At 51.7% G+C, this 61822-nt stretch overlaps 1 protein-coding gene across 2 annotated transcripts; it reads left to right on the forward strand.

Moving 5' to 3' along the window:
* The first annotated feature begins 19524 nt into the window (after positions 1-19524).
* On the forward strand, positions 19525-60731 carry KRAS (KRAS proto-oncogene, GTPase). 2 transcript variants are annotated; one of them, XM_029054637.2, is made up of 6 exons: positions 19525-19566; positions 24916-25037; positions 37999-38177; positions 41727-41886; positions 50042-50165; positions 57469-57556. In XM_029054637.2, the coding sequence occupies exons 2-5, from the start codon at positions 24927-24929 to the stop codon at positions 50159-50161; spliced, it is 570 nt and encodes a 189-aa protein (XP_028910470.1). In that variant the 5' UTR covers positions 19525-19566; positions 24916-24926; the 3' UTR covers positions 50162-50165; positions 57469-57556. The 2 variants fall into 2 exon arrangements, with proteins under 2 accessions (XP_028910470.1, XP_028910473.1); XM_029054640.2 differs by lacking the exon at positions 50042-50165 and having other exon boundaries at positions 19536-19566; positions 57469-60731.
* The last annotated feature ends 1091 nt before the right edge of the window (positions 60732-61822 follow it).

A 61822-nucleotide genomic window follows, 5' to 3' on the forward strand; every position in this document is an offset into this window, starting at 1 on the left:
GGGGCTCACAGTCTTCATCCCCAATTTACAGACGAGGGAACTGAGGCACAGAGCAGTTAAGTGACTTGCCCAAAGTCACACGGTTGATAAGTGGCAGAGCTGGGATTAGAACTCACGACCTCCGACTCCCAAGCCCGGGCTCTTTCCACTAAGTCACTCTGCTTCTCTGCAATACTTACGGTATTTGTGAAGTGCTTGCTAGGTGCCAGGCACTGTACTAAACTCCGGGGTGGATACAAGCAAATCGGGTTGGACATGCTTACTCTGCGCTAGACACTGTACTGAGCGCTGGGCAACCAGGTAGGACACAGTCCATATCACCCATGAGGCTCACAGTCTAAGCAGGAGGGAACAGGATTCAGTCATCGTTTTACAGATGAGCTAACCGAGGCTCGGAGAGGTGAAGTGACTTGTCCCAGGTCACACAGCAGATAGGTGGTGGGGCAGGATTAGAACCCAGATCCTTTGGACTCCCAGGCCTGGGCTCCACCCGCTGGGCCCCGCGGCTGCTCTAGGAGCTTCGGAATTCAGAGAGTTTTGTGTAAAGGCCATTTCTGCCCTCATTCCCGCCCCTGCCACAAACGACTTTCTAATCTCTCCTCAGTGTCTGTAGTTCTGTTGTTTTCAAATGCTAAAACCCAAACAATCAACCCATTCTCTTCCCTTTAAGTGAAAATCGAGGACCATAACCTCCCTGAGCACAGGGAAGGCCTCGACGGACTCTATCCTCTTTGGCTTTCCCAACTGCTTATTCGTTCATTCAATAGTATTTATTGAGCGCTTACTATGTGCAGAGCACTGTACTAAGCGCTTGGAATGAACAAGTCGGCAACAGATAGCGACGGTCCCTGCCGTTTGACGGGCTTACGGTCTAATCGGGGGAGACGGACAGACGAGAACAATGGCAATAAATAGAGTCGAGGGGAAGAACAATGGCAACTAAATAGAATCAAGGCGATGTATATTTCATTAGCAAAATAAATAGGGTAATGAAAATGTACAGGACTCTGCCCACCGTAAGCGCTCAATAAATATTCAGAAGAACCGTGGCATTTTTGTTAAGGCTTACTGTGTGCCAAGCACTGTTTTAAGCTCTAGAGTAAAAATAAATAAACGGTGGTATGTGTTAAGCGCTTACTATGTGCAAAGCACTGTTCTAAGCGCTGGGGGATACAAGGTGATCAGGTAGTCCCACGTGGGGTTCACACTTTTCATCCTCATTTTCCAGATGAGGTAACTGAGGCACAGAGAAGTGAAGTGACTTGCCCAAAGTCATCCGGCTGACAAGCGGCAGAGCCGGGATTAGAACCCACGACCTCTGACTCCCAACCCGGGCTCTTTCCACTGAGCAACACTGCTTCTCTAAGATACAAGATGATCAGGTTGGACACTTTCCCTGTCCCCGCGGGGCTGACAGTGTCAATCCCCATTTTCCAGATAAGGCAACTGAGGCCCAGAGAAGTGAAACGACTCGTCCAAGGTCACACGGCAGACAAGTGGCGGAGGTGAAATTAGAACCCGTGACTTTCTGACTCCCAGACCCGGGCTCTAGCCAACAGGCCACACTGTACAAAGCAGAGGACGGGCTTTGGAGTCAGAGGTCATGGGTTTGAATCCCGGCTCTGCCCCTTGTCAGCTGTGTGACTGTGGGCAAGTCACTTAACTTCTCTGGGCCTCAGTTTCCTCATCTGTAAAATGGGGATTAAGACTGTGAGCCCCACGTGGGACAACCTGATTCCCCTGTGTCTACCCCAGCGCTTAGAACAGTGCTCTGCACATAGTAAGCGCTTAACAAATACCAACATTATTATCATTATTATTCCTAAGCACTACAATGGAGACTATACAGTGTTGGTAGACACGCTACTGATGCTATTGATGCCCGGCCACTTGTTTTGTTTTATTTTCTGTCTCCCCCTTTCTAATAATAATAATGTTGGTATTTGTTAAGCGTTTACTATGTGGGGAGCACCGTTCTAAGCGCTGGGGGAGATACAGAGTAATCAGGTTGTCCCACCTGAGGCTCACAGTCTTCATCCCCATTTTCCAGATGAGGAAACTGAGGCACAGAGAAGTGAAATGACTTGCCCACAGTCACACAGCTGACAAGTGGCAGAGCCGGGATAGACCGTGAGCCCGTTGTTGGGCAGTGATTGTCTCTATCCATTGCCCAGTTGGACTTTCCAAGCACTTAGTACAGTGCTCTGCACACAGTAAGCGCTCAATAAATACGACTGAATGAACAAATGAATATGATTCCTGCCCTCGAGTTTATCATTTAATGAGCGCGCCAGAATGGGAGAGCCATCTCATGTAGACGAAAATTATCTACACTATTAAGAGGAGGACGAAGGATGCAACGGGAAGTTGAACAGATGCGTCAGGATGAATTAGCTGGTAAAAGAAGGAGTGTTTCTTTAGCCATTTAATTATTCACTCCTTCATTCGATCGTATTTATTGAGCCCTTACTGTGTGCCGAGCGCTCTACTAAGCGCTCGGGAGAGTATAAGCTTGGAGAAGCAGCGTAGCGTAGTGGCCAGAGCCCGGGCCTGGGAGTCAGAAGGCCGTGGGTTCTAATCCCTGCTCCACCACTTGTCTGTTGAGTGACCTTGGGAAAGTCAGTGTGGCTCAGTGGAAAGAGCCCGGGCTCCTAAGAGTTAGAGGTCATGGGTTCGAATCCTAGCTCTGCCACTCGTCAGCTGTGTGACCGTGGGCAAGTCACTTAACTTCTCTGTGCCTCAGTTACCTCATCTGTAAAATGGGGACTAAGACCGTGAGCCCCACGTGGGACAACCTGATTATCCTGCATCTACCCCAGCGCTTAGAACAGTGCTCTGCACATAGTAAGCGCTTAACATATACCAAAAAAAAAAGTCGCTCAGCTTCTCTGTGCTTCAGTTATCTCGTCTGTAAAATGGGGATTGAGACCGTGAGCCCCACATGGGACAAGGGATTGTGTCTAACCTGATTTGCTTATATCGACACCCAGCGCTTAGTACAGTGTGCGGCACATCGTAAGCGCTCAACAAATGCCACTATTATTATTACAATGCAACAATCAGCAGGCGCGTACCCTGCCCACAGTGAGCTTGCAGTCTAGAGGGGAGGCAGACATGAATAGAAATAATTAAATTTCAGAGAGGGACAAAAGTGGTGTGGGGCTGGGAGGGGGGATGAATGAAGGGAGCAAGTCGGGGCGCCGCAGAAGGGAGCGGGAGAAGAGGAAAGGAGGGTGCAGTCAGGGAAGGCCTCCTGGAGGAGATGGGCCTTTAATTAGGAAGGAGGGGAGAGGAACTGTGTGTGGGATTTGAGGAGGGAGGGCCTTCCAGGCCAGAGCCAGGACTTGGGTGAGGGGTCGGCAGAGAGACAGATGAGCCTGAGGTACAGTGAGAAGATGAAGAGCTATTAAGCGTGGCTCAGTGGAAAGAGCCCAGGCTTTGGAGTCAGAGGGCATGGGTTCGAATCCCGGCTCTGCCACTTGTCAGCTGTGTGACTGTGGGCAAGTCACTTAACTTCTCTGGGCCTCGGTTACCTCATCTGTAAAATGGGGACTAAGACCGTGAGCCCCACGTGGGACAACCTGATTCCCCTGTGTCTACCCCAGCGCTTAGAACAGTGCTGTGCACATAGTAAGCGCTTAACAAATACCAAATTATCATTATTAAGCCACCACTTCCTGTAAAAACCTCCTTTACTAACAGGGCTCGTTGTCAGCATTTCAAAAAGCGAGTTAAAGCAATGAACCTAAACAATGCAGCTGCAGTTTAAAAAATAATATTTCATCCTCTGCACCCAATACTGTAAGTCAATCCAATTTATTGAGCACTTACTGTGTGCAGAGCACCGTCCTAAGCACTCGGGAGAGGACAATAGAACAACAGAACAGACACATTCCCTGCCCACCAGGAGCTTACAGTCTAGTGGAAATATATCTTCATTACCCTATTTATTTTGTTAATGAGATGTACATCACCTTGATTCTATTATTTGCTATTGTTTTAATGAGTTGTTCTTCCCCTTGATTCTATTTATTGCTATTGTTCTTGTCTGTCCGTCTCCTCCGATTAGACTGTAAGCCCGTCTAAGGGCAGGGACTGTCTCTGTCTGTTGCCGATTTGTCCATTCCAAGTGCTCAGTACAGTGCTCTGCACATAATAAGCGCTCAATAAATACTATTGAATGAATGAATGGAAATGTACGAGAAGCAGTGTGGCTCGGTGGAAAGAGCACGGGCTTGGGAGTCAGAGGTCATGGGTTCTAATCCCTGCTCAGCTGTGTGCCCTTTGGCAAGTCACTTCACTTCTCTGTGCCTCAGTTACCTCATCTGTAAAATAGGGATGGAGACCGTGAGCCCTCTGAGGGACAACCTGTTGACCGTGTATCTACCCCAACACTTCTGCGTTTCTGCAGAAAGATCATCCAGGCAGCGGAATGAAGAATAGACTGGAAGCAGGGAGAGGCAGGAGGCGGGATTGTAATAATAATAATGTTGGTATTTGTTAGGCACTTACTATGTGCAGAGCACTGTTCTAAGCGCTAGGGTAGATTGTACTAACATGTAGCGGTTTGGATGGAGAGGAATTATTATTATTATTATTATTATTACTGTAATTACTAAATCTAGGACTTCTGAACAAAGTCAGGGAGAAGCAGCATGGCTCAGTGGAAAGAGCCTGGGCTTCGGAGTCAGAGGTCATGGGTTCGACTTCCGGCTCTGCCACTTGTCAGCCGTGTGACTGTGGGCAAGTCACTTCACTTCTCTGTGCCTCAGTTACCTCATCTGTAAAATGGGGATTAACTGTGAGCCTCATGTGGGACAACCTGATGACCCTGTATCTACCCCAGAGCTTAGATCAGTGCTCTGCACATAGCAAGCGCTTAACAAATACTAACATCATTATTATTATTATTATGTTCCCTACCTCTACTGTACCAAATTCTATTATACTCTCCCAAGCATTCATTCGTTCATTTCATTGTATTTATGGGAGCGCTTATTGTGTTCAGGGCACTGTACTAAGTGCTTGGGACTATACAATATAACCGTAAACAGACACATTCCCTGCCCACAGCAAATTTACAATTTCTGTACAGTGTTCTGACACAGCACTCAGGAACTACAACTGATCTCCCAGACTGAGCACCCCCATTTCCTCTGCTCCTCCTCCCCTCCCCATTGCCCCGTCTCCCTCCCTCTGCTCTACTCCGCCTCCCTGCCCCACAGCACTTGTGTATATTTGTATATGTTTACCATTCTATTTACTTTATTAATGATATGTATATATCTATAATTCTATTTACTTAAATAGTTGCTATTGATGCCTTTCTCCTTGTTTTGTTTTGTTATCTGTCTCCCCTCTTCTAGACTGTGAGCCCGTTGTTGGGTAGGGACTGCGAGCCCGTTTCTCTCTGTTGCCAAATTGTATATTCCAAGCGCTTAGCACAGTGCTCTGCACATAGTAAGCGCTCAGTAAATACTATTGAATGAATGAATGAATGAATGAATTGTCTCTATCTGTTGCCGAATTGTACTTTCCAAGCGCTTAGTACAGTGCTCTGCACATAGTAGGCGCTCAATAAATACTATTGAATGAATGAACGAACTGATTGTTGAATTGACTAAAATTTGTCCTGCTAGAGTTCATTCCTTCATTCATTCATTCGATCCTATTTATTGAGCGCTTACTGTGTGCAAAGCACTGTACTAAGGGCTTGGGAGAGACCACAGTACAACGACAGTAGAACAATAGAACAACTCTAGAACACATTCCTGCCCAAAATGAGCTCACAGTCTAGAGGGGGAGAGAGACATTAGTAGAAATAAATAGAACAACCTAGAAATCCCTCACCCAGACCAGACCATCTTCAATGGCTGACTAAAAAGCTCACCTCCTTCAGGAAACCTTCCCTGACTGATTCACAACACCTCAGTTCATTCATTCATTCATTCATTCATTCATTCATTCATTCATTCATTCGTATTTATTGAGCGCTTACTATTCATTCATTCAATAATATTTATTGAGCGCTTACTATGTGCAGAGCACTGCACTAAGCGCTTGGAATGTACAATTCGGCCACAGATAGAGACAATCCCTACCCAGTGACATGCTGCTTTAACCCAACACCCCCCTCAGACCTGCTTTGTTCCTTCTCTCAGCGCTCATATCCCTGGGTATATCGATCTGGCCCTTGGCTCGTTGGTTCAACTGCTTTGCCTGCTTTCTGCTTCCTCCTTGTTCTTCCATCCCTTTCACCCCCTGAAAGTAATTCTTGTCACCTCCTCCATTATTGTGTGAGCTCTTTTCAGGGAGAGAATGCATGTCTTGCCTCTGTTTCAATCGTCCAAGCACGATTGCAGTCGTGTCTGGCGCTTAGTAAGAGATTGACTTAGAAAGAACAAAATGTAAACTCACTGAGGACGAGCTTGAGATGCCATGGCAACTCTGTGCCACCTGCTACTCTTACTCTAGTACAACTCAGCCCGCACACTTTGTTCCTCTAGTGCCAACCTTCTCACTGTACCTCTATCTCTCTATCCCGCCGCCGACCCCTCGCCCACATCCTGCCTCTGGCCTCTTTGTATCCGACAGAGAATTCCTCTCCCCGCCTCAAAGTCTTACTGAAGGCCTATCTCCTCCAGGAGGCCCTCCCTCCTTAAGCCCTCTTCTCCTTCCACTCCCTTCTGTGTCGCCCTGACTTGCTCCCTTTATTGATTAATTGATTCATTCGATCGTATTTACTGAGCGCTTACTGTGTGCAGAGCCCTGTAGTAAGCGCATGGAAAGTACAATTAGGCAACAAATAGGGACAATCCCTGCCCACCAACGGGCTCACAGTCTAGAAAGGGGAGACAGACAACAACAAGTAGAGAGGCAACAATATCATCAATTTAATCATAGATGTATACAAACATATACACACGCATATAGACTGTGAGTTCATCCTTGAGCAGGGATTGTCTCTATCTGTTGCAGAATTGTACATTCCAAGTGCTTAGTACAGTGCTCTGCACATAGTAAGCGCTCAATAAATACTACTGAATGAATGAACATATAGATACACGTATTATATTGTCTGGCAGATATGAAAAGGGAGGGCATTCCAGGCCAGAAGCAGGACGTGGGCAAGAAGTCAGCGGCGAGACCTTCATCCAGCCCCATACCCCTTAGGCCCGTAGCTTTTGTTTATTTACTTATATTGATGTCTGCCTCCCCCTTTAGACTGTAAGCTTGTTGTGGGCAGGGAATGTGTCTGTTCTATTGTTCTATTTTACTCTCTCAAGCGCTTAGTACAGTGTTCTGCGCATAAGAAGCTCTCAGTGAATAGGATTGACTACTGAATGAAGGACCTCGATTAGTTTCTGAATAGTGATTAGTGATTTTAGATCGTGAAACCTCCCACCCTCTGCCCCCAACAAAGAGACAGGGACCATAAGCTCATTGTGGGCGGAGAACGTGTCTGCTAATGCTGTTGTATTGTCCTCTCCCAAGAGCAGAGTGCAGTTCTCTGCACATAGTCAGCACTCAATAAATAAGTAAACACTTAATAAACAATTAATTGTCTAATTTCCACCTGTGTATTCTTTCCCCAGCACTTTCTGCTATGCTATATTAAACAGCATGAGAAACAGTGTGGCTCAGTGGAAAGAACACGGGCTTGGGAGTCAGAGGTCGTGGGGATCTAATCCCGGCTCCGCCACTTGTCAGCTGTGTGACTTTAGGCAAGTCTCTTCACTTCTCTGGGCCTCAGTGACCTCATCTGGAAAATGGGGATTAAGACTGAGAGGCCCACATTAGACTGTAAGCCCGTCAAAGGGCAGGGACTGTCTCTATCTGTTGCCGACTTGTTCATTCCAAGCGCTTAGTACAGTGCTCTGCACATAGTAAGCACTCAATAAATACTATTGAATGAATGAACCTGACTACTTATCTACCCCAGTGCTTAGAATAGGGCTTGGCACATAGTAAATGCTTAACAAATAGCATCATTGTTACTATTATTACAGTAAGTGTTTAATAAGTATTCTTAGTACCTCTATTACTATTAATATTCACAGTTAATGTAAAATGAATGGTATTAAGAATAGGTTTTATCACATTCATTTAATCATATTTATTGCACGCTTACTGTGTGCAGAGCACTGTACTAAGTGCTTGGGAGAGTACAATATAACAATGAACGGACACAATCCCTGCCCATAAGGAGTTCACAGTCTAGAAGAGGAGACAGACATTAATATAAATGAATAAATTACAGATCTGGACATAAATGCTGTAGGGCCGAGAGGCAGGTTGAATAAAGGCAGCGAGTCAGGGTGATGTAGAAGGGAGTGGGAGAAGAGGAAAGGGGAGAGGAATTGTCTGGCGGATATGAAGAGGGAGGGTGTTAACAGGCCAGAAGCAGGACGTGGGTGAGGGGTCAGCGGCGAGATCGACGAGATCTAGGTAAGGTGAGAAGGTTGGCATTGCAGGAGCGAAGTGTGCGGGCTGGGTTGGAGCAGGAGGGTAGTGCGGGGAAAGGTGAGGGATTGCTTTGAAGCCAAAGGTGAGCAGTTTTTGTTTGATGTGGTGGTGGACGGGCAACCACTGGAACCTCTTGAATGTTTTTGTAGAAAAATGATTCGGGCAGCAGAGCGTAGTATGGATTGGAGCGGGGAGAGGCCTGAGAGGTCAGCCAGGAGGTCGATACAGTCATCCAGGTGGGATGGGTTAAACGATTGTATTAACGTGGTTGCAGTTTGGATGGAGAAGAAAGGGAGGATTTTAGCGATGTTGTGAAGGTGGGACCGGTAGGATTTAGTGATGGATTGAATATGTGGGTTGAATGAACGAGAGGAGTCAAAGATAATGGCAAGCTTTCGGGCTCGTGAGATGGGAAGGATGGTGGTGCCGACTCCAGTGATGGGGAAAGTCAGAGGGGGGACAGGGTTTGGGTGGAAAAATAAGGAGCTCTGTTTCGGACATGTTAAGCTTGAGGGGACGGAACGACAATCGAGTCGAGATGTCTTGAAGGCAGGAGGAAATGCGAGACGGTGGAGAGGGAGAGATCAGGGCTGGAGATGGAGATTTGGGGATCATCCGCATTGAGGGGGTAGCTGAAGCCGGGGGAGCAAAAGAGTGCCCCAAGGGAGTGGGTGTAGATGGAGACTAGAAGGGGACCCAGAATCAAACCATGAGGGACACCCAACAGTTAGGGAGTCGGAGGCAGAGGGGGAGCCCAGAAAGAGATTGAGAGTGAGCAGCCAGAGAGAGAGGAGGAGAACCAGGAGAGGACAGTGTCAGTGAAGCTGAGGTTAGATAACGTTTCCGGGAGAAGGGGGTGGTCCACAGTGTCGAAGACAGCTGAGAAGTCAAGGAGGATTAGCATGGAGTAGAGGCCATTGGATTTAGCAAGAAGGAGGTCAGCGGTGACCTTCGAGAGGGCGATTTCTGTGGAGTGAAATGGTCGGAAGCCAGGTGGGAGGGGGTCCAGGAGAAAACTAGAGGAGAGGAATTTGAGACAGCAGTTGTAGAAAACTCGCTCGAGGGTTTTGGAGAAGAATGGAAGGAGGGAGATGGGGCGAGAGTTGGAGGGAGCTGTGGGGGTCAAGGGAGGGTTTCTTTTTTTTTAGAGAGGGGAGAGATGGGCTTCTTTGAAAGCAATGGGGAAGAAGCCATTGGAGAGCCAATGGTTGAAGATGGCAGTTAGGAAGGGAAGAAGGAAGGGGACACGTGTTTTGATAAGGTGAGAAGGAATTGGATCGGATGCGCAGGTGGAGGACGTGGATTTTGAGAGAAGGCAGAAGATCTCCTCTAGAGACAGTGCTGGGAAAGATGGGAGACTTGAAGAAGGGGCAGGAGTTGGGAGGGGCTGGAGAGGAGCAGGGGAGATTTTTATGGAGATCATGCCGGATAGTGTCAATTTTTTAAAGAAAGTAGGTGGCCAGGTGACTGGGGGCAAGGGATGGGGGAGGCGGGGGGACGGGGGTTTGAGGAGGGAGTTAAATGTTTGGAACAACAGGAGAGGGAGTTGGGCATGGCAGTCAATAAGTGTGGAGCAATGATTTTGCCGGGCAGAGGAGAGGACGGAGTTAAAGCATCCAAGGATCAGATCGAAGTGGTTGAAATCGGCCCGCTATCTAGATTTCCGCCAGCAGCGCTCCGCAGCTCGTGCGTGAGCAGGAGGGAAGGAGGCGATCAGTGCAGGTGATCCAGGGCTGTGGGTTAGTGGTGTGAGAGTGACGAAGGGACAGGGGAGCGAGTTGAGTTCAGTAGAGAGGGTGGTGTTGAGAGGGTCAATTTGGTCATCAAGGGAAGGTAGTTGCGGTGTGGAGGTTAAGTGGGTCTTGGTGAGTTGAGAAAGTTGAATGGGGTCCAAAAAATCGGAGGTTTCTGTGGGGGAAGAGTACAGACTTACAGGGAGCCGTTGAGTGTGAGAAAGGAAGAAAGTGAGGAGGTTGGGGTCAGATAGAGGGATATCATTCATTCATTCATTCAGTGGTATTTATTGAGCACTTACTATGTGCAGAGCATGTACTGAGCGCTTGGAATGTATAATTCGGCAACAGATAATCTCAGAGTTGGTGAGAGTAGAGATCGCGCAGTGGCCAGAGACGATGACATTGAGTGTGGGCCCACGTTAATGAGTGGGTGACGCGGGGTGTCGCAGGAGGTCGGCGGAGTTGAGGAGTGATAGAAGGCGGGCGGCGGAGGGGTCACCGGGAACATCCGTGTGGGTATCCAAGTGCCCTAGGATCAATGTAGGCATGGAGAAAGAGAGAAGGAAGGTGAGAAAGGGATCAGAATCGTGAAAGAATTCGGAGGTGGGACCTGGGAGGTGGCAGATGACCATTACTAGATTCTGGAATGGGTGGTAGAGGTTGATGATAAGGGCTTCAAAGGAAGGGAAAGAAAGGGATGGGGGAATTGGAATGGCGCAAAAGTGGCACTGGGGCACGAGAGGGAACCCGACACCTCCTCCTTCCCCAGTGAGTCGGGGGCAGCGGGAGAAGACGAGGTCCCCTCTGGAGAGAGCAGCAGGGGAGACCGTGTCGTCTAGGGTGTGGGGAGAGCCAGATTTCAGCGAGGGCGAGGTGGAGGAGGGTCAGGAACAGGTCAAGGACGAAGGGAAGCTGTTGCACGTTGGAACGGGGGTTCCACGGCCGCCCTGGTGGTAACTGTTGCCGGGGAAGAGGAAGGGGTGTTTCTGGGGAAGGGGACGGTGCGGGGGTAGGGTGGGATTGGAAGGGAGTGAGTTGAGGAAGGGCCAGCACAGGGGGAAGGGGATGAAGGGTGACCCTGGGACAGGATTACAGGGATGCGGCGGATGGCGCAAGGGGTGGGGAGGGGTTGGGTGGGAGGGGAGGACTGGGATGGGCTGACTGGATGGGGAGCGGGGATTGTAGGGTCATGTTGGGGTCGGTGAAGTTGAAGCTTTGTGGTTGAGGTAAAAGAACAAAAACCACTTTCTCCGGTGTTACCCTGAGGAGAGGGTTGCATTGTCCTTGGGTCCTGGAGCCTTCTCTCCTTCTCCAGCCCGGCGGACACACTCCGCTCCTCTGGCGCCGCGCATCTCCTCACTGGGCCTCGTTCTCGCCCGTCCCGCCGTCGACCCCGGGCCCACGTCCTCCCGCCGTCCTGGAATGCCCTCCCTCCTCCCAGCCGCCAAACTAGCTCTCTTCCCCTCTTCAAAGCCCTACCGAGAGCTCACCTCCCCCAAGAGGCCTTCCCAGACTGAGCTCCCCTTCTCCTCTGCTCCTCCTCCCTTCCCCATCGCCCCGACTCCCTCCCTCAGCTCTACCCCCCTCCCCGCCCCACAGCACTTGGGTATATATGTACCTATTTATTATTCTATTTCTTTTATTAATGAGGTGTATATATCTATAATCTTATTTATTTTGATGCTGTTGATATCTGTCTACTTGTTTGGTTTTCTGTCTCCCCCCCCTTCTAGACTGTGAACCCTTTGTTGGGTAGGGATCGTCTCTGTCGCCTTAGTGTACTCGCCAAGCGCTTAGTACAGTGCTCTGCACGCAGTAAGCGCTCAATAAATACGATTGAATGAATGAATGAATGAAGAGGCCAGTGTTTAGGAGAACCCTGAGGTGGTTGAATGGTCCTTGGGTCCTGGAGGGTGAAGAGGCCAGTGTTTAGGAGAAAGTGGGGGCTGAGAGGGTGTGAAGGCAGGTAGCGGTTGATATGTGAAGATGTATAAATCTGGTCGCTTGTCCCCTGGGGGTGAGGCAGCTGCATCCTGATCTGTGTTTTGCCCCGAGGGAACAGGTCTGACGGTAGGCAAAGTGAAGTGTGGCTCAGTGGAAAGAGCCTGGGCTTGGGAGTCAGAGGTCATGGGTTCGAATCCCTGTCTGCCACTCGTCAGCTGTGTGACCGTGGGCAAGTCACTTCACTTCTCTGGGCCTCAGTTCCCTCATCTGTAAAAATGGGGATGAAGACTGTGAGCCTCCCGTGGGACAATCTGATGACTCTGTATCTCCCCCAGCGCTTAGAACAGTGCTCGGCACATAGTAAGCACTTAACAAATACCGACATTATTATTAAGATGAAGAAGATGGCTCCTTCTTGGCTGCAGCCGATTAGGAATGAATCTAGAGAAGCAGAGTGACTCATGGCAAGAGCTACAGGCTCGGAAGTCAGAGGACATGGGTTCTAAATCCCTCTCCGTCTCTTGTCGACTGTGTGATCTTGGGCAAGCCACTTTACTTCTCTGTGCCTCAGTTACCTCATCCGCAAAATGGGGATTGAGACTGTGAGACCCACGTGGCACAACCTGATAACCTTGGATCTACTCCAGTGCTTAGAATAGTGCTTGGCACATAGTAAGAGCTTAACAAATACAACAATAATAATAATTAAATGTCCTATAATTCTGGTGGGGGAAGTGGAAAAGGTGGGCAGATGGTAGGCGGTGATTCCGATGGCCAGGACACGGTCCAGTTGTGGTTGCTCCACAGAGAGATCTCGGTGTCCCCAGGCAGGTCTCTGTCTCCGGCGATGGTTTAGATGACCCTCTCCTTCAGATCATCTAAGAAATGAATTCCTTCCTTCATTCAATCATATTTATTGAGCGCTTAATCAACAGTCTTGATTTAATAATAATAATGTTGGTATTTGTTAAGCGCTTACTAGGTGGAGAGCACTGTTCTAAGCGCTGGGGGAGATCCAGGGTCATCAGGTTGTCCCATGTGAAGCTCACAGTCTTCAGCCCCATTTTCCAGATGAGGGAACTGAGGCACAGAGAAGTGAAGCGACCTGCCCACAGCCACAGAGCTGACAAGCGGCAGAGCGGGGATTCGAACCCATGACCTCTGACTCCCAAGCCCGGGGTCTTTCCACTGAGCCATGCTGCTTAGAGCTTCCTGTGTGTTTTAGTAAAGGACACGGGAAATACGATACAACAGAGTTGGGGGTAGGCATGATCCCTCCCCAAAAGGAGCTTACATGCTAGAGTGGGAATAGGGTGATTAAAAAGGAATAGGGAGAGAGGAAATAGGAGAGTTTCTGAATATTTACAAGAGTACTGGGAGGCTGGATGGGCATCGGAGTGCCTAAGGGGTGAGGTTTATGAGATCCGATGAGATTTTATTTTCTGGGTCTTGTTTCAGGTTAGATTTTAGTTGGAGGAACAGGTGAGGCAATTTTTTAAATGTTACCATCACCATCCATGAACCCTCTCTAGCACCAATCAGTTGATTTCTTGAGCGCTGACTGTGTGCACGGTGTCTGGGGACATACGCAGCGTGTCCTAGTGCATGGAGCACAGCTTGGGAATCAGAAGGTCATGGGTTCTAATCCCGCCTCTGCTCCTTGTCTGCTGTGTAACCCTGGGCAAGTCACGTCATTCATTCATTCAATAGTATTTATTGAGCGCTTACTATGTGCAGAGCACTGTACTAAGCGTTTGGAATGTACACTTCTCTGACTCTCAGTTCCCTCATCTGGAAAATGGGGATCGAGACCTGGAGCCCCTTTGAGACTGGGATCCCCTTTGAGACAGGGACTGTGTCCAACCCGATTTGTTGGCGTTCACCCCAGCGCTTGTAGTGCTTGGCACATAGTAAGCGCTTAACAATACCACAATTTATAATAAGTATGATAGAGGGGATAAACCCATTTCCTATCCATAAAGAGAGGACAGTCTAGAGACGAGTCTACAGTCTAGAGGCGGTTTAAAGGTTTAAAGCCCACAGTCGCCTTCCTCCCTTCTCCTTCACCTGGCTACTCTTCTACTCCAACCCAACCTGCACACTTTGCTCTCTAATGCCAACCTCCTCCTGTACCTCCATCTCGTCTATCTCACCGCCGACCCCTCAACCACGTCCTGCCTCTGGCCTGCAAGGCCTTCCCCCTTCAGGTCGGACAGGCGGTCACTCGCCCCACCTTCATAGCCTTATTGAAGACACGTCTCCTCTAAGAGGCCTTTTCCCTGACTAAGCCCTCATGTCCTCTTACTTGGTGTTTGTTAATAATAATAATAATAATGTTGGCATTTGGTAAGCGCTTACTATGTGCAGAGCACTGTTCTAAGCGGTGGGGGAGATACAGGGGAATCAGGTTGTCCCATGTGAGGCTCACAGTCTTCAGCCCCATTTTCCAGATGAGGGAACTGAGGCACAGAGAAGTGAAGTGACTTGCCCACAGTCACACAGCTGACAAGTGCCCTTGACTCTACTTATCGCCATGGTTCTTGTCTGTCCGTCTCCCCCGATTAGACCGTAAGCCCGTCAAACGGCAGGGACTGTCTCTATCTGTTGCCGACTTGTTCATCCCAAGCGCTTAGTACAGTGCTCTGCACATAGTAAGCGCTCAATAAATACTATTGTTTTATTGTTTTGTTTTAAGTGGCAGAGCAGTGATTCGAACCCACAACCTCAGACTCCCAAGCCCGCGTTTTTTCCACTGAGCCACGCTGCTAAGCGCTTACTATGTGCCAGGCACTATTTTTAGAGCTGGGAAGGATGGGTTCATTCATTCACTCAATGGTATTTATTAAGCACTTACTGTGTGCAGAGCATCGTACTAAGCGCTTGGTAACCAGGTTGGACGCGGTCCCTGTCCCAGATGGGGCTCGCAGTCTTTGTCCCCATTGTCCAGATGAGGTAGCTGGGACCCAGAGAAGTGAAGTGACTTGCCCAAGGTCACCCGGCAGACAAGTGGCAGAGCCAGGATTAGAATCCAGGTCCTTCTGATTCCCAGGAGCCTTGGGCTTGCTAGGCTAGGCTGCCTTATTTCTATTAATGTCTGTCTATTGATGCCTGTCTACTTGTTCTGTTGTCTGTCTCCCCCCTTCTAGACTGTGAGCCCGTTGTTGGGCAGGGATGGTCTCTATCTGTTGCCCAATTGGCCCTTCCAAGCGCTTAGTAGAGTGCTCTGCACACAGTAAGCGCTCAATAAGTATGATTGATTGAATGAATGAATGAATATTGTTATATTATTCATTCATTCAGGAGGTTAACAATAATATTTATATCGTTGGTATTTGTTAAGCGCTTACTATGTGCAGAGCAGTAAAATAAATAAATTGTGGTATTTGTTAAGCGCTTACTATGTGCAAAGCACTGTTCTGAGCGCTGGGGGATGCAAGGTGAACAGGTTGTCCCACTTGGGGCTCACAGTTTTAATCCCCATTTGACAGATGAAGTAACTGAGGCACAGAGAAGTGAAGTGACTTTCCCAAGGTCACATAGCTGACTAGCGGCAGAGCCGGGATTAGAACCCGTGACCTCTGACTCCCAAGCCCGCGCTCTTTCCACTGAGCCACTCAGAGCACTGTTCTAAGTGCTGGGGTAGATACTAAGCCCTCATGTCCTCTTACTTGGTGTTTGTTAATAATGATAATGTTGGTATTTGTTAAGCGCTTACTATGTGCAGAGCACTGTTGTAAGCGCTGGGGTAGACACAGGGGAATCAGGTTGTCCCATGTGGGGCTCACCGTCTTCATCCCCATTTTACAGATGAGAGAACTGAGGCACAGAGAAGTGAAGTGACTTGCCCACAGTCACACAGCTGACGAGTGGCAGAACCGGGAGCGGAGGGTGCGGGCTGGACCGTAGGAGGAGAGAAGGGAGGTGAGGTAGGAGGGGGCAAGGGGATGCACAGCTTTGAAGCCAAGAGTGAGGAGTTTTTGTTAATTAGAGAAAGAACGTGACTCAGAAGAGCAGCCGCGTGGCCTAGTGAATAAATAGAGCACAGGCCTGGAAGTCCAACAGGGGCTGGATCCTTAATCCCAGCTCCGCCACATCTCCGCTCTGTGACCTGGGGCCAGCCACTTCCCTTCTCTGGGCCTCAGTTTCCTCATCCGTAAAATGCGGATGAGGACACTGAGCCCCATGGGGGATGGGGCGTGGGTCCCACCTGATGCTCTCGTATCTATTCATTCATTCAGTAGTATTTATTGAACGCTAACTATGTGCAGAGCACTGTACTAAGCGCTTGGAATGGACAATTCGCCCACTGAGCCGTTGTTGGGTAGGGATTGTCTCTGTTGCCGAATTGTACTTTCCAAGCGCTTAGTACAATGCTCTGCACCCAGTAAGCGCTCAATAAATACGATTGAATGAATGAATGAAATGCTTAGCACCTAATAAGAGAAGCAGCGTGGTTCAAGAGAAGCAGCGTGGCTCAGTGGAAAGAGCCCGGACTTGGGAGTCAGAGGTCATGGGTTCGAATTCCGGCTCTGCCGCTCGTCAGCTGTGTGACTGTGGGCAAGTCACTTCACTTCTCTGGGCCTCAGTTCCCTCATCTGTAAATGGGGATGAAGAATGTGAGCGTCATGTGGGACGACCTGATTACCCTGTCTCTCCCCCAGCGCTTAGAACAGTGCTCTGCACATAGTAAGCGCTTAACAAATACCAACATTATTATTATTATAAGTTGCTCAACAAGTCCCATCAGAATAATGATCATGATTATTGTACTGTGTTCTCCCAAGTGCTGAATACGGTGCTCAGCACCTCAGTGACCTCATCTGTCAAATGGGGATTTTGAGGGTCAGCCCCACATGGGAGGGGGCCTGCATCCAAACTGCCAATCTTGCATCTACCCTCGTGCTCAGAACGGGGCTGGGCACATAGTAAGTGGTTAAGAAGTAGCATCATCATCGCTATTATTAGTAAGCGCTCACTAAGTAGCAGGGAGGAAGCGACCGGGGGCAACGGCACTACCATCCTTCCCGTCTCACAACCCGCAACCTCGGTGTCATCCTTGACTGGGCTCTCTCATTCGCCCCACACATCCAATCCGTCGCCGACACCTGACGGCCTACCCTTCACAACTTTGCCAAGATCCACCCTTTCCTCTCCATCCACACTGCTACCCTGCTGGTGCAAGCTCTCATAATATCCCGGCTGGATTACTGGATTACCGGCCTCCTCTCTGACCTCCCTTCCTCCTCTCTCTCCCCGCTCCAGTCTATCCTTCACTCCGCTGCCCGGCTCATCTTCCTGCAGAAACGCTCTGGGCCTGTCACTCCCCTTCTTAAACACCTCCAGTGGTTGCCCATCGACCTCCGCACGAAACGAAAACTTCTCACTCTGGGCTTCGAGGCTGTCCATCCCCTCGCCCCCTCCTACCTCTCCTCCCTTCTCTCTTTCCACCGCCCACCCCGCACGCTCCGCTCCTCCGCCGCTCACCTCCTCGCCGTCCCCCGGTCTCGCCCGTCCCGCCGTCGACCCCCGGGCCACGTCCTCCCGCTGTCCTGGAACGCCCTCCCTCCTCACCTCCACCAAACTCACTCTCTTCCCCTCTTCAAAGCCCTACTGAGAGCTCACCTCCTCTGGGAGGCCTTCCCAGACTTAGCCCCCTCTTTCCTGCTCCTCCTCCTCTCCCCATTCCTCCTACTCCCTCCCTCTGCTCTACCCCCTTCCCCTCCTTACAGCACTTGTATATATTATTTATTACTTTATTTTGTTAATGGTGTGTCTTGCTCCATAATTCTATTTATCTTGATGATGTTGTTTTGTTCTGTTTTGCTCTGTTGTCTCCCCGGTTTAGACTTGTGAGCCCATCGTTGGGCAGGGATGGTCTCTAACTGTTGCCGAATTGTCCGTTCCAAGCACTTAGTCCGGTGTTCTGCACCTAGTAAGCGCTCAATAAATACTACTGAGGGAATGAATGACTACATCTATCATTCTATTTATCTATCTTGATGGTATTGACGCCTGTCTACTCGTTTGGTTTTGCCGTTTGTCTCCCCCGTTTAGACTGTGAGCCCGTCATGGGGCAGGGATTGTCTTTATCTGTCATGGGTCATGGGTCCGAATCCCGGCTCTGCCACTCGTCAGCTGTGTGACTGTGGGCAAGTCACTTCACTTCTCTGGGCCTCAGTTCCCTCATCTGTAAAACGGGGATGAAGAATGGGAGCCTCATGTGGGACAACCTGATGACCCTGTATCTACCCCAGCGCTTAGAACAGTGCTCTGCACATAGTAAGCGCTTAACAAATACCAACATTATCATTATTAATCATCTGTTGCCCAATTGTACATTCCAAGTGCTTAGAACAGGGCTCTGCACATAGTGAGCGCTTAACAGATAACACTATCATGATTATTATTATCTGCTGCCCAATTGTCCATTCCAAGCGGTTAGAACAGGGCTCTGCACCTAGTCAGGGCTCAACCAGTATGATGGGATGAATGAATGAGTGAGTGAGTGAATGAGTGAACGAGTGAATGAATGAACGAATGAGTGAGTGAATGAGTGAATGAATGAGTGAGTGAATGAGTGAATGAATGAGTGAATGAATGAACGAATGAGTGAGTGAATGAGTGAATGAATGAGTGAGTGAATGAGTGAATGAACGAGTGAATGAATGAACGAATGAGTGAGTGAATGAGTGAATGAATGAGTGAGTGAATGAGTGAATGAATGAGTGAATGAATGAACGAATGAGTGAGTGAATGAGTGAATGAATGAGTGAATGAATGAACGAATGAATGAACGAATGAGTGAATGAATGAGTGAATGAATGAACGAATGGGCGAATGAATGAATGAATGAATGAATGAATGAATGAATGAATGAATGAATGAATGAATGAATGAATGAATGAGTGAGTAGGCAGGGCCCCGATGCGGGCTGAGGCCCGAGGGGAGGGGGGAGGAGAGGGAGGCCCCGCGCGCCGCGCCGCGCCCCGCCCCGTCCTCGCGGAGGCTCTGTGCGCAGGCTCGGTGCGCGCGGTCTTCCCCCTCCCCCCGGGCCCCGCCCTCGGAGGGCGTTGCGCACGGCCCCCTTCTCCTCCTCCTCCTCCTCCCCCCCCCCGCCCCTCCCTCCCTCCCACCCACCCTCCCTCCAGGCCGGGGCGCGGACGGCCGAGCGCATCGATCCGGCGGCGGCGGCGGCGGCGGCGGCGGCGGGTCTGGGAGCGCATCGATCGGCGGAGGGCCGGGGCCGGGGCCGGGGCCGGGGCCGGGGCGGGGGCGGGGGGTGGGCCCGGGGGCTCCGCGGACTCCTTCTTCTCCTCGTCCTTCTCCTCGTCGTCGTCGTCGGGCTCCGACATTAGGGAGCGGAGGCGGAGGAGGAAGAGGCGGCGGCGGCGGCGGCGGCACCCGGGGGGGCGGGAGCGAGGTAAGCGTCCGGGCGCGGTGCGGGGCGGCCCGCTGCCCTCCCGTCCCCTCCCCTCCCGTCCCCTCCCCCCCGGGGGCCCCCCCCCCCCCCCCCCGTACGCGGCTGTCTGTCCCCTTTGTCCCGTCTGTCCGTCCGTGTCCGTCCGTCCGTGCTGCTCCTCGGGCCCGGCTCCCGCCCGCCTTGGGCCTCCCCGCCCGGCCCGGGCCTTGACCCCGCCACAGCTGACCTCCGACCCCCGACCCCCGACCCCTCGGCCCCGCACACCCCCCCCCACCCCCACACCCACACACACACACACACAGAGTCCCGGACAGTCCGTCCGTCCCACCCCGGCAGGACCGGCCTCCCAGGAGGAGGTGGGAAGAGGGGCCGGGGGGGGGGAAGGGGACGCAGCGGGTCGGGCCGACCCCCGAAACACCCACATACACCCCCACCCCTCACCCCCACCCCCTCCTAAAATTCATGCATCCGATAGTATTTGTTGAGCCCTTACTGTGTGCGGAGCCCTGGGCTCAGCAGGGACCGTTGGGCAACAGAGACCGGTCCTGCCCGACGACGGGCGCACGGTCTAATAATAATAATAATAATAATAATAATGTGGGTATTCGTTAAGCGCTTACTCTGGGCCGAGCACTGTTCTCAGCGCGGGGGGGGGGGAGACACGGGGGGAATCGGGATGCCCCACGTGGGGCTCACAGTCTTCATCCCCCTTTTCCAGATGAGGTCACTGAGGCCCAGTGAAGTGACTCGCCCACGGTCACCCAGCTGACGAGTGGCAGGGCTGGGTTTCGAACTCATGACCTCCGACTCCAAAGCCCGGGCTCTTGCCACTGAGCCCACGGCGGACGGACAAAAACATACACACACACACACACCCACCCCTCCTAAAATGCAGACATTCATTCGATAGTATTTATTGAGCGCTTACTAGGGGCAGAGCACTGGGCTCAGCGCTTGGAATGTGGACAATTGGGCAACAGAGAAAATCCCTGCCCAATGTCGGGCTCACAGTCTGAACGGGGGAGACACAGACAAAAACACACACACACACACGCTCCTAAAATGCATACACACACACCCCCCCTCCTAAAATGCAGACATTTTTTCATTCGATAGTATTTGTTGAGCGCTTACCGTGTGCAGAGCCCTGGGCTCAGCGCTCGGAAGGGACCCTTGGGCAACTGAGACCGGTCCTGCCCGACGACGGGCACACGGTCTAATCGGGGGAGGCGGACGGACAAAAACATACACACACACACACTCTCCTAAAATGCAGACATTTCTTCATTCGATAGTATTTATTGAGCGCTTACTCGGTGCAGGGCACTGGACTCAGCGCTTGGAATGGACAATTGGGCAACAGAGAGAGACAGTCCCTGCCCGACGGGCGCACGGTCTGATCGGGGGAGACGGACGGACAAAAAACATACACACACACACACCCCCCCCTCCTAAAATGCAGACATTTCTTCATTCAGTAGTATTTGTTGAGCGCTTACTAGGTGCAGGGCACTGGACTCAGCACTTGGAATGGACAGTTGGGCAACAGAGAAAATCCCTGCCCAATGTCAGGCTCACAGTCTAAACGGGGGAGACACAGGCAAAAACACACACTCACAGACCCCCCCTCAAAATGCACACACACACACACACAGACCCCCCTCAAAATGCATACACACACACACACACTCACTCCCCCCCACCCCCCCGTCCCGCCCCCCACCCGGGCGACTCGGATTGGGCTTGGGGTGAGAAAGTGCCCCCCAACACAATGGTCAGGACCCCCCCACCCCCCCCACCCACATATCCACCCCCTACCCCCCCAGTCTCCCCCTGCCCTGGTGGCTCGGGATGGGGGTGAGGGCGGCGGGGCGGGGCGGCAGAAGGTGCCCCCCAACACACCGGGCAACCCCCCCACCCCCCAACACACACCCCTTACCCCCCAGTCTCCCCCCGCCCTGGCAGCCCTGGATGGGGGTGGGGGGGGGGCCTCCCGACACCCCCTCCCCATATACACCCCCCACCCCGTATACACCCTCCACATACACATAAAAAAGTAGCGTGGCTCAGTGGCAAGAGCCCGGGCTTGGGAGTCAGAGGTCATGGGTTCAAATCCCGGCCCCGCCCCTTGTCAGCTGGGTGACTCTGGGTAAGTCCCTTCACTTCTCTGGGCCTCGGTTCCCTCTGTAAAATGGGGATGAAGACCGTCGGCCCCACGTGGGACAACCTGATCACCTTGTAGCCCCCCAGGGCTTAGAACATTGCTTGGAACGTAGCGCTTAACAAATACCATCATTATTATTATTATTATTATACAACACACTCCCCCCCAGATTATCCATGGGGATGGACAGACCCCCCCCCCCCACCTTACCCCGTGAAACGCATTCATTCATTAGTATTTATTGAGCGCTTACTATGTGCAGAGCCCTGTACTGAGCGCTTGGAATGGACAAATCGGCAACAGATAGAGACGGTCCCTGCCCACTGTCAGACTTACACCCGGCGGCCTCCGGGCCCAGAGCTTATTATTGCCATCCGGCCACCCGGCAAACCCGTTCCCCACCCTCACCCCTCCTCTGGGGGGGTTAGGAAGGGGGAGACACCCCCTCAGGCCGGCCGCCCCGCCCCGCCCCGGGGACCCTTCAACCGGCCCGGCTGCGGGCACGAGGGATGCTGGTGGCAGCCGGACGTGCCCGACCCCCGAGCTCTTCGGCGGCCCCATCCCAAAGCCGCAGCTCCCGCGGGAGTCTCATCCCGGAGGCTGCCCGTCCCTCCCCATCACCCGCCCGCCGCCCCGAAGCTCCATCCTGGCCGGCGGCCGCGGGAGATGGGGCCCGAAGGCCAGCTGTCGGAAGCTCTCTGCGGGGAACGGGCCTGGGATAGCGTTATCGGGCCCTCCCCAGCGCTTAGCACGCTGCTCCGCGCGCAGGAAGCGCGCGGTCAGTCCGGCCGACCGAGAATCCCGAAACGGCCTGGTCCGCCTGGGACCGGGTAGAGGCAGGAATCGACGGATCGTCTCAGAGATCCGTTTTCCCCAGAATTCCCGCCTCTTCTTGGGGGTCCCGGGAAGATTCCCCGCCTCCGGTTTTAGGTTTTCCCGACTCCTCTTCCTCCTTTCTGGGTCACTTTGTCGCCCGGTTGGTCGGACCAGAATGGGAAGGTGATCTGCAGGTTGCTAAAATTTTTCAGCGTGGTTTGAGAGGCATTAAGACCCTAGATTATCCGTGGATTTAACGTAGCCATTCCAACTCCTCCCCGACCCATCGAGTGAGTTGGCCGGTGCGTTTTTCTTTTTCTTCTTTTTCCTCTCTTCCAAAGCGGCGTAGCTTTTCCGCGGGACGACGGAACCAAAAGATGTAATCTCTTCTGTCTCGTATCCTTCCTCAAAATAGCGTTTCCCTCTGAAAGCAGACTTTGACGGTTCTCTTCGCTCACCCTCTGCTTAAACTACCCATTTCAGATACGCTTTTTTTGCGTGTTCTAGGAGACGATCTAGCCGTCCCCGATCGGATTCCTGACGCGGAACTGTTGGCGGTTTTGCCAGAATTTTTATTATGATAAAAGAAAAAGCTCTAGTTTAGTGAAGCGCCCACCCGGGTTCAGCCGTAGCTAACGGCCCCTCCCGTCTGGTCACTGTGGGCGAGGATTGCCCGTCCGTCCCTCCGTGGGCCAGGGAGGGCTGGCGTGATTCTCCAGGGGCCGCTCCCCTCTCCTCGTCCTTTTCGGGTCGGAGGGCGGTGGAAAAGCCTCCTTGGGACAAGCGACGCGAGACCCTCGCCCAGTCAGCGACTGGGCCCTCCCGGTGTCCACCCAGTCCAGGTGAAGGGGAGAGTTGGTAGTTTCCTTCGGTTTGCTCCGAGGAATGGGTCAGCCTAGCTCAGAAATCCCACCCTCAAGTCCGTCTGGGGGCTTGAATCGTTCCGGGGAAGTAAATGCCGTCGTCGATTCATATTATTTATGGTATTTGTTAAGCGCTTACTATGCGCCAGGTACCTTTTTGAGCGCTGGAGTAGATACAAGGTCACCAGATTGTCCCACGACTTCGGTTTGCTCCGTTGAATGGGTCAGCCTAGCTCAGAAATCCCTGCCTCAAGTCCGTCTGGGGGCTTGAATCGTTCTGGAAAGTAAATGCCGTCGTCGATTCATATTATTTATGGTATTTGTTAAACGTTTACTATGCGCCAGGCACTTTTTTGAGTGCTGGAGTAGATACAGGGTCATCAGATTGTCCCCCGACTTCGGTTTGCTCCGTGGAATGGGTCAGCCTAGCTCAGAAATCCCTGCCTCAAGTCCGTCTGGGGGCTTGAATCGTTCTGGAAAGTAAATACCGTTGTCGATTCACATTATTTATGGTATTTGTTAAGCGCTTACTATGCGCCAGGCACTGTTCTGAGCGCTGGAGTAGATACAAGGTCATCAGATTGTCCCACGTGGGGCTCACCGTCTTCATCTCCATTTTCCAGATGAGTTCACTGAGGCCCAGAAGAAGTGAAGCGACTTGCCGACAAGCGGCGGAGGCCGGGAGTAGATCCCACGTCCTCTGACTCCCAAGCTGGGCTCTTGCCACTAAACCACGCTGCTGTACCTTCTCTCCTCCCCACCCTGCCCCACCACAGCCTTAAGGATGTGCCTAGTGGAGCACACCAGGGTGCGTCTAGTACAGCATCACCGGCGCCTGGCGGTGTCCTAGCCGCTCCTCAGAGGGGTGTCTGGGGCCTCCTTTTAGCGTCAGCACTCCGTCGCCGACCGAGGAGTCATTAACGTCCGAGAGGAAAGCGGGCCCGCGTTCTTTAATTACGTCGCTTCGCTTCTCTGGGCCTCAGTTCCCTCATCTGGAAAATGGGGATGAAGACCGTGAGCCCCACGTGGAACAACCTGACGACCTCGTATCTACCCCAGCGCTTAGACCAGTGATCGGCACATACCACCATTATTATTTCTCCCCCCGCTTTCGAGTCGGTGAAGTTTCCACCAGTAATGTAGGACGGACACCTGAGCTGATTTCCACACAACGCCCTAACTCGCGTTCTGCAATTTCGTTTTGCTTCCCCGATCTCGAGTCCGGGAAGTTTCGACCGAAAATTGGGGCGGACACCTGAGCTGATTTCCACAGGGCGACGTGACTCGCGTCTGATCGTTTACCCCCTCGCAAAGCACAGTCGTCACCATCCAGATCATTGAAGCCGTTCCCATTTTGCAAGTAGTTCTGCAGAAAAGTATTTCTTTTTTCCCCTCCTCTCGCGTCATCCGCACCCTCCTTCCGCTAAATGACCTTACTGCAAGAGGGTGGATCGCATCGACCTTAGGAAAAGCGTTTAATTAGTCCCTTTTTTTTTCTTCCTCAAGGTCTGCTGAAAATGACAGAGTATAAGCTTGTGGTCGTTGGAGCTGGAGGCGTAGGCAAGAGCGCTTTGACAATTCAGCTCATTCAGAATCATTTTGTGGACGAATATGACCCTACAATAGAGGTAAATCTACGCCGTCTGTGATGCGAGTTGAATTTGATCCGTGAACGTGCCCGGCGATCTCCCATTGCCTCGCCTGCACGTTTTTATTTTCGGTTGGACTCCCCATTGAGTGTGATTATCCCCCCGGTGGGCTTTTGAGCTTCCCTAAAGGAGATTTGCTTTTGCCCCTTAAATCTTCAAAATGGGCTCTAAAAGAACAAACGCTGCCTGACCCGGTGCCGGATTGTATATTCCAGGGGCTTAGTACAGTGCCGTGCACATAGTAAGCGCTCAGTGAATACGCATTGAATGAATCCTCTCTTGACGCCCTGAAATAGGAGCGGCACCTTTTTTTGATTTTTTTTTTTCCCCGGCCTTGCAGCTCTCTCCATTTCTCTCTGTTTATGCTAGTTTTCCTTGATTGGGAATGGTCTCGGTTGACTTTTATTTAATTTTTTCTAAAAGTGGGGGGGTGGAAGTCCAACAGAGCTAGGATAATACAACCAAACCTACTGCGATTCATTCAGTGGTGTTATTGAGCGCTTACTACGTGCAGAGCGCCGTACTAAACGCTTGGGAGAGTGCAGTACGACGGAGTCGGCCGACGCGTTCTCCTGCCCTCAGCGAGCTTACTGAGCTTGGCACCTATTAAGCGACCGTTCAGTTGGTAGCTTTAAAATGGCCCCGTCAATTTGCCTTTTAAAAGTCTATTTAAATGCTTTTGCAGGCGCTTTGCTTTTTCCTTCTCTGTTGCAATAGTCGGTTCAGGCGCGCCAGGCAGTGATCTTAAGCCTTATACGAAACGTATGAGGTAGGTTTTCCGGGGAGGTTTGTTCCCTTGGCTCTTTATCTGGTGGTCAGGTGTATTCTTGTCATTTTCGAATGTTAAAGTGCCATGAACAGGTGACGTTTTGAGCTCAACGTTAGGCAGTCTCTGCATCAGAGGGGGCCTCGTAAGTATCGCCTTCGCTGGAAAACCCGATGTTTAGAAAGAGACGTTTCTAGGAAGGTTTACCAGACATCAGATTTGTGAAAACTAGCCCGCTGCAAAAGCTTGGTCGTGAGGAATCAGCGCAGGAAGCCGCAGGACCGGAGGATTCTGGCCCGGGGGAACTTGAGAGGTCACCTCCCGGGTGACCTCCTCCACCTCCGTCGTTCCAAACAGGTAGGTCAGATTAAAGAGCGGCCAAGAAAACGCTTCGCCGACCTCGCTCGGCCAGCCATCGCCACGCTGAGAGTTCCTCCCCGTGAGGAAATCCGCCTCCATCTGGACCGTGAATTCCCACTCCCACCTCCCCAGTCCGTTTTCTCTGAGGACCCCTCTCCGGATCCCGGTCCATCGAGGGTGAACCCGGAGCGAGCGACCACCTTCCGAGCCCTACGTCGGCTTGCGTCTGTGCGGACCTTCCCCCCGCCACGCTCTCTCTCCCCCGCTCTCCGGGAACCTGCTTCCCCAGCTCCCAGAAGAGGCAGACGGGATGATCCCGGATCGATCGGTGCCCCGGAGAACGGAAGGGCTGACGGCCGGGCCCCAGGGCACGCTCCGCGCGTTCCCGGCTCCGCGGACTCCCGCCTCCGGCCCGCGTGTCCGGAAGCGGCGGAGCCGGCCCCCGGCGGGAGGCCGGTCGAGGGAACCACGCTGCTGCAGTCCTGGAAAAATTCCAAGGATTTGAGAGCAGAAGGGCAGGCCCGAAGCGGGGCTGAGCGGGATGGTCAGAGGAGCTTCTAAACAAGGCAGCTCTGGAAGTCTCAAAATCACCATCTGATTATCGAGGAGGCAAGAATGCCAAAGTGTCCGAAAAGAAAATAGCTCCCGTTTGAGGCCGCCCCGCCCGCCTTAACCCCCAGACACGGGCCCTTGACTCCCCACACTGCTCCTGGATCCCGGCTTTCCGACGCTCCCTTCCTTCCGCCCGCCCCCCGACCGGCTCCGGGCACCCGGCCCGATCACGGACAAGAAACGCCCGCTCGGGAATCCATCCATCGATCCGTCGTCTTTCCTGAGCACCTACTGTGTGCGCAGCACCGGCTGTTCTGTCGTGCTCTCCCAAGCGCTTAGGACAGTCCTCCGCACCCAGTAAGCGCTCAGTAAATACGATCGACTGACGACTCACTCAGTTAGTGGGTAGAGGCGTTCCCTGCCCACAGCCAGCTTACAGTCTGCGGGGGAGGCCCAAGAAGGTGTGGGGATGAGAGGGGAAGGATACACCCTGACTCGCAAATACTCCTTGATGTGAATCTGAGGGACTCTAAAATAATAATAATAATAATGTTGGTATTTGTTAAGCGCTTACTATGTGCCGAGCACTGTTCTAAACGCTGGGGTAGACATAGGGGAATCAGGTTGTCCCACGTGGGGCTCACAGTCTTAATCCCCATTTTAAAATGTTACACTTTGCACTCGGGTTGGTATTGATCTTCTTGAAAGTGGTGCTCGCCCGCTGCCATGGACGCCACTGCCAAAGGAAGGATAATCCTTTCAGTCGTCCTTCACTCTAACGTTCCTTTCACCCCCACCCCTCTCCTTTGCGTGGGGACCCTGCCGTCTTCTCTTACGGCCCTCCAGACCGTCACGCCAATCAGGGGTATTTGTTGAGCGCTTACCGGAGGGCCGATCACTGCACTGAGCGCTTGGGAAAGCGCTTAGAACGGAGCTTGGCACATAGTGAGCGCTTAACGAACCCCATCGTCATCATCACGGCGCAACAGAGTCGGGAGACACAACGAATAAATATCTCGGATCGCCCCGAATCAGGCGAAGATTCGGAAGCCGGAACACGGAAAGGAGAACTCTCGTGAGAAGCGTTCCTTCGGGAGAGCTGGGACGGGACTCTCCTTCGCCTGCCCGGCACCGTTGTCTGGATCTTCCTTCCGTCTCACCGTTCACACCCAGAAACGCGGGGAATTCTCGCCCCGGAACTCTAGGAAACGTCTCCGTGGAGGCCGACGGCCACGTGCGTTTCCCTCTTCGGGTGGCGAAACGTTGAGCGGGTTCAAAAGCCTGTGGCCTGGGCGTCCTCCTTCCCCTCCCCTCTTCTAGAGAAGGGTTTTACAGATCGACAGTTTGCGGCTTGCACTTGGGAGATACTCCTTTGGACTCTCCCGAGCGCTCAGTACGGGGCTCTGCGAGCAGTAAGCGCTCAATAAATACCATCGATTGAAACTTCGAGCGAAAGGGAGATAACCGGAGGAGCAAAGAGCTGAGGAGCCGAGAGGCGGAAGAGGACGAGCCTTATTCACCTGGGAGGACACTGCAAAGAGTAACTCACTCTGAATCAAACCGCCCTGCGTCGACTGCAGAGGACAGAAATCGCCCAACCTCGCCACCGAGCCGCAACGAAGAGAAGCAGCGTGGCGTAGCGGATAGAGCCCGGGCTTGGGAGGCGGGAGGACCTGGGTTCTAATCCCCGCCTGCCACTTAATAATAATAATAATAATAATAATGTTGGTATTTGTTAAGCGCTTACTATGTGCAGAGCACTGTTCTAAGCACTGGGGTAGACACAGGGGAATCAGGTTGTCCCACGTGGGGCTCACAGTCTTAATCCCCATTTTACAGATGAGGGAACTGAGGTACAGAGAAGTGAAGTGACTTGCCCACAGTCACACAGCTGACAAGGGGCAGAGCTGGGATTCGAACTCATGAGCCCTGACTCCAAAGCCCGTGCTCTTTCCACTGCGCCACGGGTGATCTTGGACAAGTCACTTCACTCCTCTGGGCCTCAGTGACCTCTTCTGTAAAATAGGGATTGAGACTGAGCGAGCCCCACGTGGAACCGGGACCCGATTTGTTGGTATCCACCCCAGAGTAGTAAGCACTGAACAGATACCATTATTATTACTACGAATGTTATGGAGCCCTTTTGTGCAATTGATGCTCGCTCGTCACTTACCGATTATCTTCATGACGTGAAAATGTTTTTTCAGAAGCAGCGTGGCCTGGTAGAGCACGAACTTGCGAGTCAGAGTTCTAATCCCGGCTCCGCCATTGTCTGCTGCGTGACCTTGAGCCGGTCATTTTTCTTCTCTGGGCCTCAGTTCCCTCATCTGTGAAATGGGGATTGAGACCGGGAGCCCCATGTGGGACCGGGACTGTGTCCGACCTGATTATCTCATAACCGCCCCAGCGGTTAGAACGGTGCCCGGCCCATAGTGAGCGCTTAACAAATGCCACGATTATTATTACAATTATAACTTTTTTCTTTTAGAGAGGGAATGACTTAAATAATTAAAATGCAACTGTTGAAAGGAGGTAAAATGCTTTTGCTAAGTGCCTCATTCGCATAGCATTATGGCCGGTAATTAAAAATTAATGCTGTGGACCCTCATGAGAAGCTTGCCATTTTTAGCTTCTAGCGGAATACACTATAAGTGTCTCCTATTTTGTCTACAAGAAGTAGCATGCCGTAAAGGAAAGAGCATGGTCCTGGGAGGCAGAAGACCTGGGTTCTAATACCGGCTCTGCCGCTTGCCCGCCGTGCGACTTGGGGCAAGTCTCTTAACTTCTCCGTACCTCTGTTTCTTCGTACGTAAAATGGAGATCAAGCGTCTGTCCTCCCTCCTACTTCGAATCCCACGTTGGAACGGGGGCCGGATCCGATCGGATTGTCTTCTCTCTACCCAGTGCTCAGTACGGTGTTGGACGCATATTAAGTTCTCCATAAACGCTGTTGTTATCATGATTAGTCAGAAAATCACGGCTAATCAGAGTGCCTTGAAAAGGCAAGAGCCCTTTAGTCGCCTTGATCTCCGGCCGAGATGCTTCGCCGAGAGTTTCTTTGAGTGTGGGATCCTTGGAGGAATAAGAAAGTGACTTATCGTCACTGTTTATTGTTGTACTGTACTTTCCCGAGCGCTCGGTACGGTGCCCTGCACAAAGTAAGCGCTTAATAAATACGACTGGATGAAATTGAAGTCGGTCAAGATGGCTGCATTTAAGAAGCGTGGGCGAGGCTCACCCTCTATCGCCCGTGCCTTTATTTTCGTGGACGTCGGTCTGTCTGTATTCAGCCACGCTACTGACGGCCCGCTCGCTGTACCGGCCGCTGTACCAGATGCTCTGGGAGAGCGTCCAGAAGGCAGTCCGTTCCCTCCGGGACTTCGTAGCCGCCATTCGGCCGATTCCGGGTGGTGGCCCCGACCGACGGATGAAGTTGAAATTTCTGGACCGCATCTCCCCCGTGGTCGGCCCGACCGCTAGACCGTGGGCCCGGGAGTCGGGAGGAACTGGATTCCATTTCCGCCTCCGCCACTTGTCTGCCGGGCGACCTCGGGCGAGTCACTTCTCCGGGCCTCAGTTCCCTCATCTCTAAAGTGGGGATTGAGAATGTGAGTCATTCATTCAGTCGTATTTAGTGAGCGCTTACTGGGTGCCGAGCACTGTACCGAACGCTTGGAAAGTCCAATTCGGCAACGAATAGAGACAATCTCTACCCTTAGGGGATAGAGATTGGGTCCAACCTGATTAACCTGTCGACCCCAGTGCTGGCACGAAGGAAGCGCTTAAGGAATACCGTAGATAAAAAATAAAATCGAGGGGCCTGGATCCTCATCCCCCTCCCCGCCCGTCACGGGCGAAGCCTAAGCGCGCCTTCAGCGGTGGGCCAGGGGCTCACCCGGGTGTACTAGGATGGTCTCACTAGCGCTCACGGCCCGCGCTAAGCGCTTAATACGTGTCCAACACAGCACTTGAGCGGCCCGGCAGCGAGAGACGGGCCCTGGTCCCCGTCCCGCTCCTGCCTGGGGCTCGGGACCCTGGGTGTCATCGCCTCCCGCCGGTTTCTCGGTCTGCAGCGTGGAGGCCGACGGGCGTCCGGCATAGCAGATTAGGGGGAGACACCCCTCACTGGGTGTCTCCTCCTCTTCCTTCCTCCTTCGTCCTCCTTCCTCCTTCCTCCTCCCCCTCCGACCGCAACTCCCGTCGGACGCTCTCTCCCTCGCACCCTTCCCAAGTCGGCAGCCGGTGCCGACCGTCCCCGGCGGCCCTCACGGAGCGCTCGCCGTGTGCGGAGCACGGCGCTAAGCACCCTCCCGCGGGGCCCGGGCGGGCTTCCGCCCCACGGCGCTTCTGGTGTGATGATTTGGGCCGAGGCCGGCTTTGCAACACCGCAGAGCTTCCGAGCTGGAAACTCCTCCCAGCGAAGCGCGGCCGGCGAGGCGATTCAACATCCTATTTTGGGGCGGACGCCCGGCGCCCCACTGGACGATGGTCGCCGCGGACGCCGGGCGCCCTCTGCTGGGCGGCCCCTTTCCTCATTCAGTCATTCGGTACTATTTACTGAGCGCTCACTATGTGCAGAGCACTGGACTCAGCGCCTGGAATGGACAGTGCGGCAACAGAGAGGGGCCACCCCTGCCCGACGACGGGCTCGCGGTCTAGTCGGGGGAGACGGACGGCAGAGCGGAACAGAACGAAACGGAAACGAGACAACCTCATCACGATAAATAGAATGAAGGGGTTGGACACCTCATTAACTAAATAGGGTAATTAAATAATATATAGAAAGGAGGACGGTGCTGAGAGGAAGGGAGAGGGGGAGGAGCAGAGGGAAAGGGGGCTCAGCTGAGGGGAAGGGGGAGGAGCAGAGGGTGGAGGGGGAGCAGAGGGAAAAGAGGGGGGCTCAGTCCGGGAGGGCCTCTTGGAGGAGGCGAGCTCTCAGTTTTTGTTGCCGCCGGCTACCCGCTGCGCCCCCGATGGTGGATCTCTTTGGCCATTTCATTTGAGGATCGTTGAAAGAGGTTTAAGGGGCGAAAAATAGAAGAGCTCCGTGTCGACGAAACCTCCGGGAATGATCCTTCAAGAGGAAGAGAACGTATAATAATGACGGGATCCGTTAAGCGCTTACGACGATGCCTGACTACTTCTTTTGCCGTCCCTCTCCCCCTTTTAGACTGTGAGCCCGTCGTTGGGCGGGGATCGTCTCTATCTGTTGCCCAGCTGTACATTCCGACCGCTTAGTACGGGGCTCTGCACGCATTAAGCGCCCAGTAAATACCATTGAATGAATGAATACTGTGTGCCAAGCACCGGTCTAAGCGCAGGGGAAGATAGAAGGTGATCAGGTTTTTGTTTTTTGGGTTTTTTTCGTTGTTGGTATTTGTTAAGCGCTTACTATGTGCCGAGCACTGTTCTAAGCGCTGGGGTAGATACAAGGTAATCAGGTTGTCCACGCAGGGCTCACAGACTTCATCCCCATTTTACAGATGAGGTCACTGAGGCCCAGAGAAGTGAAGTGACTCACCCAAAGTCACACAACTGACAAGCGGCAGAGCCAGGATTAGAACCCCTGACCTCTGACTCCCAAGCCCGGCCTCTCTCCGCTAAGCCACGGGAGGGCTTATTTTGGCGGTCTGGAGGGTGAACCTATTGGAGGTTTTTCAGCTCTTTTATGATATCGGAAAAGCGCGAACTACGTGCCAGGCACTGTACTGAGCGCTGGGGTAGGTAGAAGGTTGGACACGGTGGGTGTCCCATGTGAGGCTCCCGGTCTTTATCCCCATTTTGCCGATGAGGTCATTGAGGCACAGGGAAGCGAAGCGACTTGCCCGAGGTCGCTCAGCCGACACGTGGCGGAGCCGGGATGAGACTCCCAGGCCCGGACTCTTTCCACTAGACCCCGAGGACCAACGAAGGTGTATTAAAACGCAACTGAACTTGCTTTGAAAAATCAACCCTATCCCCGAATCAGTCGGTGACATTTATTGAGCACTTAAGGCGGTGCAGGGCTCTTTACTAAGCGCTTGGGAGGGCACAGTATTAGTAGAGGTGGGAGCCATCTTCGCTACCCACAAGGGAGTTTTCAGTCTTGGAGGGGAGACGGGAAAAGGAATTCATCATTCATTCATTCAGTAGTATTTATTGAGCGCGTACTATGTGCAAAACACTGTACTAAGCGCTTGGAATGTACACTCCGGCAACAGAGACACAGGGGAAGGGCAGATTGGGAGGAGCTGGAGCGCAGAGCTTCGGGGGTGGGCCGAGGATCAAAGTGTTCAAGGGGTACGGCCCCGAGTACCTAGGAGAAGCGGGGTGGCCAGTGGTTAGAGCCCGGGCCTGGAAGTCAGAGGACCTGGGTTCTGATCCCGGCTCCGCCACTTGCCTGCCGTGTGACCGCGGTCAGTCGCTTCTCTTCTCCGTGCCCCAGTTCCCTCACCTGTAACCTGGGGAGTAAGCCTGTGGGGCCCCATGTGGGACGGGGACTGTGTCACCCCGGTGCTTAGAACAGTACGTGGCACGTAGTAGGCGCTTAACAAAGATTGTAGTTAAATGCCATAATCGTAAAATGGGGATTAAGACAGCGAGCCCTATTGCGCGGCACCCCGGTGTTTAGAACAGTGCCTGGCACATAGTAAGCGCTTAACAAATACCACATTTATTAATTGTTATCATCACATGGGTGGTGCTGAAGGGAGGGCAGATAGAATGGGGGAATCGATCGATTGTATTTTATTACTCTTACTGTTCTGATCGCTTTGTCCAGTGCTTAGTATGTGTCCAGCACTGTTTTATAGATTGGGGTAGATACGAGAGAATTAGGTCAGACACGGCTTCTTGGAGAGATTAGTCAGGCGAGACCTCTGGGAGGAGGTTGTTTTTAATTGGGAAAGCAAGATTTATTTCTTACATTACTGAATAATCGTCTCTCTTCAAGTCTAGATGTGCGACCGGCTATTTCTTTTTTTGTTTTGGGTTTTTGTGTGTGTGTGTTATTTGCCAAGAAATGAGTGCTCTCCCAGTAAGGAGAGTCCCAGAGAGCTGCAGTCCTTAAATAAAAGTCTGGGAGGCAACCCCCTTTGCCTCCAACCACCACCAGAATCCAGTAGTTAATAATAAGAAGAAGAAGAATAGTAGTAATAATAATGGTATTGGTATTTGTTAAGCTCTTACTCTCTGCTAGGCACTGTTCTAAGTGCTGGAGTGGATACAATCAAATCGGAATTCGTTCTGCGTGGGGCTCGCAGTCTCCATCCCCATTTTATAGATGAGGGAACTGAGGCACAGAGAAGGAAAGGGACTTGCCCAAGGTCATACAGCAGGCAAGCATTAGAGCCGGGATTAAAACCGTGACCCTCTCACTCCCGGGCCTGGGCTCTCTCCAAAACGAAGGGCAGGGAATGCGTCTGTTTATTGTTGTATCGGACTGTCCCAAGCACGCAGTATAGCGCCTGCATATAGTAAGCGCTCAATAAATAAGCGCTTAGTACAGTGTTCTGCACATAGTAAGTGCTCAATAAATAAGCCCTTAAGTACAGTGCTCTGCGCATAGTAAGCACTCAATAAATGCTGTTGAATGAATGAATGAATGAGGCACAATGAAGTCAGGCAGTCGTATTTATTGAGCACTCGCTGTGTGCAGCACACTGAACTAAGCCCTCGGGAGAGTACAGTGTAACAATAAACAAGACACATTCCCTGCCCACAACGAGCTTGCAGTGTAGCGTGGGTGACAGACATTCATCGAAATGAATAAAATTACAGATATGGACATAAGGGCTGTAGGGTGGGAAGTGAAGTGACTTGTCACCCAGTGGGCAAGTGGGGGCGAGGGGATTAGAACTCAGCTCCTCTGACTGTCGGGTCCGGGCTGTAGCCTCTAGGCCCTTCTCCTCTCTCCCCTTCTCCCCCCTCTCCCCGCAGCTGGGATGGGAGGCTCTGAGGAGTTGCGTTACGGTCCCCCAGCGAGAGATGGAGATGTCTCCGGAGACGGGGGGACGTTAACCTGGATTTCAGGGTCGGAAAAAGACGGTTGAGGAATGGCCAGTGGGTTCTGGGATGAGCCGTCCTCTGGGTGTTGAGGCTGTTGCGTTTTCCTCCCTCCGGGCTGGAAACGGGTGCACCGCTTTGGAAAGCCCCGTTGGAATGCGCCTCTTGGAATCGCATTTGGGCGCGGAGGCTGGGGTGAAGTTTTTCCACCCCGGATCGAGGTCCGAGATCGCGATTCATTCCGTTTAGGGCCTTGAAAGTCCCCGGAGATATGGATCTCCGTATGCAGATACGGGAGGCAGAGCTAGCCCATTTTTGTCTGGCACAGATTCCCAGTGGGTGGAATCAAGAGTCTGAGAATCCAGTGTGGGACCCTCAGAGGCTCTCTTTTGGCATCTACCTCCCAAAATGGGCAACAAGGGCCATGAGGCAGTTTTAATGGGGCAATGTAAGGGCATTTTTTAAAAAATCAGGCATTTTTTCAGATGGTTTTTAAATATGTGTCGTGGAAGAAAGAAGACTCGACCCTCCTACTTTACCCTTTGAAGGCTCAGCAGAAGTTGATTGGCTTTCGTTCCCTCAGATCCTGAGCCTAGTGGGAGTCTCTGGGTCCCTCCCGCCCCCGAAGGCCTCCGTTCCGGAGCCAGGCCGAAAGTACGGAAGATGTTCTTTTCTTCCATAGCGTTATCGCTATCATCATTCATGATTGCGGTACTTAATAAATCCTGACTGTGTGCTAAGCGCTATTCTGGGCACGAGTTAATTGGGTCCGACACAGCCCCCGTCCCACGTGGGGCTCACCGTTTAAGTAGGAGGGAGGACCAGGATTGAATCCCCGTTTTGCAGATGAGGTGAGTGAGGCCCAGAGAAGTGAAGTGACCTGCCCGAGATCTCACAGCAGATGAGGGACGGAGCCTGGATTAGAACCCAGGTCCTCTGACTGCCAGGCCTGGGCTCTTTCCACTAGGCCACGCTGCCTCTCTTCTCTGTTCCCGGGAGATGACGTCAAACCGGGATCGATTGAGAGAAAAGGATGAGGGTGGAAAACCGTCCCTGAGGGAAGCCCACGGAAATAATTTGAAGGGTTAAAAAGCACCTCGGCTATTTGTTTTCTTCGTTGGTATTCAAGAGTTCAAACTCCCCGTTCTTGTGTAATGCTCACCATTTTTAGCCTTAACAATCTGTCAGCCCCCGATCCACCCAACTCTGAATCCTCAGCTCCCGGTTGATGTAGACGCTAAACCCCGATCAGATTCCTGGAGATATTCGAAGGCTTCGGGCCCGGCTTTCGGAGTCCCGGGACACGGGAAGCGGCGTGGCCCAACGGGTAGATCCTGGGCCTGGGGGTCCGAAGGTCACGGGTTCTCGTCCCGGTTCCCCCGCTTGTCTGCTGCGTGACCTTGGGCAGTTCCCTGGGTTTCGGTTCCCTCATCTGTAAAATGTGACTGTGAGCTCCACGTGGGACAGGGATCGGGTCCCATCCTATTGTATCCACTCCGATGCTTAGTACAGCACCTGGCCCGTAAGGGCACTTAACATATACCACAGTTATTATTGATTGTGAGTCGACCAGTCGGAAAAATCAGGGATTAGATGGCAGGTTCTTTGCGGGCAGGGACCGACAGCGTCTTCCTCGTCCGGTGTGGCCTCTCTCGGGCACTTAGGAGCCGGCAGACGGTTAGGACTCAGTAAATACTGTGAATTTGTGTATTCGGGGCATCGAAGAGAAACGAATGGCGGGAGACCGATGGTGTTTTATTAAGGCTTCCGGTGTGCTGAGCGCTGGGATGGATCGAGGGGAATCGGATGGGACTAAGCCCGACGTAGAACGGATATTCGATTCATTCGTTCGGTTGTATTTCTTGAGCGCTGTGTGCAAAGCACCGTACTAAGCGCTTGGGAGAGTAAGATCTAACAACTGTACCTTTAGACTCTAAGCTGTCGTAGGCAGGGAGTGTCTGTTTATTGTTGTGCCGTCCTCTCCCCAGCACTCAGTACAGTGCTCCGCACACAGTAAGCGCTCAGTAAATACAAACGGATGAATGAATGAACAATAAAATGACAGATTCCCTGCCCCCATCTCCATGTGACAGCAGAGAAGAGTGAGGCCCAGACGATGGAAGTGGCTTGCCCAAGGTCACCCGGCAGGCAAGTGGCAGAGCCGGGATTAGAACCCAGGTCCCCCGACCCCCAGGCCCAGGTTCCCTCCGCTCGATAAGCTTTCCATTTCTCAGGTGATCTCTGAACCGTCGCAGGGGAAATGTTAAGGGGCAGAAAAAGCGCTCACTCTGTGAGCAAGTCCACCGTCAAATGACGACGGTTTGGAGAATAAGCGGGCTTCCGGGGACGGCCATTAGTGATTCACTGAGCGTGCAAGGAAGGGAAGAGAATTCCAACAGTTGGCATCCGTTGAGGGAAACCCACGCTCGGGTTTTCTACACCGCCCTAAACCGCGTTGATTCATTCGTTCGGTCGTATTTATCGAGCGCTTACTGTGCGCAGAGCACCGTATTAAGCGCTTGGAAAGTACAATTCAACAGAGACGATCCGTCGATGATGACACGGCTCCGAGTCATCATCCCTGGTATTTATCGAGCGCTTACTGAAGTGGTGTGCCGAGCACCGTACTGAGTGCTCGAAGAGGACAATCCAACAGAGCTGGAGGACACGTTCCCTGCCCACAAGGGGCTCCGGATCCTGTCTCGGTAGGAGAAGCGACCGGGTCAGCCCGTTAGGCGCTGGGGACGCGTCCGCTGATTCCGTGGGCTCGGCGGTCTTCCGAGCGCGCGGTACGGTAGCGCTGTTTCCCGGGAGAACGGGCCGGTTGGCCGTGCCCACCGTGGGTCGGCCGTCTCGGGTTTCCACAGCTTCCCGAGCCCGCCTGTTGCCGGCCCGACGTTGGCAGGTGGGAGCTGGTCCGCCTTAGACCCGCTAAAGGTCCCACCCCAGGTGGCGGGCGGCGTCGCTCCAAACGGCCGAGGGGAAGCCCGCCGCCGTTCCTCCCTTGCTCGGGTCCCGTCGGAAAGGATGGCAGGTGGACTGCCATCCTCCCGTGCGTCATCTCCCCGTTTTACCCTCCTTTAAATCGGGGAGATCCAGAAACGGTAAGCCGCCCCTCGGCCGTTCACGCCGCCGGCCGGCTTTTCGTAAGTCCGTATTTACCGATCCTTTCGTAGCTCGATGCGCGATGAAACCGTTGTGTTTTTCTTTGGTGTAGCGCCTCGACGGAAGTCTAGCGGTGTCCACCAGTAACCCCGCCTTGTGTTTCTCCTTCCTCAGGACTCCTACAGGAAACAAGTAGTAATTGATGGAGAGACGTGTCTCTTGGATATTCTCGACACCGCAGGTCAAGAGGAATACAGTGCAATGAGGGACCAGTACATGAGGACAGGGGAGGGATTTCTGTGTGTGTTTGCCATAAATAATACTAAGTCATTTGAAGATATTCACCATTATAGGTGGGTTTTAAATTTAGCTGGCGTGTAGAAAGGTTAAATACGTCGGCGGGGGGGGGGGGGGTGATCTTTTTAAAGTTAAGGAGCTGCCCGGCCGCTCCCGGAGAATGGAGGGGTTCGGTTGGAATGGGCGGCCCCCGGAAACTCTCCTCAGACTGTTGTCTCGAACAGCCGCGGAAAGACGGTCTGAGTGGACGTCAGCCCTCTGCGGCTTCTCGCGGGAACGGTGGAGACGGAACTCGCCCGAAAGTAGCCGCGTTAGAAACGAAAGCCCGTCCCGTTTTTCTCCGACTTCCACGGTGGGAGGGCCCATCCCTTCAGGAAAGGCCCAGCCTCATCCCTTTTGAGTCCAGCCCGCTCGTCGGTCTCCTCGCTCTTCAGATCCCCGGGCCCGGAACTTTCCAGATGAGTGTAGCCTCCAGCCGGGGTACGGAGCGGAAAGGCCTCGGCCTGTTCCAGGGGCTGAACCGTGAGGAGAGGATAGAGGACGGGGATGATCTGTGAGCTCCGATCGGAATCCTCCGGTTTTTCCAGAAACCAGACGTTCGCAGAGCGGAAATCACACAGGGTTCCTCGGTACCCTGGTGGCTAATAATAATAATAATAATAACAATGATAATAGTATCTGTTATGTAGCAGAGACTGCAAAGCGCTGGGGTAGATACAAGCCAATCAGGTTGGACACGGCTCCTTTCCCACATGGGTCTCAGGGTCTTAACCCCCATAATAATAATGATGGTATTTAAGCGCTCACAGTGGGTCAAGTATTGTTCTAAGCGCTGAAAGAATACAAGCTAATAATAATACTATTTGTTGAACGCGTACTAAGTGCCAAGCACTGTTCTAAGCACTGGGATAGATACAAGGTAATCGGGTTGGACACAGTCCGTGACCCACGAGGGGCTCCCCATTTTAAAGATGAAGGGAACTGAGGCCCAGAGACGTGAAGTAACTTGCCCAAGGCCCCGCAGCAGAGTGGAAGAGTCGGGATTAGGACCCAGGTCCTTCCGACTCCCAGATCTACGGTCTAGCCACTGAGCCCCACTGCTTCTTAGGGATGTCCCGGCTTAACTCTGGCACATTCTGCCGCGCTTCCGAAGTCTTTTTAGTACCATCTGAGTCCACACTGGCAGGGAAAGCGAGGGCGTGAAAGGCAAAATGACCATCTCCAGGTAGTGATGCTCCAAAGGAGAAACAGCCAACTCGGGGACTTTGGGGTCGTTAGAAATCTGAAGCGGAAAGGGCAAAGAATTGCCCTCCCGGCACTTGGCCGCACCCGAGAAATTCAGTTGGCACAAGCGTTTTCCCCACCCGAGGGAGTCCGCCGTCACCGAACTCCCTCAGGGGTGATGGCGGACGGACGCGCCGTAGACGTCGGAGCCCTCGGCGTCCGATTTCTCCCGAGGGTCCGCCCGCGGGGGCGGCTCCCTAACTCCCGGTACCTTTGAACGTTCACTCAGGACCCAACTGTTTTAATTGGGCCCAAGAGCGGTCGCTTCAGCCGTAAACATCAACTGGAGGTCGTTAGGCGGCAGCCTGACGGCGAATCTGCCGGGCCTTCCCCCCGTGGGAAGACATAATGAAGGGTTTCAGACCGAGGACCACCTCCTGTCTGTCGAATGACAAAGCTTCTCCAGGTCAGGACTGTGGGCCCCATGTCCACTGTGTCCGACCTGATGACCTTGTATCTACCCCAGTGCTTAGAACAGTGCTTGGCACACAGTAAGCACCTAACAAATACTATTATTATTGTTAGCTTGTATCTCTCCCAGCGCTTAGAACGGTAGTTGGCACACACTAAGCGCTGAACAAGCATGGCATGATGTAGCGGATAGAGCCCTGGGCTGCGAGTCAGAAGGTCGTGGGTTCTAATCCCAGCTCCGCCACGTGTCTGCTGTGTGACCTCGGGCAAGTCACTTCACTTGTGTGGGCCTCGGTTACCTCATCTGGAAAATGGGGATTGAGACTGTTAACCCCACGTGGGTCAAGGAACTGTGTCCAACCTGATGGTTTGTATCCACCCCAGCGCTTAGTACAGTGCCTGGCACAGAATAGGCGCTTAACAAATACCATAATTATTATTAATTATCATTATTATCACCAGTAGGCCAGTAAGCTACGTTCCAAGTTAACGCGGCGAGGGAAGAGGAAATTGGCGATGGATTTTTCCTTCCGTTCTTTGAGTAATGCTGCTGCAGTTCTGCCAGTTGGCTCAATTCATTTGTTAACGTCCTCTAGAATGAACTAGGAAAACCCTTAATAATAATTGCGGTGTCTTGCGGCTTACTCTAGGCTAAGCGCTGGGTTGGATACAAGATCCTCACGTCCCTCACGAGGTCCACAGTCTAGGAGGGAGAACGGGCATCCAATCCCCATTTTGCAGACGAGGGAACTGAGGCTCTGAGAAGTGAAGTGACTTGCCTGGGGTCACCCAGGAGACGAGCGGCAGAGCCGGGATTAGAACCCAGGCCCTCTGGCTCCCAGGCCCGGGTCCTTTCCCCTAGGCCAGGCCGCTTCTCTGGGTTTACCACGGTTCAGTACGTTCACGACCGTGCCGCCCGCAGACGGCTAATAGGGGGATGTTAACAGAAGTCGGAAAGTTCGTCTCTAATGACGAGAACTTTCGGCGGGGAATCATCTCGCCCTTCTTCCAAACGTCCTTGGGGCCGACGAGGCTTTGGGTCCGGCCTCAACTAGACCGTTTATGTCCCACACAGCAAAGACTCCAAACCAACACCGACCTTGGCCCCACCTGAGAACAGGTAGCTTTAGGCGTGTGGCGAGGAAAAGATCAGACTCTCCATTTTGAATCCCGCCCCCCTCCCCTGGGGAAATGCCAAACCCAGACCCAAACGGAGAATAAGATCTGTTTCCTCCCCTGTAAAATGGGAATTAAGACCGTGAGCTCCATGTGGGGCGTGGACCGTGTTTAACCTGATTATCGTGCGTCTTCCCCAGCGCTTAGTACGGTGTCTGGCACCTAGTGAGTGCTCAGCAAATACCACAGTGATGATGATTGTTTTTTTAAAAAAGACCAGATTTTTTATCAGTTGTAAAGGCGTTTGCAAGTTCAGTTCCTGCAGCACGCCTCCAATCCTCTGGGAGCTTTTCACGTGGTTTCAATATCGCCCGGTCGTCTGAGAGGCTTCTGCCGAGGAAGGGCGTCCTCCGTGCCTGCCGGCATCCAGACGTCCGACACGGAAATGTCCTTTTGTACGAACGGCCTCAGCCAGTCGTATTTATTGAGCGCGTACTGTGGGCAGAGCACAGTACTCAACGCTGGGGAGAGGACAGTAGAACAGACAACGTTCCCTGCTCACAACGAGTTTAGAGTCTAGAAAAATGGCCCCATCTGGCCATCTTCCATTCCGGAAATATTTTTCGAGAGCTCGCCAATCTGATTTTGAATGTGGGCCTCCGGCAAGCCGAGGGGTTGCGAGGGAATGGGGTTCGGGGTGGCTGGGGCGTCCTTGTGCCGTCCTGAAATGCGCGTGCCGGATGTTCTGTGTCCCTCCCTTTGGCTGTGCTAATGCTTCTCCTTTTGTTTTCCAGAGAACAGATAAAAAGAGTTAAAGATTCCGAAGATGTCCCCATGGTCTTAGTAGGAAACAAGTGCGATTTGCCTTCCAGAACGGTAGATACAAAACAAGCTCAGGATTTAGCTAGAAGTTATGGCATCCCTTTCATCGAAACCTCAGCAAAGACGAGACAGGTAAGGAAAAAAACGGGAAACAAACCCCCTCCTACCTTTCCCCCCATCGCCTCTCCCCCAACCACTTTTTTTTTTTTTGACTCGGGCCCACCGTGCAGTCCGTTTCAGTTTGGGGCAGTGACCGATAGCTGTAGGACATCTCTTGATCTTACCCTGTGGTGAGGTGAACCCATGGTATTTATTGAGCGCTTCCCGTGTGCCGAGCACCGTACTAAGCGCTCGGGAGAGTACACTGGAATAGAACCGGCAGACACGTACCCTGCCCGTAAGGAGCTTACAATCTAGAGGAGTGCATTCATATGGAAGTTATCTGAGGGAAAGGACGAAGGATCCCCCTCTAACGCCCCTCTCCTGCCACGCGTCCCCCACTCCCACTAAGGACAGAGCGAGAAACCGGTAAAAGGAAAAGATGGAATGTCACAAGAGGCTATTATTAGTCCTCCCCCCACCAAGGCCCCTCCTCACATTGGCCGTCGTGACTCGGTTGGCAGACTGCCCTTTCTTGCCTTCGAAAGCCGCCTCGTCCCGCTTTGAGCTCCGGCGACGTCTGCGGTCCCGACTCGCCAGTCAGTCGGTGGTGTTTTAGTACAGTGCTCTGCACGCAGTGAGTGCTCAAAAAATACTATCGAATGAATGGAGGAATGGTATTTATTGAGCGCTCACCGTCTGCCGAGCACTGTACCAAGTGCCTGAGGGAGGACAGTACAACAGTATAACAAAGTCCCTGCCCATAAGTGGCTTCAGAAATGCAACAAATGCATGGCGTTTTGGAAAAAAATCCTCTCAACCTATGAAGACCCACCCTTAAAAGTTCTGGAAGCACATAATAATAATAATCATTAAGGAATTTGTAAAGCGCTTACTGTGCGCCAGCTACTGAACTAAACGCTGGGGTGGACACAAGCAAATCGGGTTGGATACAGTTCCTGTCCCGCACAGGGCTCAGAATGTTCACCCCCATTTTAATAGATGAGGTCACTGAGGCACAGAGAAGTGCAATGGCTTCACCGAGGCCACACAGGAGACAAGTGGCGGAGCCGGAATTAGAACCTGTGACCTTCTGCCTCTCAGGCCCGGGCTCTCTTCACTACACCATACTGCTCCTCTTTAAGGCCTCTTGTTCCCCTTGTTTTTACCTCCGGGAACATGATTTTGTCTATTTCCAAAAGGGGCTTTCATTTTCAAAGAGGTGTCCTCTGCCAAGCGGTCCTTTATGAGAGGCCTTTAAATCCAGCACAGGCTTAGAAATGTAAGCAATCCAGATTCCTTGTTTCTATGCAGGGACTTGTGGACAGGGACTTTGCTCGCTGACAGAACCAGTCTTGTAGCCTTAGATTTTATTGTAGTCTTCAATTGCCAAAACATTATTTACGTAGGAACAATAATAGAGATGCAGGTAATACAGTCCTCTAGACTGCGAACTCACTGTGGGCGGAGAACGTGTCTACCGACGCTGTCGTATTGTATTCTCCCAAGTGCTCAGGATAGTGCGCACGCAGTAAGCCCTTAATCGATAGAAGAATTTAAAAGGCAATGCAACGAGTCCTTCATTTTCTATTACCTTGAACATTTAAAGGTTCAAAAATGTTGACAAATATGTTTGAATTGAAAATTCTATAAAACTAGAACACCTAATCTGTGTCTTTTATATGTAGGGGGATTGAAACAGCCCCATAAGAGTGTAGGATTACCATCGAAGAAATATTTTAAGACCTGTCTGTAACTTTACAGATCTACATCCGTCTCAATAGGTTGATGCGACGGTTGTTTCCGACTTTTCTTTTTCTTTTTTTTTAGCTATCTGGTCACTTTTTGTCAATTTTTATCTGGGTAGGCTTTTGAAAACCGTAGAATTAGTTGAAGCATTTACTACTTCAAGAATATTTGAGCGATAGTTTAAAAATGATAAAGTCTTTCTTCTTCTCTCTCCTCCCCCCTCGCCCCCAACCACTCCCCACAATGTAAATTATTTTTACCCAGCAACAGATCTTCCAGATCTGCACCTAAAATATCCATGTCATGGAGTGACACATTCCTGGTCTTTATAGGAATTGTAGAATGATGAAAGACTCTGCCTGCCGTGGAAATCATTCCCAAACCAGGAGAGATGTAGTTCAAATGGAATGTAAATGGAATGATGCATGTCTCTTGGGGGTAAATTCTATATAAATAGTCCCGCCCTTGATGGCTCAGATGAAATTAAATATGAAAAATGGGAGAAGAAAGAAGTCGACCACTGAATCTTTTTTTTTCTCGAATGTGTCTAGCTATGACTTCAGTCTTTTAGTTTGGCTCTTAATATTCGAGCACGTGATATCTCGATCTGCTTTCGGAGCACTTCCAAATCGCTGCTTTTAGATTCTTTTACGTAGATTTGCCAAACTCTGACCTGATGAAGCATCTGCAAATTCTCTGTGATTTCTATCGCTGCGATGATTTGATTCCGATCGTTTGCTCAGAAATTGAGACTCGAAAGTCTGCTTACCTGCACCTTCCTTAAAACTATGGGCATAGTTGTTCAGTGTTCATTTGTAATGCGTTTTATTGGAGAGGCTTTAAAGAGCTAGTCTTAGAGTTGAATTTCAGCTGGATTGTAAAACTTGATTATAAGTTTTTTTTACTTCCTAGATCAGATTTGATATTTCATAGCGTGGGTATTGTAGAAATCGATCAGTCCGACAACACGAGCCGCTCTGTTAACTACGAAAGAGGTCGAATGCCGTAATTCTGTATGAGGAGAATTCAGGACACACATCCACCGATGACTGCATGCGGGTAGAGAGATTGTTTCAGTTTCATTTCTGATTTAGATGGTTTAGGTCACGCTATGCAAAAGCGCAGGCTCTGCGGGATTCTGTAGTGGTTACTCGGTACAGATCTCCATCCCTCCCCCCGCAAAAAAACCCCCAACAAAAACAGCAAAACATTTTTAAGCTTTATTGCGTTGAGTGCGGCACTGCAATAAAACACTTCTAAAGGTAAGTTATTTGAAGCCGAGTGGCCACCTCTCTCTGGAAAACCTCTCACCTGAAAACCAAGTTGGCGCAAGAGAGGACCCTCCGGCATGCCGGCGGCCATTAGGGAAACCTGTACCAATCGATCAGTGGTACTTATTGCGTGCTATGTGCAGAGCACTGTGCTGAGCGCTTGGGAGAGTCCCAGTACACCAGAATGAACAGACACGCTCCCCCCCCCCCGACAAGGACCTCACGGTTTCGGGGGAGTTTTTCTACCCGCACTTGGACGGACCCATGTCGACTCGCTTTGTATGTAGAATGATGGAGAAGCAGCGTGGCGCAGTGGAAAGAGCACGGGCTTTGGAGTCAGGGCTCATGAGTTCGAATCCCAGCTCTGCCACTTGTCGGCTGTGTGACTGTGGGCAAGTCACTTCACTTCTCTGGGCCTCAGTTCCCTCATCTGTAAAATGGGGATTAAGACTGTGAGCCCCACGTGGGACAACCTGATTCCCCTGTGTTTACCCCAGCGCTTAGAACAGTGCTCTGCACATAGTAAGCGCTTAACAAATACCAACATTATTATTATTATTATTATGGTTTGGATGGTTTCGAATGCGTCTAGCCCTGACTTCAATCTGTTACTTTGGCTCTCAGTATTCGAGCCCCTGATACCTCGATCCGCTGTCGGAGCACTTCCGAATCGCTGCTTTTAGATTCTTTTACGCAGATGTGGGTTGCTAAACCCTGACCTGATGAAACGATTACCACTCCGATGGGGCTCCAGGGGCGATCGGTCGACGTGGTCAGTCGTGTCGGAGAAAGGGTCATCGGTGTTTGAGGGGGCATTTGAGCGCGTCCTCTGTTCAGAGCACTGGGCTGAGGGCTTGGGACAGTGGGATCTAATCGAGTTGGTCAACACACTGGTCCTCTCGAGTGTAAGCTCGTTGTGGGCAGGGAATGTGCCTGTTAGCTGTACTCTCCCAAGGGCTTAATCCAGGGCTCCGCACTCAGTAAGCGCTCAGTAAATACGATTGAGTGACTGACTGACACACACCGTGCCCATAAGGAGCTTTCAGTCTACAGGTGAATGTCGCTCATTGTACGTGTTTTAACTGAGGATATAAAACCCAGCTTCCACGTTGAATTTCCTCAAATGGCTCTCTCTCTTTTTTTCTTTAATGATTGCGGTTGTGTTAGGCACTTACTATGTGCCAAGCAGTGTACTAAGCTCTGGGGTAGATACAAGATCAGCAGGTCCCACGGGGGGCTCACAGTCTGAGTAGGAGGGAGCACGGGCACTGAATCCCCATTTAGCACATGGTGGAACCGAGGCCCAGGGTAGTGAAGCGACTTGTCCAAGGTCACACGGGCGGTGGAACTGGGATTAGAACCCAGGTCCTCTGACTCCCCGGCGCGGTCTCTTTCCATTTGGCCGTGCTCCCTGGAGAGACTCGGACCCGATCCCTCAGTCTCTCAAGCTCATCGATCGATCAGTTGTATTTATCGAGCGCTCACTGTGATGCCGAACAGCGTACTAAGCGCCGTGGAGAGTCCAACACAATATAACGGACCCATTTCCAGCCCATAACGAGCTCGTCGCGTCCAGCGCAGCCGGGGCCTTGGGGGAAGGAAGGCCCATGAGAACGGGCGAATCTCCCTTCTGCACTTCTGCAGTTCTACGAGATCCACTCGAACGTCTTGCCTTTTTCTGGGGCTCGCTCGGGACATGAGTTGACTTCCATTCCCCGTGAAGCCTGACCGGGCTTCCTACGGGGCGGGATCGTTTCTGTAAATTAGTGTGACATTTTCAAGTCCAACCGGCTAACTAGCGTGGACAGAGGATTCGATTTGCTACTGGGCCAGGGCTCTTTTTTTGTCAGTCCTCCCTTCTTCCGCTCCCATAAAGTCGACTCATCCTTGTCAAAGGGATTGGGCATTGAGAGCCATTGATTTAAAAAAAAAAAAAAAAAGATTACTAAGCAATCTAGCTATTTCACCCTTGAAAATGGGATCGCGAATTGGGGTCCATAGGTTAAAAAAGCAACTACGACTACTTAGCAGTGTGGTTATTTCTAGAAGCCCCTCTCTCACACACAGGCCGCCTACAAGGCGTCATTTCTAGAAAACTGAAGGGAGCCGGGGCGTCGACGGATCAATTGGCCTGCTGGACTTTGAGGACCCGCCCTCCACCAGGGAGAACACCCCATTTAAACTTTTAATTGACCCACAAGGAATGGAAACTCTTACCCGTTCTCCAGGTAGAGAACTTTTTTCCATGTACAGTTGTTTTGTTCCTGCAGTGCTAGGTGACTAACAAAAAGCATCAGGTGGCAACCAGGTCTCTCCTTAGATGACACCGTCAGGGGACTATTGACGAAAGATTGGGGGACGGCGGAACTTTTTTTTTTTTGTCAATTTTAGCTTATTTTGGTCAACCGAGTGTTTCGGGAATCTCGCAGCCTCATCGTCTCAAAGGAGGGAGGTCTTTCCCGATAAACACTCGGCAGTTCTTAGGCAATTCTCTTACGGTCTGGAGGAGTTCTTAAAATATGAATCAAAAGTCTTTTGCGTTGAAGGTTCTCACTGTCTGTACACTTCGAGGTCCTGGCTGTTTATTTTGAATCTTATAATAGGTAGGAGGCACTCCGTATAAATCCTCGAAAGGACATTTAGCACAGTCAGAAAGTTTTGAAGAAAGGGATCAGGGCGGGTGATCGGCTCTTTCCAGTCGAACCGTATTTTCATCGTGGTACGGAGTCCCAGCGCTTGGTGGGCAAGTTCTCCGTTCTGGAATAACGACCGATCCGCGATAACGCTCTCTCAGGAGGCAGAGACCTGACCCTGACGTCTTGGTGGTGGGCATTGTTTCTTTCCAAATTTCCCTTCCTCTTCTCTCTGCATCGCTGAAAGGAAAATCACATTCGCAGTTTGTGGTGATGGAGAAGTTTGCGTCGAAGCATCCAATCGGATTTTTGAAATCAAGCCGCATTCAGATAGTCTGTGGAACGGGGCACAGCGTGGTCCGACTCTTGCCCAGCGTGTGTTTTGGCATTTGAGCGTTTGCAGATGATGCTATTTATTTTCTCTTACATAAGGATGATGTAAAGAACATCGAGAAAATATGAGCGTTTTTATTTTTAGCTTTTTGTTTTTTATTTCTCAAGCGAAGGGGATTCTATTTATGAAGAGATATAACATGGTGTGATTATCCCTAGCTGTTGTTAAAAATAGGGTTGCCTTAGAACCTCCAATAAAAGGGACTTTTCTATCTAAAGACAATCCTTAATACATTTTCTTTGGGGATCAACTGACTAAAAATATCACCCCGTCCCTTCATTCTCCAGATGGAAATTCAGGCTCAGATGACTTTTCTTTCGGTTAAAATGTTTGTAGGGAGCTTAGCCAATGTAAGTGAAAGTGAGGAATAAGTTGAGAGAGAATTTTTTGGAGGGGAGGTGGGTGGGAGGGAAGGGGAGAGAAAGAGATCTTGCATAACCTAAAAAGCGAATCTGCAAAAATAAAACCTGCCTTCTCGGCGTTGCCAGTTTCCTTTTAAAAGGCAGATTGTCCAGATTGGGTCATTTTAAACGTACCCTTACCCGGAGGCAGGGGGATAGACTAGATGACCCCCGGACACCCTCTAGCCCGAAGACCCGAGTCGCTGTCCCACCTTCAACCCACACATCTCGATCAGATTTTTGCTTGGGTGTGGATTTCCACAGTCTTTACAATGTGGCGAAAGGTTATTATTACTGGAGATAATAATAATACTAATAATAATTGTGGTATTTGCTAGGCACTTACTGTGTGCCAGGCACTAGTCTGTGTGCTGGGCTAGGTACAAGATAATCAGGTTGGACACAGTCCCTGTCCCACGTAGGTTTTTACAATCTTCTTCCCCTTTTTCCGGATGAGGGAACGTAGGCCCAGAGAAGTGAAGTGACTTGCTCAAGGTCACACAGCAGATAAATGGCAGAGCCGGGATTAGAACCCAGGTCCTTCTCACCCCCGGGCCCGGGCTCTAGCCATTATGCTACGCTGCCATTGGCCAGGTTGTCATTGGAGCAGGTTTGAAGAAGCAGCGTGGCTTAGTGGAAAGAGCCCGGGCCTGGGAGTCAGAGGTTGTGGGTTCTGGGCCCGGCTCCGCCACGTGTCGGCTGTGTGACTGTGGGCAAGTCGCTTCACTTCTCTGGGCCTCAGTCACCTCATCTGGAAAATGGAGGTTAAGACTGTGAGCCCCACCTGGGACAACCCGGTAACCTTGTATCTCTCCCAGTGCTTGGCATGTAGTAAGCGTGCCACAAGTACCACATTTATTTTATTTATTTTTATACTGCGAGGAGAGCAATAACCAAACAGATCGTGTACGGAGAACATCTCCTGCCACGAGGCTGACCGGAAATGGACCGTTAAATTCACGACTTGACTGACCAAACTCCCGGGCATCAGTAGAACGTGCAGTCTGGGGTCCTTCCCGCATGTCGAAGAAGAACATTTAGCCATTTCAGGAAGGCAGAAGGCATTAATATAGATACTGAAGCATTTACCTCCTTGGAAGACCCTTTTGCTGGAGATTGCCCGTTTTAGTCATTTTAGTAGTAAATGAATAAATTAATCGGGGGGGCGGGGAGAGAGAGAGAGAGACGCTAACCACTTAAAAGTCCACAGGCGTGTTTTCAGAGCCTGACCTTTTCACAAACATCTCTTGTTCTCTGAAGACCAATTACACCCTCTGGGGCTTTTCCATAGCTGAGAGTGGTGGCCCTTGTTATGGTTGTTAATATTAATAATAATAATGATAGTCGTAAGCACATACCATATGCCGGGTACTGTTCTAAACCCTGGGATAGGCAAAAGATAAAAGTCAGATTGAACACAATCCCTGTCCCACCTGGGGTTTCCAGTCGAGGAGAGAGGTGGGGTATTAATCCCCATTTTCCAGATGAGGAAAGCCGAGGCCCAGAGAAATGAAATGACTCACCCGAGGTCACCCGACAGACAAGCGGCAGAGCTGGGATCAGAACCCGGGCCCTCCGACTCCGGGGCCCGGGGCTTTCCCGTAGGCTCCCGCCCGTGACGACGGGATTGACTTTTTGTCCAAGCGAAGCTCACGGTTTCAGCGTCCGCCACACGGCCGCCCCAGGGGATCGCCTTTGCCGATGAACCGAACCTTAAAGGAGTTGTGTTTTACAATGCAGAGAGTGGAGGATGCTTTTTATACATTGGTGAGAGAGATTCGACAGTACAGATTGAAAAAAATCAGCAAAGAAGAAAAGACACCTGGCTGTGTGACAATTAAAAAATGCCTTGTAATGTAACCCGGTAAGTTGGCGCCGTTAACATGTGGCAGAAAGGTGACAATCCCTTGGAAGGTAAAAATTCCGTTTCTAATGCTCCTTCGCAATCTGTCAGGTGTTAGACTACGGGAGAGGGAGGGACGCTGGTTTCTTCTGTCGTGATTCCTGAAATCGTAGACGGCCTCGCGTCTTTCGTTTTTGCTTTCGTCAAGCGCACGGCGCGAGGGGCAGCTTGGCTAGTTGTTCGAGGCCGGATGGGTCGGGGGCTCAGGGCCGCCGAAACCCCCGGCGTTTCTGGAGATAAACGGGACTCTTGGAGCCAGGCTGGGAGAGCCCCTAGGCTGGAAGCTCGCTGAGGGCAGGGAACTTGTCTGCCAACTAATAGTAATATAATAATAATGGGATCTGTTAAGCGCTTTCTGGGCGAAGCTATTTGAAACGCTGGGGTAGGTACAAGCTAATCGGGTTGGACACACAGTCCCACGTGAGATTCACAGTCTTAATCCCCAGATGAGGGAACGGAGGCCCAGAGACTTGCCCAGGATCACACAGCAGACGTGTGGCGGAGCCGGGATTGGAACCCAGGTCCTTCTGACTCCCAGGTGCGGGCTCCAGCCACTGGGCCGTGGGCGGTCTTTCTGCCCTCTGGCACTTTGTCATCACGCCCTCTCCCAAGTCTTTAGCACGGTGCTCTGCCCGCAGGAAGCGGTCGGTAAGTACCGTTGATGACGAGAGCCTCCCGCCGGGGCCGGAGCTCCCAGCTGGGGTGGAGGAGCGTCCGGATGGAGGCCCACTGAGGCAGCCTCTTGTGGCGACGGCCTGGGGTTCGCGTGGGGCTGCCGGCCCAGGCCCCCTGGCCAGCCCCCGGCCGTGCCCATCCCAGGGCTCGCGCCCGTCGGGGCTAAAGCATGAGAAGCAGCATGGCTCAGTGGAAAGAGCCTGGGCTTCGGAGTCAGAGGTCATGGGTTCTAATCCTGGCTCCACCACTTGTCAGCTGGGTGACCTTGGGCAAGTCACTTCTCTGGGCCTCAGTGACCTCATCTGTAAAATGGGGATTAATAATAATAATAATAATAATGTTGGTATTTGTTAAGCGCTTACTATGTGCAGAGCACTGTTCTGAGCGCTGGGGTAGATACAGGGTCATCAGATTGTCCCACGTGAGACTCACAGTCTTCATCCCCATTTTGCAGATGAGGGAACGGAGGCCCAGAGAAGTGAAGTGACTTGCCCACGGGCCCACAGCTGACAGGTGGCAAAGCTGGGATTCGAACCCGTGACCTCCGACTCCCAAGCCCGGGCTCTTGCCACTGAGCCACGCTGCTTCTCTAAGAGATTGAGACTGGGAGCCCCAGGTGGGACAACCTGATTACCTTGTATCCCCCCCAGCGCTTAGAACAGTGCTTGGCACGGTAGTAAACGCTTAACAAATACTATTATTGTTATTATTTGTAAGCGCTTAACAAATACCATCATTATTATTAACAGGAGAAATTCCTTTGAGGTTTTCTCTCTCTCACACACAAATACACATATGATGATGTTAGTATTTGTTAGCATTTGTTAAGCGCACACATCCACCCCCACCCTCATTTCAATCCTAATATAAAATTCACAGGCTAGGAGTCAGAGGACCTGGGTTCTAAGCCACTTGCCTGCTTTATGACCTTGGGCGAGTCACTTCACTTCTTTGGGCCTCATCTGTAAAATGGGGATTTAAATGAGCCCTACGTGGCTCAGGGTCTGTGTCTGACCCAATTATCTTGTATCTACCCCAGCGCTTAATATGATGCTTGACGCATAGTACGCGCTTAATAAATACCACAGTTATTATTAGTGATATTAACCCCAGCTCTCCCACTTGTCTGCTCGTGTGACCTTGGGCAAGAAACTTCTCTTCTCTGTGCCTGGCACCTCACCTATAAAATGGGGATGAAAACCTGTGAGCCCTATGTGGGACACGGACCGTGTCCAACCTGAGTAGCTCCTATCCATCCCAGATCTTAGTACGGTGTCTGGAAAATAGGAAGCGCATAACAAATACCATTAAAAAAAAATGTAGATGAATAAGTGCAAAAGGCTATCTTTTGCTGCTTTATACTTGGAGTAAAAATGGAAGGAAACTAGAATTGTAGGATGGGGGTTGTCTTTCCAGCTTTAAAGTCTTACGGTAAGGAAAGTAAACCAGAGGTTCAGATGCCAAACCGGCAAACTGAAACCCCGTCGTCCGTGACCTCAGTTTCCTGAGAGAGCACGCTCGGCCGTAGCTTTGATTTCGAACCAACCGCCAAACCCGTTCCGGCTTTCTGCCGGCAGAACTTGGAATTCGAGGAGCTCTCCGACAGAGTCGTTCCGGAGCCCTTTTTACCGGGGCCTCGGACCACCCCGAAGCGTGTGGTTTTTAAGGAAATTCATCGGAGCGGGGGTCTAGACCGTATCTGTGGAAAAATCATCAGCGCAAGTCTGGTTCAAATGTCATCCCCCAGCTTCAGACTCCACTTGGTGTCCTCCTTCCTCCCGCCCCACTCGGAGGCTTTCTCGAACATCTTGAGAGAAAGAGACCTGGGTTCTGATCCCGGATCCTCCCCTCGTCTGCCGGGTGACCTTGGACAAATCACTCGACTTCTCCGGATCTCAGTTCCCTCACCTGGAAAATGGAGATTAAGAGCGTGAGCCAGGGACCGTATCCCACCTGATCAGCTTGTTAGAAAAGTGCTTGGCACTTAGTAAGCCCTTAACAAATACCATAATTAATAATTATTAGAAGAGCAAAGCGTGCGGGCTGGGTTGGAGTAGGGAGAGGGAAGTGGGGAACGAATGGCATGCCTTAAAGCCGGCAGTGAAGGGTTTCTGTTTGATAGGGAGATGGGAGGGCAACCACTGGAGATTTAATAATAATGATGGTGTATTTTAAGCGCTTACTGTGTGCCAAGCATTGTTCTAAGCCCTGGGGAAAATGCAAGGACATCAGGTTGTCCTACTTGGGGCTCACAGTCTTCACCCCCCTTTTCCAGATGAGGTCACTGAGACATAGAGAAGTGAAGTGACTTGTCCAAAGTCACCCAGCTGATCGGGGCGGAGCCGGGATTAGAACCCACAACCCCTGACTCCCAAGCCCGGGGCTCTTGCCACTGAGCCACGAGAGGGAGAAGATGGGTGACTTTTTTTGTTTGTTTCTAATGATCCGGGCAGCAGAGCGAAGTGTGGACTGGAGTGGGAAGAAGTAGGGAGGACAGAGAGGAAGCTATTGCGGGATTTAAGGCGGGATAGGCGAAGCGCTCGGAGCAGCGTGGTGACCGTTTGGATGGAGAGGAGAGGGGTGGAGTCCCGCGGCGTTCCCCCAAGGCCCAACCGACGGGGTTCGGTGACAGACTGACCCCGCGGGTCGAACGAGAGATGAGTCGAGGGGGACGCCGAGGTCACCCTGGGTCTGGGAGCCCCGGAGGAGGATGGCCTCGTCGACAGTCACGCGGTAGATTCCCGCGGAGGCTTTGACTACGGAGTCCCGTCCTTGGAAACGTTGTGCTCTTTGAAGATAGCCCCGATGGAACTTGAAAGCGGCCAAAGTTGGAAAGAAAAGAAACGTCTGATTCTAGAGGCCCCGGGGAAGGCCCTCGACTGTGTTTCCGGTCCCCCCCGTTTTCTCAGAAGCAGCGGAGTTTAGAGAAGAGAGCGCTCGTTTGGGATTCGAGCGCTCGCTGTAATAATAACGAAGTACCTGGGGAAAGTACACTGTAATAGAGCCGATAGAGGACGATCCCTGCCCGCCGAGAGCTTAGTCTGCAAGAGGAGTAATAATGTGGCACAGCACTAAGGGAGGCACTCAGCGGGAGGACGAGAACCTACCCGAAAAGTTATCATTATTATTTTTAATGGTATTTTTTGTTTGGGTTTTTTTTTGGTATCTGTTAAGCATTTCCTTTGTTCCAGGCACTATGCTAAGTGCCGGGGTAGATACGGGTTATTCAGGTGGGACACGCTCCATGTCTCACAGTCTTTTCACAGTCCCCATTTTCCAGATGAGGAAACCGAGGCCCAGAGAAGCGAAGCGACTCGCCCGAGGGCACCCCGCGGACGAGCGGCGGAGCCGAGGTCGGAACCCAGGTCTTTCTGACCCCCCAGGCCCAAGCTCTATCCCCCGGGCCGTCCTGCCTCCGTGGCGATTCCAGCGCCAGCTCCTCTTGCGGCCTCCTGCCCCTGCCGGGCGTGTCCCCGCCGGGATACGGGGCACGACGAGCGCGGTACACGGCGGCCCGCGCGCCACCGCCTGCCGAACCGCCCGACCGAGGGCCAGAGAACCGATGGTTCGGGCCCTGCCTCCCTGACCCGGCAGGAGGGGGCCTCGATAGCCACTGCTGTCTCTACCACCCATGTTAGCTTCTCTCTTTGTTTTCTTGCCATGCCCTCCGCCTAATAATGATAATAATAACTATCATTATTACAGTATTAGTTAAGCGCTTACTATGTGCCTGGCACCGTTCTAAGCGTTGGGGTAGATAAAGCGCCGAGGGGAAGCAGCGTGGCGTAGTGGATAGGGCGTGGGCCTGGGAGTCAGAAGGTCAGGGGTTCTCATCCCAGCTCCACCACTTGTCTGCTGGGTGACCTTGGGCGAGTCAGTTCTCTGGGCCTCATTTACCTCCCTTGTAAAATGGGGATTAAAATTGTGAGTCCCGTGCGGGACAGGGGTTGTATCCAACCCAATTTGCTTGTATCCACCCCAGCGTTTAGTACAGCGCCCGGCACGCAGTAAGTGCTTAACAAATGCCATTTTCATAAGTAGTATTTTTTATATTATTATTATTGTTACAAGCTAGCCCCAGCAGACAGAAGCCAGTCTCCGCAGCCCCAGAGCCGGGTTCTTTTCCGTGGACCCATCGGCAGGCCGGGAGTGGGGCCCCGTTGGCCGGTGGGCACTGCGGAACCATCTGGATCTCGATCATTTCCACGGTTACGGGCCCCAAAGTAGGCAGGACGCGTGGTGTCGAGCCAGTAGTTGCGCGAAAAACGTCACCGTGACCTCTCCCCCAAAAGTAACGTCGGCGGAGGACGTGGAATGAGAAAGAAATGAAAATCGGAGCGGTGTTAATTCGGAAACTGGAGGGAGGGACCCTTGGTGATGATTCCGTGATGGCGGCTTCCTCCATCCTAGATGGGTCTGAGGGCCAGCACTCACCCTTTCAGCGCACATCATTTCATTCTCCGGTCTATGGACCCGCTGAATTTCGAATCCGAAGGCACCTCTCTAGTGTTCAGGCTGCGTAGCATCTGCTGAGTTTGGGGAGAATTTTAAGATTCAGCCTAGAAAGTTTCAGTCGAGGATGCCAGTTGGAAGGGGCACTTCAGATCATATCCGGACCCTTAAATATCCAGGAGCTTGAACATCAATCGGGAATTTATGGAGCGCTCACTCTGTGCAGGGCACTGAACTGAACACTTGGAAGAATCCAGTGGATTTTGGTCACCATGGTTCCCGCCCCTAAGGACCTTACAGTCTACTGGGGGAGACGGACATTAAAAACAGACAACGACTATTACGCATGTTTTTTTGGTCTTACAGAAATCAGTAGATGTAGTGTAATTGAGGGTAATGGGTTTGGACCTTCTGATCACTGATTAAACTGAAGCGTATTTCCATGACAATCTGTGCTGTCACTGGTCTCGCACTTATTTTGCCCCCAGATCGAAAAGTGCTGCTCTTGTGAAGTTAGATGAGCATGTGTGTGTGAGAGAGAGAAAGATAGAGATATGTGCAAATAGGCCTCTATATATCAATAGTCTATACTGAGCGCTTACTGTGTGCAGAGCACCGTACTGAGCCCTTGGGAGAGTACAGTTCAGCAGAGCGGGCAGACGGGTTCTCTGCCCCCAGCGAGCTGACCGTCTCGAGGGCGGGAGAGACGATAATATAGAAGTACGGATGTGGACATAAACGCCGTGGGGCTCAGGGCGGGGTCGATACCGAGTGCCCGGAGGGGTCGGGTCCAGATGCAGAGGCGACGTCGAAGGGAGAGGGTGTTGGAAAAGAGGGCTTTGCCGCGAAAAGTTCCTTGGGGGAGATGTGACCCTAACAAGGTTTTGGAAGTGGGAAAATGTAATACCCGAATGCCCTTCGGCGTAAGAGAAAAATCCTTGAACTGCAGAGTAGGAATTGGGTTAGGAAGTTTGAAAAACACAAAGACATCGAGTTCCCTTCGTGGAAAACAACCTTTTTTGTAGAAGAAGAAAAAAAAAAAATCAGAGTATCATTGCTTCCACAGTTATCACCAGAGTGTTGAATGGAAGGGAGCACAAGAAAATAAGTAGTGCGCTAATCTGACGCATCGGCGTGCCCAAAATTCACCAGTCGGTGGGTGTGTGACTGAAAATTCCCAGGGGCCGTGTTTTGTCCGCCCACTCTGAACTGTCCTCTCCCGGCCGCGGAGTCGGACAGTATCCTGCACTTAATAAGCACACGATAAAAAGCGGAAGTCCCTGGGTTCTAATTCCGGCTCTGCCGTTCGTCTGCTGTGTGGCCTCAGGCAAGTCGCTTCATTTCTGTGGGCCTCAGTTACCTCATCTGAAAAATGGGATTAAGACTGTGAGCCCCACGTGGGACAGGGACTGTGTCCAACCCAATTATCTAGTGACTTTCCCAGCACTTTAGTACAGTGCCTGGCACATAGTAAGGGCTTAACAAATACCATACCCATTATTATCATCATCATTCTTATTAATAGGGACAGTAAATGCCACTTGTCAGCTGTGTGACTGTGGGCAAGTCACTTAACTTCTCTGTGCCTCAGTTACCTCATCTGTAAAATGGGGATTAAGACTGTGAGCCCCACGTGGGACAACCTGATTCCCGTGTCTACCTCAGCGCTTAGCACAGTGCTCTGCACATAGTAAGCGCTTAGCAAATACCAACATTATTATAACGATAATAATAACCACTGATAATCTCAATACAAATTCTGCAGATTAATGAGGTCTGACCAGAAGACCGAGAAAAACCACATTCTTAAATTTGGGCCGAAAGTTAACCCAACAGAAGTATCTCTTTGGAGAATGGTCTGTTATATTGTTCTCCTGTACTCTACCAAGCGCTTAGTACGGTGCTCTGCACACAGTAGGTGCTCCTTAAATACGTTTGATTGATGGATATATAGGAGTGTGTGTAGATTTGTTTCTGGGATAGGGGCTTGGCAAATTGATCTGCGGCTCTAAGATCGACTAATGAATCGACGGTATTCACGGAGCGAATACCGAGTGCAGAGTGAGATGTTAACGCGTGGAAATAAGCCTCTAGGTTGGTTTTTATTGGCTCTAATCAACTCTTTTCTGCCTTTTAGGGTGTGGACGACGCTTTCTACACATTAGTTCGAGAAATCCGGAAACATAAAGAGAAGATGAGCAAAGATGGCAAAAAGAAGAAAAAGAAGTCCAAGACAAAGTGTATAATTATGTAAATACAATTTGTACTTTTTTTCTTCAGGTCTCCTTAAGTAAAAATGATCCCTTTTTGTACATTACACTAAATTATTAGCATTCGTTTTTAGCATTACTTAATTTCCTTTCTGCTTCATGGAACCTGTTTAGCTTTTTCTGAATGCTTATTTGAAAATGACAGTGGAAAATCTATTCCTTTCAAGTGCCAGTATTTTCTGAGTGTCGGTTCTTGAACTAGCAATGCCTGTGAAAACGAAATGGAATACCTGAGACTTTCTCTTGGGAATTTTTTTTTTTCCCTTTCCCTTTTTTTTTTCGTGGTGCATGCCCCGTTGCTGATTCTCTATCTTTCTTACCAGTTGTGAAGTTGGGTGTATAAACTGATGGAGTTAGCCCCCTATGAATTCTCCATCGACCTCTTGCTGTACTTCATCGGTTCAGATAAATGGATTGGTTCGGAAAAAAAAAAAATGGTGCGGTCGAGACTTCCGTGTTTGTTTTCTGGGGTTCGTTTGAGATCGGACGGCAGTATCGAGAGACGACCGGAAACTCTTGTCTTCCCACAGACTTGCCTCTAGATACCTAGTCCTGTCGAGTTCAGATCAACTTTTAATGACTGTAAAATGATAATTTCTTCGAGAGGGCTTCCCCTCCCGCCACCGCAATTTTGTTATGCTCCTTCCTTGAAAAACCAAAAAACCCTCTATTTTTTCTATAAAAAGAGAAACCTTTTTTTTTAAAAAAAAAAAGGACAAGAAGCCAAGAAAACGAATGACGGCCGAGATGAATAGCGTGTAGACCTTTTGAAGACTCCCAGGAGGCTTAGCTCTTTAAAAGCAGATCCAGTGTGGCAGTGTGGTTTTAGAGGGCCGCACTTCGCGGACTGTGGACCGGATCGGCCAAGGGTCCGGTCGGAGGCGGCCGAGCCTTTTAGCGACGCCACGTGGGTGCGTCGGAATCGAGTTACAACCTCGGGTGCTTCGAGTGGCTCAAAGGAGCCTGAAACATTTCCGACGCTAGAGACCTCACAGTCAAGGGTTTCGGTTCTAGCGTGTGGTAAATATTAACGATAAAGCAAAGTAGTTGATCTCAGAGTCTTGAGCTGAATGAACTAATCTTTAACCGTTTTAAACACTCTTTTAGGGGAAAACTTCAGCCTTTTTCACTTCTCCCTAATCACTCGCATCACCGAGTTAAAGCACCAGAAACATCGTCTCAACTCCTCCCTCTCTCTCCCTTCTCCATCTCTCTCCCTCCTTCCTCCCCTCACCCCCTCGTATCAAGGATATAGTCTATTTCCTTCAGCAAACTGGAAGGATATCATTTGCTCTAAAAACCAGTAGTGTCTCAAAAGGGATTTATTTGTTCACAACCCTGTTTTTAATCAAATTTGCCCTTTAGCTCTGCAGTCCATCTCTGAGGTTCAAAAACGGCGAATTTAGCCCCTGCGTATACTAACGTGTCTTAAGCTAACGTTTTGCGTTACCGTGGGTCGGCAGTAATAATGAGTGAGTTTCACCCACGTGAAAATTAACCGACACAGCCGCGCCCCCCCCCGACCCCGAGCAGTCCCCCCGCGTCCGTCGGTCAATCTTTACTCTTCCGATTCAGACGCGAGGAACGAGAAAACGATCCGGGTTCGGCCGCGTTGCGGCCAGGCAGCCACCCGCTACTTGCTAGAAAGCGGCGGAGGTTTCCAAAACGCCGCCCGCTACACTTGGAATTGGCGGAGCGTCGTGTAGAGGGCCGGCTCCTCCCGTCGCCACACGGCGGAAAGAGATGGCCGCACTCGAGCGTGGCGGAGGGAGAGAGAAAGGAATGGATGTCGGCCCTTGAATTTTTCTTTCTGTGGGTAGCCGAGTCGTTTCTCTTTAAATTTGAAAAGCGGCGGGGTCTCCAGACCGGTGGTTCTGCAGGGAGGGAGGACGAGAGAGGAAATGGTAGCCTGAAAGTTTCAGTCGGACCCTCCCGGGGACCGCGGTTCTGGCTAGAACACCGTCAGCGGGGCTTCTGGGGGCCGGCCGCCCCCCGGGTTCTAGGAAGAAGGAGCGTCCTAAGGGGAGAATTAACAAGACGGTCTCGGCCTCCGGGGCCGCCGCGCGTCTGGTGGTAGTTGGAATTGGAACAAGTAAAACGATGTCGAAAGATCTCGGTTGAGCGAGGCACACCCGGAGCCCGGCCGCCGGGGTGGAGTCGCGTCCGCGTCGTCCGATGGTCGTAGCGGTCGAGCGGCAGACGGCTCGGACCGCGGCGGTCTCGCCGCGTGGCGAGCTTCAGGACGAGCCCGTTCACGGCTCTCCTTTCTCTCCGGGCAACGCGGTCGAGTCACGGGACCACCCCATTTCATTCCCCCAGTTGGAGGAACGACGCCCCGCGGCAGCTTAACGACAACCGGCGGTCACCTTTAGAGCAGACGGAAATCGAGTTGTCGGTTTGGGGGGGGGGGGGGGCGGGGTTTAACCGCCCTGAGTTCGAATGCCGGCCGCTGGGGTTTCCCTCCGGAGAAATCCACAGGCACGGACGAGGCGTAGAGCAATTGTCGACCGGCCCGGGCCGGTGGGCGACCCGCGAGGTCGCCGTGAGTCTCAGCCCGGCCACGGGGAGTTTCGATGGTTTCGAGGAACGGAGGGTGTCGATTACGCTCACGGGACGTCCACTCCGGGCAAGGCGGCTCCCCGAAGCGACGGCGGGAGGCGGGGGGCCCCTCTGAAGACGGATCCGAAATGCCCTCATTCCACTGTCCTGCGTTTTCATGTTGAAAATACTTCTTGCTTTTTCTTTCCACTTTTGAGTGCCAACTTCTTACTACTTACTAGAACGATTTCTTAGTGAAACCTGTTTACCTGAATGTATTTTAACTATTTTTGTATAGCGTAAACGGAAACGTGCACATTTTGTACATTGTGTGCTCTTTTGGTTTCGTCGTCCGTGGGGCATACGCAGTGTGATCCAGTTCAACTCCACCATTCGGTCGTGCCGATTCGGGAACGTTGGTCACGCGCCGGATCTTCAGCCGTCAGCGACCGCCGTTTTCAGTAAAATTAACTTTTAAATGTGTTACTGGGAGTACGTGCTGTGAAGTGATCTGAAATCTGTCCTATTTTTGTCATGAACTCTACTGCTCCTACTTATCGTAATGTAATAAAATTAGTTATTGTGAATCTGACCACCATTTGCTTCTCCTCTTCCTAGGAATGTGGGGTCACCCGGCGGCGCGCACACTTGGCTCCTCTAATGCCAACCTCCTCACCGGGCCTCCGTCTCGCCCTCCGGCCACCGACCCCACGTCCCGCCTCTGGCCCGCACCGCCCTCCCTCCTCAAATCCCACACACAGTTCCTCTCCCCTCCTTCCTGATTAAAGGCCCGTCTCCTCCGAGAGGCCTTCCCTGACTGCACCCCCCCTTTCCTCTTCTCCCCCTCCCTTCTGCGGCGCCTCGACTCGCTCCCTCTCTTCACCAGGCCCGCACCGCTTACGTCCACATTTGTCACGTGTTGATTTCTACTAATGTCCGTCTGCCCACCCTCTGTGCTCGTTGCGGGCAGGGACTGTGAACGTGTGCGTTCGTCGTCGTGTCGTCCTCTCCCAAGTGCTTAGAACAGTGCTTGGCGCGCAGTAGGCGCTCAGTCGATATCACTGAATGAATGCTGAACTAAGCGCTCGGGAGAGTACGGCAGAACAATAAATAGACGCATTCCCTGCCCACAGTGAGCTTAGGGTCTAGAGGTCGAGCAAAAAGTATCTCAGTCGGTGTCTTCTCCCTCTCGCTGTCATTGTCAGCTGTGTGACTTTGGGCAAGTCACTTAACTTCTCGGTGCCTCAGTTCCCTCATCTGTAAAATGGGGATTAAGACCGTGAGCCCCACGTGGGACAACCCGATTCCCCTGTGTCTCCCCCGGCGCTTAGAACGGTGCTCTGCACATAGGAAGCGCTTAACAAATACCAACATCATTATTATTATTGGAAGCAAGCCGCCGTCTGACTCCTCGGTCTCATGCTCCTTCCACTGAGCCACGCTGCTTCTCTTGGGGAAATCGCTTACCCTCTCTGGGCCTCGGTTTCCCCATCTAAAAAATATTCATTCACTCATTTATTAAGCAAGAAGCAGCATGACCTAGTGGCTAGAGCCCGGGCCTGGGAGTCAGAAGGTCCCGAGTCCTAACCCCGGCTCCACAACTTGTCTGCTGTGTGGCCTTGGGCAAGTCACTTTACTTCTCTGTCCCTCAGTTCCCTCATTTATAAAAGGGGGATTGAGACG

This window comes from Ornithorhynchus anatinus, chromosome 2 (genome assembly GCF_004115215.2).
Source record: "Ornithorhynchus anatinus isolate Pmale09 chromosome 2, mOrnAna1.pri.v4, whole genome shotgun sequence".
In the NCBI taxonomy this organism is placed as follows: Eukaryota; Metazoa; Chordata; class Mammalia; order Monotremata; family Ornithorhynchidae; genus Ornithorhynchus; species Ornithorhynchus anatinus.

What these genes read in the sequence shown, in the direction of transcription:
- KRAS (XM_029054637.2), top strand. Translation starts at nt 24,927, where the DNA reads ATGACAGAGTATAAGCTTGTGGTCGTTGGAGCTGGAGGCGTAGGCAAG. An exon ending in AATATGACCCTACAATAGAG is followed by an intron (nt 25,038 to 37,998) that starts GTAAATCTACGC and finishes CTCCTTCCTCAG; the next exon opens with GACTCCTACAGGAAACAAGT. An exon ending in GAAGATATTCACCATTATAG is followed by an intron (nt 38,178 to 41,726) that starts GTGGGTTTTAAA and finishes TTTGTTTTCCAG; the next exon opens with AGAACAGATAAAAAGAGTTA.